Below are 72,089 nucleotides of genomic sequence, written 5' to 3'. Positions count from 1 at the left end.
ACTCATAGATGTTGAGGATGGAAGAAATACCCCACTAGTTTTAGCCTTCTCACTTTAAACTTACATGAAATGAGTAAACTTTGGTATTATTTAAATCATGTATGTATTAAATCATTCTACAGATAGAAGTTTAACATATATCCTCTTAAACACACAAATTAGCACTAAAAGTCAATGTTTAGGAGATTACTCTCTATATACCATCTTTAAATTTAACCGAAGAAGTTAATAATACATTTCAGAGTGCAGAAAAGTAAATCTCCCAAAATTTAGCAGACACATGGCTATACATATAGCCACATATATGTGGTCTATTGGCTATATTTTTAATCCCTCACAGCAAATCATAGTGTTCTGCTTAACTTTACATTAAAATTACACAACTGAATATTTTAGACAAAAATTAATTTTTTGAGGCTGGAAAAATAGCATAGTGTTAGGGTGTTTGCCTTACAAGTGGCTGACCAGGTCAGACCCAGGATCGATACCCAGCATCCCATATGGTTCCTCGAACCTACCAGAAGAGATTTCTGAGCATAAAACCAGGAGTAATCCTTTAGTGCCACCGGGTGTGAAAACCCCCAAAATTCATTTTTTATTAGACAAAATTTAATTCTTCATTCTAGCCAAATTATGTAATTGAATGTTTTAGACAAAAATTAATTCTTTATTAGACAAAACTTAATTCTTCATTGTATCCAAAGTTTCTTTTCCCCATTTCCTGGAAACATGTGACTAAAAATGACACACATTCCAGGAACCACAACAAAAATCTTACTTTGTAAAGTCATACCATCATTCAAAGCCTTAGACCACTTACCTCTGGACTATTGTGTGAAATACATTTAAATAACTTCTTGTTAGCATATTTGTTGTGAGTTTAGTCTAACTTTGTAAATAAATTTTATCTAGTTTTTCTTTTCTTTGGGGGGGGGGTCATACCTGTTGATGCTCAGGGGTTACTCCTGGCTATGCACTCATAGCCACAGTCCATGCTAGGCATGCAAGCCAATGCTCTACTGATTGCACCACCACTTTGGCCCCTAATTCATCTAGTTTTTAAGGGTTCTAGTTAAGTACAATAACTGTCACCCAATACAAGTAAAAAGGACATATATTGGAAGAAGAGTATTCTAAATTCCTGTACCTACTTTAAGAAATTAACATTATAATCTTTCCCCCAAAGCAAACCTGGTTATTCATTCTTGCAGAAAATCTTTTATAATTTATTTGCCTTGTTAAATTGACACTTCTCTTAAGCCAAAAAATACAAGAATCATGCTTATTGCCTACTTGAAAAATTTATAGTTTTTAAATAAACTACACTAACAAGATAAGAGTATAAGGATTTCACTGTGTAAAGTAGTCCTAAATGAAACAGCTATACTTCACTTTGCTAAATACAGTATGCTATATGCAATAGTTTTCCTGTATGTGGTAAATTATCAGAAGTTTTATCCTAACTGATTAACAAAGTTCATAAAAATAATGACAAATATGGTAAAGAGCTATATATTTTCAAAATAAGAGTTACTTTTCTCTAGTTTATACCGAGCAGTTATTATCAGCCTCTTGATATCAACATATCTCAAGTTTTAAGATATAAAAGATGACACAACATTGCATTTGCTTCTCAATAGTATACTTTTTATAATGAAGTAAAATTTTGTAAGGCAATTTTTCATATTATTTCTTAATATCACACCAATAGTCAACCTTAAAATCGAGTAAATATGTCATGTTTTTCTTTGACCATGCTGCATAAAACAAATTCATCAGTATAAAATATATTTAAAATGATAAAATAACCACACATGTGTGCATGTACTACCACAAAACAAAGATGAATGATGAGGTTTGAGGATTTAAACTTAAACAAACCAAGGATTTATGAGAACATTCTTGAGGCAAGATGACAAGGTTATTTTTTATAGAAATGTCAATAGATTAAATTTGGAGTCACTGTGCCCTTAATATAATAGTTGTCATAAACAAGGAGGCATGAGTTATCAGCTGTTCACATAAGCAGCTTTAAAGACTTGGGAAAAAATATTAAATGTATATGATTTATAATCCAGCTCCTCATAATCCTGAGGATTTTCAGTACCAAACTTCCACAGTCTCTGGCAGGGCCTCATTCTTGACCTTCACCACACTAAATGACATTGTGCTGACTTTGATGTTGACCTATATTATTTATATATTCTGCTTCAAAGAATAATAATGCAAATAGAATTTACTGAATTTTAACTTATCTTAAAATTTTCTATTAAAAAAAGGAAATTACCATATTCTTAGTAAGCATGCAGAAATCAAATCTATCATAGTAGGATATTAAATTTGCCTTTTAAATATTCATTTTCTGATTTCTCTGCTTTGGGCATATTATTTACAAAATTTATACAAAATATAAACACATTCCTATCAAGTTCTCTTTTCCAACTATTATATAATAAATAAAATTTATAAATAAGTTGATGTAAAATATTAACATTCTGCTACTATATTTAAAGAGAATTTTTCTTCTCCAGTTAATTGATTTTATTTTTTACTTGGGGGCCACACCTGGTTGTATTCAGGGCTCCTTCTGACTCTGTACTCAGGGATCATTAATGAAGGGACTTCGGGAAACCATATTGGATGCCGGGAACTGAAACCAGGTGGGCCTCATACAAGTCAAGTTCTCTCCTCACTGTACTATTGCTTTAGCCTCTCTAGTTAATTTCTTAAGTCAAATGATAAGTTATGAAATTCCTAAATTATATGTATATATTTTTAGATTATATGAAATGAAAATGATTTTCCTTCTCTAAGTATGATTTTTTTACTTTATGAAATAAATATACTAATGTATGTGAATGATATGTGAATAGGAGAAAATACTTTAAATATATATTGAGTAGTCCTTTAAATAAAGGACTATGACTACCAGTTTCACAGTCAATTTACTGAATTTGAATCCTAACTTTCCTATCTACTATCTTTGTAATGCTGGGCAAGTTTTATATCTAAACTGTTACTTTTTTTCACCTGAACAATGTTAAGGGAAAATTTATAAAAGTAGATATTTAATAACTCAGATAAGTGATAGATGCCTGTTAAGCCCTTCACCACCCCCACCTTGACCAGATACAGATGCCTGTTAAGCCTTTCTCTGCCCCACCTTCTTGATTCCCCTTGCCAACACCACTCCTAAAAGGAACTTGACATATTTGGGCCTTATTTGAAAAAGGACAAGCTTATCATCTGATTGGACATTGTGCTTAAACCTGGAATAGGAATAGGCCTAAGGTTCCTTAAACCATAAAAGACACCTTCCTAGATTACTTGGGGTTCTGGTTTCCTCTGCTTCGCTGTCCCCGGAGCCCCAGAGCTCTGGAATAAAAATTCGTTTTGCTTTTGCATTCTCTGGAGGTATGTTTTGTGGTCTTTATCGAGGCAATGGGCTTTTCCCCGGACACTGTGCTTCCACATTGGGCCCTGGCTGTCCCAGACCTGATTAAAGTCCGTTTCTGCAAAGAACAGTTTACCCTTTATCTGTGGTTGCTTATTTCTATACCTTTGTTCTTCCCAAGACTCTTTATATTTGCATTATTTTTTTTTATTTTTTTCTAATAATATTTTTATTTTAGCACCATGGTTAAAGCATGTTCGTAGTTGGGCTATTTCTTGTCCCTACTGATGCAGGAGTGGTAACAGCAACTCTCTGTAATCATTCAGTTTCCAGATCTTCAATTATTTCAAGAATAAAAATATTGAGTAATAATGATGCCCAGTCTTAAAATTAGAATGTAGAAATATTTATTAGAAAGTAAAGATAAGAAAAAGAAACTTTCCACATGGGGAGTCCACATAGGACGAAGGCAATAAGATGGGTTTTTTTAGGGGGGTGTCACAGCATACATAAATTTTTAGCGGAGCTCAGCCCACCAGATGTATCCTCAAATTTTCCTGGTGGGGCAAACCGAAATAACCCCCAGGAGGTTCCTCAAAACGCCTGCGTGGATGGTTGAGGAATTTCCGAAGAGATGCTTGGCATTACAATTTCGGCCATTATTTAGCTATCTCTCTTTTGTAAATCTCAGGCAAAATTGTGGCCTCTATCAAATAATTTGGCTCAGAAATTCTAGCACCAAAGATTACTAAGAGAGCCCCTTTTCTGGATATATATAATCCTAAAAGCAAAGACAATGTTTTTCTCTTTTTCAAATATTCCATGCAGCTGAAGTTTCTGGTAATCAAGGGCAAAGCCAGAAAGCAGACCCTTGACTATTTACTGCTCAGAAAATAGGAAAACACATTTTAGGAGATTTGACTTCTTCCTGTGCTTGACCTCAAAAACAATAGAGCCCAGCCCAGTGAAGATCAAGTTTCTAGAAAATTCCTACTTCCTCCTAACCTTTGTTTTGCATTTGAGGTTGTTTGTTAAAAACTGCCCTGAGTGTTACCTTTCCTTTTGCCTTGTTAAGGTAAAAATCCTTCTCTGCTCCTGGGACTGGTTTACCCCTATAAAAACCCTTGTTTGGAAAATAAATTTGTCGCATTCATGCCAGAAGACGTGTAGACCTCACATACTCTGTGGTTTCATTTATTTCATATTTCATATTATTCCATTTGGCCGCTCGTGTTACCCGCTTTCCTTTCTTGAAGGTATTCGACCCCACTAGAGATGCTGAGATGACTGCAGCAGGAGGATTATAGGAAAACTGGGTCTTTGTATAGGCTTTAAAAGGCACTTTGCATTCCTTTACAGAGAATTCAAGGTTCCTGCTGTATGCTCTGGCTGGTCCTTGGATTTGGCAATTTGCCTTAGACATTGTCCATTATTTTATCCTCCTTGGTGGGGCTGAATTCTGTGGTCCAATTAAAATGCTTAAAGTATTAGCCAGGTCCTTGAGAATGTGGATATGTGTTAGGAAAATGGGGACAGGTGGAAATGCTTGGAAGGAGGAATTGAGACTTCATCTTTCTATCAGATCCTTTGGTTCCTAAATATTAGAGTGTAATTAAAATTACACTGTAAACAACTTTCCAGAATAGTGTCATGCAAACTTTGTTATTTCATACCTAGGAACTTATTTATAGTTTCCATTCTAAAGTTTAATCCACAGTACATCTATCTAGTCCTTCAAATTAGAAAATTGGAAACGTTTTTATTTTACTTTTTCCTTCACAGCAGCATGCTTACTCATCAAGTTCCATCAGGTCCACAAAATATTACTTAGTAGAGCCCCATTTATTCCTATCCTCCCATCTAAAATACTATTACAAAAATAAAGTATTTTAGCATTGGACTCTCATTATTGAAATATATTTAACATTTTATTTCAGTATATATCCCATTTTGTGTGTATTTCAACTGTTTCAGTTTTTAGCGTTAAAATATATACCCTATAGTCTCAATGATCAGGATTAAATTTAGGTCATTATAATTTGCAATTTCACCATCAATAATATGCTTTGAGAAGCTGATTAAAATGATCTATTTAATAATATACTATCCTCTAATAATTATGCATTCTTATATACAGGAGCTGTTAAGAGTCAATTCTCAAATGTATATTAGTAAGAAATCACCATGCCCTCAAAGCACATAACAATAAAACCTTGCTTCATAACCTAAAAATGATGTCAAATAAAATAATACTTAATAGACAACTTTTTATTTGGATTCTTATTTTTAAAAGATAGAGTTCTCAGTATATATTTTGGAATTGTTGAGTATTTTTTATAAAAATATATAAATATTTTATATATAAAAATTTATATATAATTTTTATAAAAACACAGTATTTTTATAAAAATATAAGATATAACTTAATGAATATGAAATAATAAAGGACTACTTAAAGGTCAACCTCATATTATAAAACAGAGCTATTTGTTTAAAAATCAGGTATTCGAAACCACAGGAAGATGGTAAAAGTTTTGCTTTGAAGAAGTTTTTAACTCTCATATAGATGTGTAAACTCAGAAAATTAATATTTTGCAAATTACAGAGTTAGTGGTGATGTTTTACTACAATTTGCTAAGATTTTTAAAGCTTTACTCCTGAACATAGTCCATCTCTTCTCACATTATTATCATTCATAGCATCCACGCTGCATTTGAATTCAGCAGGTTTCCAGGAATCCCAGAAGGGATTCATTACATATCTTTTCCAAAGTTAATGTCTTTATATTTGCATAAAAATACAATTCCATCACAGTTTCCAATCAGAGGTGATAGCAGAACATTGGGACTGCTAGTCTAAAGATTTTTATATCTGAATAGATCATGAGGATGGAGCTCCATATTCATTGTTGACCTTTTGCCTTTTATCACTGAATTTTACACATACAAAAGAAAATACAAGCCTATAAAAAAAAAAAAACTTCTCTCACAAAGACACAGGAGCTTATCTGGGAGACAGATTCTAAACTGTGTTTTTGAAACCATCAGTCTTTTCGTCAAAGTCAAGGAGAAATCTCTACACAGATTTCAATGATGAAAACTATTTCAAAACATGACCTTTTAAATTTCTGCTCTACATAATTACTAGAATTCCCCTTTTAGTTAATTAAATAAAGTTGGCAGCCATAATACTTTGAGCTTACCATTGCTCCCTTGCTGTATAAGATGGAGGGTTTAAATTGATACTTCCTGAATCTGCTTCTCAACCCAGAACAGGGCTTATGTAGATTTCCTAAATTTCATCCACACATAGAGCATTAACTGAGAGTAAAGGGCATTATTGTCATTTGTTCATTCAACTGACCCCAATAAAAAACAGTGACAATATATCCTTGGTAGCCCCTGTTTAATACTATTGTACTGACATAATTATTAACATGGTCCTCTCAAAGAAGTTCCTATGAACAACAAATTATGAGGTTTCCCTTTTGACTAAAGGTCTAAATGTATATATATATATATAGACATATATATGCCAGGTCTATTTTAGGTTTAGGTAATAGATAAGTCCTTTTTCTTGCTAATATTACATCTGCAATAGTCACATCAGCGTACAGTCCCAACAACAACATAGGTTATCACCTGAAATTCCAAGTTCTGTCCGTAAGAAGAGCCTATGAAAACCCACAGAGAAAAATAGATGGGCAAATGTGGGTTAAGAAAATGAAACAATTAGCTGCATACTGGGATGTCTTGGAATTTATAGACTACTTAGAAAATTGTATTTGTTATTTATAAGAGATAAAAATTTTGTGTTTGGGGGGGAAGGAGATAGTAAGGCAGGGCCATGCCCAACAATGCTTAGGATTTGCTCCTGGAAGGGCTCAAGAGACCACATGGTGTCCTACAACAGAACTAGAATCTGTTTCAGCCATGTGTAAGGCATAGCCTGCTCAATCAGTTCTATCCCTATATTTTGAATTTTTTTAATACTACTAGATATGATGGGTTAGTATTTATGTAAAGGAAAGACACTGTAATTATATCTACATGTTATCAGTAATTTATATATTTATGTATGTGTGACTAAATGTCACCTAAACTCATTCATCTATTGTATTTAATTATTTCATGCCAAAGATAATTTCTTCTGCTCTTTCCTAAATTTATGTTCCTAAATTCATAAATGCACATTTAGGTTTGAACTCAAATTAGTAGACTAACTTTTAATAATTCATAGTAAGTAGGCAAGAATGCAATTGCACATAGGCAAAAATGATCAGAAAATCTGAGAATATGAAAAGCCTAGAATCATTAGAAGTGAACAATGCTGAGGCCGGAGAGATAGCATGGAGGTAGGGTGTTTGCCTTGCATAAAGGACAGTGGTTCAAATCCCAGCATCCCATATCCCCCAACCTGCAGGGGTGATTTCTAAGCACAGAGCCAGGAGGAACCCCTCAGCCCTACCCAATGTAACCCAAAACAAAATAAAACAATCAAACAAAAAAGGAAGTGAACAATGCTGTTTAAAGCGGGTTAGAAAAATAGTTTTATCTCAGTGTTTAAAATTAATTAATATTATATAATATCATGGAAAATATACAGAATTTGCAAGAACATTTGAACTTGTTTCAGCCTATATATTAACTAAATGAATTTATTCCAATTTCTTCTCTAAATATTTTTATACAGAAAACTCAAATGATAATCATAATGATTTTATAGGTTTATTTTTAAAATCAAACCAAAATATAAAAATAAAGTCAAAGATGCTCACATTAACCTTGGACTGCTAATACAGTCTCAATTTTTTCATCCCATTTCTAAAATTGATCTAACTTCAACCAAATCTTTCCTAACCTATTAAGTTCCTTTATCATTACTGACATATAGAAAAGAAAAAGAAAAGTGGGCAAGTCAGTACATATTATTTAATTTTTACAATACCCAATTTTTGTTGTTGGATATATTTCTTTCTGCTCTTAGGTTTATTAATAATATAATTAATGACACTTGTCAAAACACTTTTTATCAACTGTTTTAAGACTAAAAACAGAGAATTATTGTCTCCTTGCTAAGAGCAAAAATTCTTCAAATAATCAAACCAAACTAGTATAGATCTGCAATCAAAGGAAATCACATCTTTCTGGAGGGGTGTGTAGTTAATGACTGTTCTCAAAGTAACTGGGAGTGAATGCATTGATTCACTATTCAACATAATCTACCTTGCCCATATATCATTTAAAATGGCTATCTACCTGCCAATAATAAATAGTACTATGGTTCTTTGTACTCTTCCAGAAACCCATTTTCTATTTTTTTTAATATTGGAAAGGTTTCAATTGAGAATATGAATTTCCTGTTTCTGTTGTTGGGAAACACCAGGCAGTGCTCAGAGTTTACTCCTGACTCTGCTTTCAGGGTTCACTCCTCTTGGGGCTCACAGTACAATTGTGTTGGAAATCAAACATGGGCTGACCATGTGCAAGGCAAGCAAGCATCCTAGCTGCTAGGCTGTCTTTCTGGACCAAAAATATAGACTTTTAAATAGACATTAGCAATAAGCATTAGAATTTTAAAATAAGTTTAACATTTTATAAAGAAAAAAAAGTTCAGGTCACTAAAGCTAAAACATAACTCTCTAGCAAAGTTCCTTTATTTACTAAATAAAGATTATTTAACCTGCCTGAATTTTTATGGTGAATGACTGCTCTGAAGTCAGTATTTCAGATGTAGTTCTTAAAATACTGAAGTTCTCTAGCTTTTTGATATGTATGTTTGCTTCATCCTTGGCATTTCTGTAAATTGGAGACAGATGCCAAAGCTAGAATGTTGTCAAAACAGATCTCAACTATTCTAAAATTATAAGAATTATAACACAATTATATAATCTTACCAACATTACTGATAAAATCCCAGACTAACCATGGATAAAATTCTTCCCAAGTTGCTTTATAAAAGTTTATATTTATTGATTACAGTTACTCAAAAGTTCCCAGAAAGTGATGTTAAACTATTAGTAAATACTTAGACATAGGAGAATCTGGAACATGTTTAAAAACAGAGTTAAAAATATATACTACCTAACCCTAAAGTGTCCATAGAAAAAAATACAAACTATCTATTTTGGTTTTACTTATTATTGTATTTTAGTCAATATTCGTTCAAAAAACTTTGACCAAAAACATACTTTGCACCAACGCTTATCTTACATCAGGATATACAGTTAACAATATGTAGTCTTCAAGGAGTTCTCAATCTATTAATGCTGGCAAAAACTAATGAATGATTCATGTATATTTTGGAGTCCTCTGGACCCTAACAATATAATATTTTATAAGTATAATGATCAGGATGTGGAATTGTCAGGGGAGGCATATAAAATTTTCTTAATATATTTTACACCATAAAATGCTTTCAGAACATTAGTTCAGGGGCTGGAGTGATAGCGCAGCAATAGGGCATTTTTGCCTTGCACACAGCTGATCCAGGACGAACTTCAGTTCAATCCCCGGTATTCCATATGGTCTACCAAGCCAGGAGCAATTTCTGAACACAGCCAGGAATAGCTCCGTAGCATCACTGGGTGTAACCAAAAAAAAAACAAAACAAAACAAAAAACCAATACTAGTTCAAATAGTATTTGCTTTTCTTAAATCTCCATGAGTTCTTACATACAAAAGTATTCCATATTTCTTGACTTTATATATTTATAATTGATGTTAATAAAGTATACAGTTAAAATAGAAGTGTCATCAACTTCATGTTATTTAGTTTCCAAAGTGGTATCACATCATCATATGAATAAAATTGTACTCTGATAGTGTATAATATAAACATGATCTGTAAATTACTCCAGATAAAGTAGCTGCTGTCCCACAGTGGCTGTCAATGTAGTGTAGATTTTTTTCGTTAATAACTGTAATAGGTTCAATGTTTAAAGTAGCTATATAATCATGTTTTCTTTGTAGGTTACTGCTATTTCAATGTAAAATTTCATTTTGTAAAGTGCCAATGACACCATTGTTATCTCAAAGCTGGATGTAATATCAGAATATATCAGCCTATAATATCAGCAATTAGAAAACATGTATAGTCTCACTTTCTGAAAAAATGTTATATATTTCACTTTATATATCAACACAAGAAATATTTATTGAATTATATCAAATTCCAGGATGCTTACAAGGCCCTGTAATGAATATATACCCAATCCTTCAAGAATTCCCTCTTAGAAGGATTGCAAATGAGTAAATAGCTATGAATTTAAATTGCAGTGGTTAAATATTTTAAACTGTATTCTGATTCAGTAATTACTATTCCCAGTATTGTAGATCCCAGAAATAATATTCAGTTCCAGGTTTTTTAGCCTTGTATTTGTATTTATTTTCCCCCTTTGCAATTAATCTTTTAAGCTGGACATTTGTAAATGTGAATCAAGATTAAAAAGAAGTGTGCCCCACCCCAGAGAATGGCACACATCACAAAGAATGAGAATAAACAGTGTTGGCGGGGATGTGGAGAGAAAGGAACTCTTATCCACTGCTGTGGTAATGCCGTCTAGTTCAACCTTTATGGAAAGCGATATGGAGATTCCTCCAAAAACTGGAAATCGAGCTCCCATACGACCCAGCTATACCACTCCTAGGAATATACCCTAGGAACACAAAAATACAATACAAAAACCCCTTCCTTACACCTATATTTATTGCAGCACTATTTACCATAGCAAGACTCTGGAAACAACCCAGATGCCCTTCAACAGACGAATGGCTAAAGAAACTGTGGTACATATACACAATGGAATATTATGCAGCTGTCAGGAGAGATGAAGTCATAAAATTTTCCTATACATGGATGTACACGGAATCTATTATGCTGAGTAAAATAAGTCAGAGAGAGAGAGAGAGAGAGAGAGAGAGAGAGAGAGAGAGAGAGAAATGCAAAATGGTCTCACTCATCTATGGGTTTTAAGAAAAATGAAAGACACCCTTGTAATAATAATTTTCAGACACAAAAGAGAAAAGAGCTGGAAGTTCCAGCTCACCTCAGGAAGCTCACCACAAAGAGTGATGAGTTTAGTTAGGGAAATAACTACATTTTGAACTGTCCTAATAACGAGAATGTATGAGGAAAATGGAGAGCCTGTCTAGAGTACAGGTGGGGGTCGGGTGGGGAGAAGGGAGACTTGGGACATTGGTGATGGGAATGTTGTACTGGTGATGGGTGGTGTTCTTTACATGACTGAAACCCAAACACAATCATGTATGTAATTAAGGTGTTTAAATAAATTAAAAAAAAAAGAAGTGTGCCCATTGGCAGGATAGGTATGCAAGGTTAATTTTTGAAGAAAAACATCTTTGACAGCATGAAGAATAAGGAAAGTAATAGATGGGTTAGAAAAAGTTATCTTTTTGTGCTTTGGAAAAGACCAATATATCCTTCAAAACAGAGACTCTTAATATTTTGTGTCAGGGAGTTTTTTTAAATGCATAAATAGTATTACATAAAACAAAATACAAATGTCAAAACTTTCACTGAAATGCAATAGCTCTTTATTAGCATAGCATAACATGAAATAACTGTTATCTATTGAGCATATATTTTAAATTTATTTCAAAATAATTTTATTCAAAAATTCTTGATCTACTAAATTATTATAGTTGAGTTTTAGGCATATAATATTTCAACACCAGATCTACAACTAGTGTCAAATTTCTCCACCCATATTCCCATACTTTTATTATCTCTTACTCCCACTCCCTTCTTCACCCCCAAGTGCCACTTGAAAATTCAGGATTTTAGTTATACTAGTGATGGGGAGAATGGCATAGCTAAATATTCAAAGCAGAGACTAAATAGCACTAAAAGCATGAGATATAAGCTAGATATTGGGTAGAATTCAAAGCAGTATCTGATATTTTTAAATATCAGTAACTATGGTGAGATATTAAAACATCTGTGATATCTACTGATGACAGTCACAGGTGCCACTAATAGAGTGGTTTATTGCCTTCAACAACTACAATTATAGATATTTATCTATAATTAAAGAACATATGAAATTCCATAGGTTATATTGCTCACTATAAAAGACACTATTCTCCCTCCTACCCTTTATCACTGACTGTACAGGTATAATTCCTACCAATGTTTAGTGTCACTCAGCAATTTAATTTCCCAGTGGCTCACAAAAGCAAAATCTTATCAGACTCACACACTGTGCACAGAAGCATAAACTTCATTATGCCCTTCAAACTTCCCTGTAACCAGTACTACTGGGTTCATGATAATGTGCATTTGGATAAATAGTTCTTTTTGTCCAGTCTTGGAGGTGATAAATGCACCACTATTAACTGTCATTTTTAAAGCCATAAAATATCATAATATTGGGCATTACTGCAGCATGCCAGAAACACAAAATAGAGAATATAGTACTAAGAAAACTCTATTAAAATATGAAGTCTGGGGCCGGTGAGGTGGCGCTAGAGGTAAGGTGTCTGCCTTGCAAGTGCTAGCCAAGGAAGGACCGCGTTTCCCATATTGTCCCCCCCAAGCTAGGGGCAATTTCTGGGCGCTTAGTTAGGAGTAACCCCTGAGCATCAAACGGGTGTAGCCCGAAAAAACAAAAACAAAAAAAACAAAAACAAAAAACCATGAAGTCAAGGGTTCAGAGAGATAGTGCAGCAGTTAAAGTGTTTGTCTTGTATGTGTCTAGCCTGAGTTTGATCCTAAGAACCCCATATGACACCCCCGGGCAACCAGGAGTAACTCCAGAGTGCAGATCCAGGAATAATTCCTGAGCACCACTGGTATGGCCCAAGTATAAATAAACAATAAAATAAAATGAAGTTTAGATATTTACAAAACCAAGATCAAATCTATTGGCAACAACAAAAATAACCATAAATGGAGCCCCCTGAGATCTGTTACTTCAAAAACAGGCTGTCAAAAATTGTGCTGAAAGAATCAAAATTATAAAACTGTGTCAGCAAAGGTAAACCATCTGTTGAGATGTAGACAGCATCCTAATTTCATCAAAGCTCAAATAAAAACAAAACATGCTGTTCGATTCATGTACTGGTATAATACCATTAATATTCTGGAGTAGCTTCATCTGTGACACCTATAAAAATATTTATTGAATGACAATCCCTCATTTAAAAAGAATGAGATATATAATGACATCTAAGATATCCTTATACACTCAGAAATGTCAGCTATCACATTAAATGATGAAAAGAACACAGATCATATAACACGGTAGCTTCAGTGCCAACAGCTCTGTTCCAATGCAGAGGGCAAAACAAGCAAGAAATAGCAAGAGATGATGACAGTTTCTATAAGACTAAGACAAGAGGAGGGAGAAAATAATAAGAGAGGCAGAGAGCAAGACTCATAATGTTCAGGAAGTATCCTCCAAAGGAGTAAGTGACAAAGCCAAGGACATAAGCTACTTTGCTTTGGGGGGGAAGGGGGTAGGTATCTCAAAGCTCCTGAACCAAATTATGTGTTATTCATAAGCAAAAAGTTTAAAATTCTGAACCTCATCATTAATTAGGAAAATGTATCTTATTTTTTTTACTATAAGATTCCCAACTCTGGTGGAAGGAAACAAACTCATTTTCATATTACACACACACACACACACACACACACACACACACACACACACACATCAATGGGTAGGATGTTGCCTTGCATGCAGCTAACCTGAGTTTGATCCTTACTAACCCATATGGTCCTCTGAGCATTGCCAGGAGGCATTCCTGAGTGCAGAGCCAGGAATTACCCCTGAGCATTGCCAGGTGTGTCCCCAACAAATAACAACAAAAAACATATTTGTTGTTCATCCAAATCTTAAAATTTTGCTGAAAAAGTATAAGTATAGGACACTATGTGTGCTTTTTAAGACTGCTTGTAGAATTTAGAAATTGATGTCAATGTGGGGAGGCAGAAATAACACAGTATTGTGAAAAAACTTGAATATTAGAAAACATTATTGTTACTAACTTTTCAAATGCTTAGGACAAGTAGATAGATCACTAGGTTCAAATTCCTGCCACCTTCCCCCACTATAACATCTTTTAGGAAACCTCAAATAGCATCTTCAAATTACTACATAAAATTTTTAATATGATATAATTTATTTAATTTTGATTCTAATACTATACTGGTAGGTTATGTATTTATAGATGTTTATATACATAAGATTTGTATGCATATCTACATTCTCTATTCTCTTAGAGCTGAAATAACTTTCTTCTAATAGATATATAAAGTTAGCATGTATCTCAAGATTTCTAAGTTGAAATTTTTAATGTATGTCTGATTATGTTGTCATAATATTGTAAAGATTATTAAATGTACCAACTAAAACAAAAATTCTGAAGCCCTGGGCTGGACTTATGAATTTTCTAAGACAATTTCAAAGAGCCCATGTTCATGCTAATAACAAAGCTGTCAATGAAGATAGACAAATACCAGAGTTTCAATTACTACATCTTGAATCTGCACCTGCAATCTGGTCCAGCCAACATTGGGGCATGCACTATCTTTTAAAAAAAATATGCAGGGTACAGGAAAGTGATAGAAAAATTGGCATATTTCAGAGTTACCATATCAGATATATTTTTAAATCCATTCAAATAGTAAAAGTAGTGCTATAGCTATATATCAAAACCAGAGTTAGCAACCTGGAAACCAGGAGATTCTTACTTCAACTGTTAGTTTTGTGCTAATGATAAGACAGCCCAATGAGAAGACAAAGAGACCACCCAGCAATGCAAATCACCAAGCGGGGTTTGATATGCTTAGCTAGCTAGCTAAGGGTCCAAGACTTCTACCTGGAAACAGGCTTTCAATCAAAGACCCCGAGTCTATGTCAAAGAGTCTATGTCAAAAATTAATATAATATAATTATTATATATAATATATATGGCTTATATATATAAGCCATGTCCAGGCATGCACATGCCTAAATCAGACCTAAATGTACAGCCCCAGGAAGCAGATAAAAGGGATACACCATTCAAATGCCACAAGATACATAATTCAGATGTTACAAGGATGATTTATTAAGTACCATCTCGAATGCAGGGACATGGATGCCATCTTCCAGATGTGGGCGCCATGTTCCTTTGTCTTCAACTCTTATTCGAAATGAAGACCACATTTCCACAAGCTAACAAGCTAACAAAGAGGTGATACAGAGAAGTTTTGCAAAAGCAGAAACTTTCATAAGGAAAAAAGGAACCTCAGAATCCTACATTCCCTCATTTTTTTTTTTCAGAACACAGTCTCTGAAGGAGTTCATGTGTATAGGGATTCACATCTCAGGACAAGAAGGTATTTATTCTTGCTGGTCGTCCTTTGTTGCATAGTTACAGTCATATATCTGCATTCTTCTATCTTGTGAGCTGGGGCAGTTAGGTCTGCAAGGTGTCTTTCCCATTCAAGTGACTCCATCACAAAGATAAATGAGGTTCTTGCATTTTCTTTAATCTCAAAACGTTTAACAGCTGTTGGGGTAGAGAGAAAACAACACAACCCATACCTGGTACAATTGATGTCAATAATGACCTTAGCTCATTGAATTCTTGTGGCCCTTTCTTGCCCTAATTCCCCAAGGAAGTTTTCCTGAAGACCTTACTGTTCCATAATCTTTCTAGAGACTTCACCACCTTAGAAGTCACTAAAAGGGAGTGTGGTTGAAGGTCTGTCCTCTGTAGTTTCTTCAGGCTGGCAAGGTACTGCAATCTCTCCCCAACAAGGAGTGGAATCTCATGCTAACCTAAAGGAGCAATAAAGTGGTTCAGTTCTGCAGTTTCAACACCTGAGAAGGATCAGATCAATTGGACAAGGGAATATTACTTAAACTAGTCAGGTCCTGGAGGAGTGAATGGTATAGCTCTGTCCTTGTTATCTGCAATGATTACACAGAAATTAAACAACAGAAACCAAAGAATCATAGCTTTATCAACAAACATAGCCCAGAATATCTTGATGATACTGTACAGACAAAACAAACAATGCTTGCCATTAGCAAATTAAAACCAAAAATGATAGAAATTAGAATACATTCTAATACATTAGAATACATTCCCATTTTAAACATAGAGAATAAAAATACAGTACTACAGTTACCGTTGCTGTTATTTACATAGTATTGAATTTGAACATTGACTGACTGTTCATTGGCAGCAGAGGATTTGAACCTGTGCCTTTAAATAATAAATAGCTAAAATGTGAATTTATTTAAATAAATTTTTATATAATTTAAAGTCAAAAGTCCAGAACAATCTGTGTTCTTTTTTTTTTTGATGTTTACACATGAAGTCCATAAATCTGGAACTAAATAAACTACATACAGTTAGACAAATTATGAATTATCCATGTATCTATCACAACCAAACTTAAAAATGTTCTTGACAAGTATAAAGGCCAGTGAGATGGTAAAGAAACTGAGAATATTGAAGGAAGAAAGTTGACACAGGTGGTGGGAATATTTCTAAACACTGTATGTCTAAAACTCACATATGAATCACTTTGTTAATTATGATGCTTAAAAAAAAGTGTTCAGAACAAATATGTATAGACTCAGTTGCTATATCTGCACACAACCAGCTCAATAGACTCACTCTGTTCTCAAAAGAAATGTAAACCAATTCATGAAAAATAATGGATACATTGACCATATAGCTGAAAGCTGGTAATCTAGGAAAGAGAGGGTGGGGAAAGTCCCAGCCCTGCTGAAGCCATGCTTGCTGCACTCATCATCCACAATGCAATTTTGCTTCTGGCCCTGCTTCACCACTCCTCAATGACTCTGCAGAGACACCAATCTAACCAAACTCCAACTATGCCAGTATTGGGGCTGGGATCACCAAAATTTTACTTAAGTGAGTACAGGCACTGTCCAACCCAACTTCTCAGATTTTTGGAAGATATGGCAGCCAAAAAATGCTCCCAAAGCTATAATATAAGCAATATTTATTGAGATCGTGGGCAACACAGGTGCATTCACAGCAGTGCAACTATTTTAGTTTTTAAAATTATGTCATCCCCATAACACACCAATTTAGATATTAATATGTAGTTGAAGTCACTTAATGTTTTGAAACAAATGAAGTACCTCTGAATGGTTAGCTAGCAACAAAATCTTACTAAACTTTCTGACAATAACTTATTGACCTAGTTGTAGATACTCTAATTTTCACATATTTGCTTGATGCAGTACTACTACATTTTTATTCTCTTCTCTTTCTTTTTTCTTTTTTCTTATTTAATAATTTCACTCATTTATTTTTGAGCAAGTGTATTATAGTCAATTATATTAACTATGTGATACTTGCTCCTTAAATAAAGTAAATTTTACAAAACAAAATATGTAATACCACAAATTAGAAAAATGTTATGACTATTAGAAATTATTATTTTAATTCAGAATATCCAAATCACTACAAAGAATAAAGTAATATTTTAAAAATCAATTATATTTTAGATTGGGGTAGATTGTCATCTGAAGCTAGGATTCTGTATTTCTACCTCTTTGAGCTCAGATTTATTTATGTGTCTAATTTGGTCAATGGAATTAAAGTAATGAAATGGACCCATTCTATCACAAAGCTTTAGTTGTCATCCTTTCTTGTGCCCCATCATGAAATCAGTATACTCAGAAACTGTTTCTATAGAAGGATCCCACTAGCTAACACCAAGCAGAATCACAGATAACTCAAGATAAATTTATAAGATTAATTCTTGTTTTTAATTAAGTCACAAAGATTTAAGGATAACACGCTACTGTAGCAGAATTTAACCTAAGATGACTGTTATAGAACTGATAATATGGTTATACTAAACAGACAAAAACCACTAGTCATACAGTATATTCTAGAAAACCTAAAATGTGCTACATTGTCTTAATCTCACAATTCCAAAATAAGTAACAATTTCATTTTTGAGTCAAGAGATAATTTCAAGCATCAACAGAATGATTATTACAGAACATATTCCCAAAGTCAGTAGTTTCTGCATTGGTTAACCTTTCTGAAGCACACTAACTTTTATTCCATTAACTGTTATGACTCTAGTGATTAAGCATCTAGTCTGTTGATTCTCCAGAGGTAGGGGAGAATATTGGTGATTTGGAAATATCTGTGTTCTCACATACTTACATTTTTTTCTATTGGTAATTTCTAGTTCAGGAACAAAATATTTTTAATGAGTAGACAATTTATACATTTTCTTGGTTTAAGTTTTTCAAAACATATATAAAAATCATTTCGTGGTTTCCAGTTAATCATTTCTCTACCAAGACACAATAAGAAAAAAGCAGACAGCATGACTAAGAAAAGCAAAGAAGGGCCAGAGTGGTAGCACAGTGGTAGGGTGTTTGCCTTGCATGTGCCTGACTCAGGACAGATGAGAATTTGATCCTTGGTATCCCATATGGTCCCCCGAGCCAGAATCGATTTCTGAGAGCAGAGCCAGGAGTAACCCCTTTGTGCCATCAGGTGTGGCCCAAAAATCAAAAACAAAACAAAGCAAAAAAAAAAAAAAGAAGAAAAGAAGAAAAAATAGGAAGGAACAATTTCAATTAATCCTTTACTCAAAATTACACCACCATTATGGTAGACATAATTTCTAGCAATGGGTCCTAATAACCCACATTCTAATCACTAAAGTCTGTGAATGTGAAGAGATGCCATTTTTATAGTTGTATGAGCATGTACAATTTAGCTTTAAAAGAGATCATTCAAAGGGCTAGAACAAGTGATAGACTTTTGATTTGCATGTGGCTGACTTGAGTTCAATCCCCAGCATCCTAGATGGTTTCCCAAGCACTGCTAGGAGTAATTTCTGAGTGCAGAGCAGGGAGTAACTCCTGAGCATCTCTAAGTGTGGAACAAAAACCAAAGAAGGGTGGGGGAATTGTTCAAGTCTTGATACAATTACATCAGCCTTTAAAGACAGAGATTTCTCTGACTGGTGGCAGATAAGATAGAAGAGAAGTCAGTTTTAAGTATGAAAAGAACTGAACACACTGTTACTGCTTTGAAGAAACTAGGAATGTCCTCCCAACTGATAGCCAGCAAAAACCTCAAACCTACAACCTCAAGTATCTGGATGCTGCCAACAAATTAAAATTACATGAAAACAACTTCTTCCCTAGAACCTCTAAGAGGCCAATACACTTAAACCAACACCTGATCTCCACCTTAAAAGTAGAACCATGAACTCACATAAACTCCTAAACTTAAGAACTCCAAAAAAAAAAATAAACTTGTGTTGCTTAACTCACTACTACCTTTGTGGTAATTTAAATATAGCAACAGAAAACTAAAACAACCATATTCCCTAAATTCAACTTTACTCCCACAAATAAGGATCACAAATACTCAGCACTTCTTTTTGTTTTATTATTGGACCACACCTGGTGGCTCTCCGGGTTATTTCTTGCTCTGTGCTTAGAAATCATTTTTGGCAGGCTCAGGGGACCATATGGGATGCTGGGACTCATACTCAGGACCATTCCAGGTCTGCCATGTGCAAGCAAAGTGCCCTACCACTGTGCTATCGCTCCAGCCCAGTTATACTCAGCACTTCTAATAATTCTCCAGGGCAAATTTTCTCTTAAATTATTGCTCATAGTGTCTGCCTTACTTTCCTTCTTAAAACATTAAAATGTATTATTTTAACTTATACATTGATTGTATTTTTTCACTAAATTCTCTATTCATATCCAAATCTGATTCATGTCTTTTGCTTAGATTCAAACATAATGGTTTCATAAAGTCAACATAAAATCTGCCTGATCAAGAACAAATAACACTTTCTATGTTTGAAAAATACTACAGTTATATGCTTAAAAATAAGGCTAGAGATCCCCTTATTTAAAAATAAGACTAGAGTTTCCCTTACTGAGTTGAAATTACAAAATTTAAAAATCAAGTTGAACCAATCAATTTTATCCTGTGAAAGATGTATTGTGTTCTGATTTGCCTTTGCCTTTGATCATTCAAGTTAGAAAATTATTTGCTTTCATTAACAGATTAATGTTATAAATAAACATTTCAATAATTGCATACCTATATTTATTAAAGCAATATTTACAATATCCAGAATCTGGAAGCAACCCAGATGCTCGACAACAGATGAGTGGCTAAATAAACTATAGTACATCTACACATTGGAATAATATGCAGCCATCAAAAGAAATGAAGTCATAACATTTTACTATCCAAGGATGGACATGGAAACTATTATGTTGAGTGAAATAAGTTATAGGGAGAGAAATAGACAAAAAATAGTCTCACTCATCTGTGGGATTTAAGAAAAATAAAGACAGTATTGCAATAATGCCCTAATACAATAGAAATGAGGGCTGGAAGGACCAGATCATGATATGAAGCTTACCACAAAGAGTGGTGAGTTCAGTAAGAGAAATAACTACACTAACTACTATCATGATAATGGTAGTAAGATAAATAGAATGCCTGTCTCAAATACAGGCAGGGGTGGGAAGAAAGAAGATGGGGGGCATTGGTGGTAGGAAGGTTGCACTGATGAAGGGGGGTTGTTCTTTTTTGAAACCCAACTACAAACATGTTTGTAATCATGGTGATTAAATATATTATTTAAAAAGACATTTCAATGATTATAATATATTCCAAATTTAAACAGGGTTATTTTATTTCATTTTTGTTCATTTTGCTTTTAATAAATTGACCTAAAAGGTAAACATATTTCAAAACCCATCATAAACTAAAAGCTTGTTTTTTTCTGATTTTTAGTGAACAAAAGTGTAGAAAGGTCAAAACAGTTGTTTCCATCTTAAGTTACCATTATACACTTAGAGTCTTTAAGTACCTTCACTTAGGAGTTAGTTACAGCTTTCATCAAAGGACCAACATTTAGAAGGAAGTACTTCATTCAAGTTTGAAAAGCTCCAAAACTTGTATTCTGTAATTTAGGAACACAACAAAACCCGAATGTTCTATAAAAAATGTTTTCTGATTTCTGAAATGTTCTTTTTCAGTAATTCTTAGTACCTTATGCCAGTTTGCCAGCAATAAAAGCATCTCTAGGTTGTGTTCACTGAAGTCTTTCTTGATCTTTCTAAAAATGTCTTGTAGACACAAAGCTAGACAGTATTCCATTTTATGTCATAATAATTTCACACCTGGCTACTAGTTAATGTCCTCTACAGGTTGTTGTAGCTGTCTTTGTTGGACAGCTGATGTTGGACTAGTTAATATACAATAAGACATACTGAAGTATATATCTGTGTGATTTATGATAAAGACAAACCCTTTTCTATTACTACATGGCCAGAGTCTAAGACATTACTACACTGGCCCCCTTTTCTATAAATATGTTTGATCAAGCATTACAGGTCAGTATTGGGGGGACAGGGATTACAATTTTGAGAAACGAAAAAAGAGAAGTTCTTATGGGAAAGGAAAAAAAATAAAAAAATTTCCAAATTGGTTAAAATGCTCTGAACAGAGTGGAGTAATCTCAGATGTCTTCATGAAATATTAATGAACTACTGTCTTGTACAAGGATCTATAATGACACATAAAAGAGGACAACTTTCAGACTTATTCACCTCATAAGATATCAAGTTTGCTTCTCTTCCAACCCAATTTTTCACATTTTCAGGTTGTACCACACTGGTCAATCTGGCCATTCTTAAAATGTCAAATCCCTAGAAAATAGTGCCAGTAGCTTCAATGCTCATGGCAACCTACACATCAGTGACAAGTTGGGAGGCAGGTACAAACTCGTACATTCTGCACATTCTCTTTAGCAGCAGCAACTTCAGTACTTGAATCATACCAATGGGTGTACAGGAGCTCCTAGTAGCCTCAGTAGCAACAGCAGCCATCTAAGGTAAAGAAACTCTTAAAATGATTCTCAAGGAAGGATAATGTTGAGTCATGAAACAAGCAATATAAAAACCTGAGTTCTGTTGTCCCTAATAGAAATTGATAATTCAAAGTAATTTTCCTGCAAGAATTAAAACTGCTTCCTTAAGATATCTAAGAAAATAATCATCTATAACATCAGAAAATCTTAGCCAAGGATTTTTCTTGAAATGATTTGATATCTTTCTCCATCCTAACTCTAGTAACACTCTCATTTTCTATCTCCTATTTTGAGAATAAAATATATTTATTACTTCAAATGGTAGGAACCACTTCTTTCAAGGACTAACTAATTTCAGCCATCAAAAAGAGTTAGAGATGCTTAATAAATGTATAGCTACCACTACAAAAGCTAGTCAGTGGTATCTTTGAAACACATTACTTCCATTCTTCACTCACCATCCTCACCTTCAGCCAATATTTTATGCATAAAGCATATATGTATAGGTATATATGGTATATATAGATGGAGCTCATACTCATGTGTATATATGCTCATATATACATGTATACATTTACATATATATACATCTGCATATATACATATACATATATATCATGGGAAAGAGAAAAGAGATGAAATATACGTTTCTTAGATATATTTAATTGATTTTTTGAAATGAGACTTTTCTTACAAGTTTAATAATAAAGAAGGACAACATTAAGAGAACTTATGCTATCTAACCTAGAAGCCCCAATGGAGTCAAAAATCAGACAAATATATATGCACTTATCTTTTTTTTTTTTTTTTTTTTTTTTTGGTTTTTGGGCCACACCCATTTGACGCTCAGGGGTTACTCCTGGCTATGTGCTCAGAAATCGCCCCTGGCTTGGGGGGACCATATGGGACGCCGGGGAATCGAACCGCGGTCCGTTCCTTGGTAGCGCTTACAAGGCAGACACCTTATCTCTAGCGCCACCTTCCCGGCCCCAATATGCACTTATCTTAAGTGTAGATAATTTTGTTGTTTATATTATATAAAATATTATTAAAGAATTTTAAAAATATTTGACTTGTTCAGAGAGAAAACTCAGTGGGCTGGGGCATGTGTCCAAAATGAACAGGGCTTCAATTCTATTCCACGTATCAGTGAACTCCCTAGCACCAACAGTTTCTCTCAGTACCACTGGAAAGACCCTTAAATGAAAACAATACAAAAACTAAAAAGGAAATAAGCATATCTTATTGCAACTTTTACATTTAAAAATATTATGCATATCATCATTGTGACACTGTATAGAGTTTTATTTTTATAATTATGTTTCAAATTTTAAAAAAAGGCTATGCTATTACCCTCATGTCACTTCCCCTGCAAAATACTTTTAGATCAAATCCAAGATATAGCTGCCATTACAAGTTCTCTAGTAAGGTTTGTATTCAAATTAGTTCACCAGAACTTAAGAAATAATGGCTGTAGTTTTAGAAAACCAATTACCATACAAGTCATGAAAGAGTTGTTTGGAGACTTAATTTTGTTTTGTTTCTTAATTTTATGAAGTAAAATAAATTTGTGACCTTAACAATTAGTTTAAATTTCTGCAATGGATATTCCCTCTGTAAAATTGTTGAAATGGCCTTTGATGTCTTGATTGATGAAAATTGTATAGAAGAAAAAGATGCACAGAAGGTAGAAGAGAAATCAAAGCATGTTTCAGCAAGCTTAATTGTTGAAAAATACTTAAGAATCATTATACTGGTAACTAGAGTCCTTATTTAGAATTCTAATTCTAAACCAAATGTGTTTGAGAATAAAATGCTTCAATTTCGTTCCAACAAATTTCTAACCAACAATTCAATGTTTGATATGAAACAATTTCCCAATACACTGTGTTGTTCTATTTGTTTTATCCTTTATTTGTCAACTTCAAACTTATACTAAACATCTAGAAAATCTAAAATTATTTAAGAAAAAAATCCAAAGGTAACTGTTAAAAAACAAAAGCAAAACATGCTACAACATCTCCCAGATGTCCAAATTTTATTTGTGATGAGTGTACTTGATAGGCTTTTAGAAAAGAAGAAAATAATAACTGGAACAACTAAAACAATTATACAGTGTAATGATTTCATCATTGTCATTTTACTAGTTCACATCTGCGGATATATTGAATCTGCTACTAATTAAATAGGGACATAATAGAAAATAAAACATCTGGACCAAAATCATGATTGAGATACTCATCACAAACATTATCTATCTCTTACATTTTATTTTCACTGGGTAAATCTTCCAGAAAGTACCTTTATATTCTTTACAAAAGGATCTGAAACAAGGGACTTATTCTCAATAATATCTGTTATTCACAACTTCTTTTAACATGATGTCAGAATACAATTGAGGTAAATATTTCAAATTAGTTCTCACAAAATATTTTCTACTGATTATTTAAAAAATAAATTTGTCTAATGACAACACTAAATTTTTTCATAATTCCTTTAGTTCTAATCTTTGTCATTTTTAAGCTTTCCAAGTCACTTATTTGGTATGATAAAAAAATCTTAGATTAATTTCCTTTAGAGTTTTGAAGATAACTTTATCAAGTACCAACAATAGAGAGTGTTGCTGATCTCAAATTAATGAAGGAACCCATACAATACTACAGTGGATATGGCATTTTCCTTGCAAACTACCAAGCCTAATTTGATCCCAGGCATCCAATTTGGTCCACTAATGTGCGAGGAGCTAGTAGTAACTCCTGAGCATCACCGGTATAACAAAAAAAGAAAAATTAATGTTAAAGAATAGCAAATTTACACACAATTATACCAAACTGGTTGGTATTTTATTTTTTTCTAAGTAAAATGTCTGAACAAAGCAAATGGTAACAAACAAAGCAAAAAATGAACAAAAGAACTCGAAATGGTAGCTAAACATAAGATGGTTCATACCACTACTCATTGTCAAGAAAATGCAATTGCAAACCACAACAAAATGCCATCTTTACATGTTGCAATGGCATAAAATGCTCAGAAGGTTATATGCATCTATTAGAAATCCAAGACATCACTAATATAATAAAAATATTGTAAAACCAATATGAAAATGTCATAAGACCCGGAAATATTAACTCAGTATATTTAACCATGAGGTTTTATTTTAATGCCAACAACAAAAGAATGCTAGCAAAGGAAGCTAATTCATAATTATCTCCAAATTAGAAACAATTCAAGGTTTCTCAACAGCTGCATCATAGATTAATTATGACATGGGCATACAATGGGATATTACTCCATATTGAAAAGGAATGATTCATTAATACATGCAGAACATGAATCTTAAAATATTATGTTAGATAAAAGCAGCTGGAGCCAAATGAGCACAGATTATTTCATTTATACACAGTTCATGAACAGATGAAAGTAATCTGTGGTGATAGAAATCAAACACTATTGTACAGCAGCAGAGAGGGTGTTGCAGAATTAATTGAAAGTATCATAAGAAACTTTATATAACAGCTATTTTATATCTTGACTTGAGGAGTTATATGTGAAATATAATGAAATATTTGTGAAATATATGAAATAATATGCTTAAGACATGTCTAACTCTACATTATCATAAATTCATATTCACAAGAAAAACAATGATATAAGAGGAATAGCTAGTTTGATGATGTGCCAAATACACATGGAGAATCATTACGCAGAATTAGCCATTGGTGATTATATGTAATACTGGAGAGATTTTAAAAGTATGATTGCTAAGACTAAGAATTTAACCTATAAAGATTTATAGCTACTAATACACACCATGTTGTTATAACTATCAACAATGTGGAAGGGGCATTTGTTTAATGGTGCCCAGGACAGCACAGCAAGGTAAGAGACCCCCATTACCAAGGACTGAGGCAGAAGTGGGATCCCAGAAAAGCTTCATGAGACTTAAAGTGGGAAAATTCTAAGCTTGAAATCAGAATGAGAGGAGCAAGAATATAGCCATGGCACTTTGTTCCATGGCTGTGCATTTCTTCCAGTAAACAAACTATATCACAACACTTAAAGAGAGTACCGTACATCAAAATTCACAATGGGAATACTATGTAGAACTCACCACACTTTGTGACTCAAGAAGCTATTTCTGGAGACATTACCAAGACCTGCCACCTACATAACATTTCTGATCAAGACTTCAGAGAGGAAATGTTACAAATGCTCAACATACTTAAAGAAATAATTAAAAAGTATATCTCAGAAGACTCAAGAAAATATGAGAGTAGAAATGAGAAAACTTCAAACAGAAATATCAGAGATGAAAATCATGGTAGGTGAAATGAAAACCTCACTGGAAAGCCTCACCAAAAGTAATAGCACTGAGGACAGAATCAGTGATATAGAAGATGAGGCTACATAACAAATGCAAAAAGAAGAGACTAGGAAAAGAAATCCTCAAAGAAAGCAAACAGACTAACATAGAACTCTGGGATAAGTTCACTAAAACAACATAAGAATTATATGGGCCCAGAGGTCCAGAAAGAAAACTCCGATGAAGAATCAATAGTCAAAGACATCATTATTAAAAAATTCCAGAAGTAAAGAGTGCTTTCAACATTATTCTGGATGTCTGAAGAGTAACAGCTAGAAGAAATCTAAAGAAAAGCACCACGAGGCACTTAACAGTCACAATGATCTAAATCACAGATAACGATAGAATATTGAAAGCAGCATGATCAAAAAGGGAAATTATATACAAAGAGGCATCCTAAAGATTTACAGCAAATTTATCATAATCAACTCTCAAGTTCCGAAGGCAGTGGTGGAATATAGTGACAAAACTCAAAATGAATGCTTTGCTGAGGATACTTTACCCAGCCAGACTTTCATTCAAATTTAAAGGAAGGATACACAGCTTCACCAATAAACAACTGCTCAGAAATTTTTTTTAAATTTTTATTGTGATCATAATGGCTTACATATCTTACACAGTAGTATTTTAGGTACATATTAACATTGAATCAGGGGAATACCCATTACCAAATTTGTCCTCCCCCCCCATCCCAGTTCCCTTTCTGCAACCCATATGCCCCACCATCACCTCCCAGGCTGCTAGAGTAGGTGGACCCCTCTTTGTCTAGCTTACTATTAGTGGTCATATATCTGTTTGGTCCTGGTGCCCTCCCTTGTTTCCCCCTCTATTTAAGAGGCGGAGCTAGATAAATCGAGTTATGTGGTTTTGTTTGAAAGAAAGAAAAGCAATATAATGGGGTACAAAATAAAAAATAAATAAGAAAAAAAGAAGTCAAATACTTTGAAAATGGGTGAAGACCTTCTAGACTAATCTAGAGGCTTCAACCTCAGTTTGAGAGAGGACATGAGAAAGGTAATTGAAACACCACAACAATACAGAAAGAAATATCAAATTAAATATCCAGTGAGCATACAGCAATAAAGACAAGGACCACACAATAGTCTTGGTTCTAAAATCAAATCATGCAAAAAAAAAAAAGAGTGCAAAAAGAAAGAAAAAGCTAAGATAAAATAAAATAAAATAAAATGAAATAAAATTGGAGATATCAACTTCAATATCTATACCCAAATAAAAACGTCAAAAAGTCGATCAATCAATAAATAAAAGTGTGGAAAGATGATTATTTTGTGTTTTTTTTCTTTTCCCCCCTGCATAGGCACATTAAGTATTGGGGATATAGAGAGAATTCCCTTGGCCTAGGAGTTACAGGGTTTCCCCACCCCTGAAGTATACTGTTATGGGATTAACTGTAGACTTCTTGCATGATCATTTACTCTCCCCTCAGTGCTTTTGTGGTGTATGGAAGACTTCTGCTTTGTCTTGGATGGTAAAAATCATACCTCTGTATCTAGAGATCTTGGTGACTGTGCAGCCTAAGGAATGGAGCTTATGATGGAGTCTTTCTTTGTGGTTCTAGGAGTTCTGTTTATTCAGTGTCGTTTTAATCTATCTTCTGTAATTGGTGGTCTTGGTCATTATGTTGCTCCTAGGCTGGAGCCTGGGATAAAGTCTTTCATTATGTTTCCGGGAGACCTGTTCAGTTGTGGTTGTCTCAGTCAGACCTCTGGAGCTGGAGATCTTGTTGTTTAAACAGATCGTAGATCAAAAGCTAGGCTAGAGCTTTTCGTTGAACAGCTCAGAAATTTTACAGACTCAAAACCAACCTTAAGGGGCCGAAGAGCTAGCACAGCATTAGGGCATTTGCCTTGCACGTAGTCGATCCAGGATGGACAGTGGTTCAAATCCCAGCATCCATCCCAGAGCCAGGGTAACACCTGAGCATAGCCATTTGTGCCCCCAAAACAATAAAAATAAATCACAAATTGAGCATGATCAACAAGCATGCGACTTCTATCTGGAATGTTGAGTTCCATGAATCTGTATAGACTTTCCTTTTATTTCTTTTCTGTATTGAGTAGAATAAAATAAAAACGTCACCAGGATTAAGCACTAAAAAAGAGGGATTTGTCTAATATAATGTTTGAGCAAACAGTGAGAAGGGTTGATTATTTCACCAGATTATTTCTGGTGCTTCTTACTTACTAAAAAATACAAAAGAAATATATATAGTAGTATATGTGCCATACATGATAGACTTTTGTACTGTACAAAAGTTAGTACAAAGTTTACTTCAGCAACATTTTCCCTACAAGAACTGACTGAAGCTTTACTTGGCAGCCATTGGCCACACTGTGTGAACCTCAAACCATATTTGCTACTGGGTCTGCACATAACGGATCCAGATATATTTGATAAAAGACTACTAAAGACTTGGAGGGTCCTGCTCTCCACAGGCTAAATAATTACTTCTTTTATTCCCTCGGTCATTTCAGAGTTTGATCCAATTACTGCATAATTTCTGCTTTTATTAAAGATATGTACAATGACCATATAATCTCAGACTGGCAGGATATAGAGTGCCTCTGCTCTGCAAAAGCCTAACTGATCTTTCATTCTTTGTAAAAAAAAAAAAAACACATTTTTTGATTAAAAACTTTTGAATTTCTAGTTAAATACTCAGGAAATACTGTCAGAAAAAGACTGTAATGTATCCGTTGCCATTACTGTGGCTGCTGATCAGTTCTTTGTCAGCAAAGCTCCTTGGGGCTCAGTTAGAAGCCCTTTTTTATTTTCTATACAAATGCTCAAGGCCTACATTTACACAGAGTTAATTTGCATTTTTATGGGGATGAACCCATTTTGTATGCCAGGGAGTCATTTGTGGATTTTGCACAGGATATTCTTTTTTTTTTCCAAATGCATTTAATGTAATGAAGGATAGATTGCTAGATATTAAAGTATAGAGGTTAGTACAAAATATTTGAAAATGTGTTTCATCCAGTCATATTAAACTGAAACATTATATTTTCACCATGAAAAATAAAATCTATGCAGTTGAGAGAGAGTATATAAAAGTATTAAAATGTGTGTATGTGTTGGATACATATATTTTATTAGTTCCTTTATAAAATTGGGCTGTTTATAAAATTCAATAAAAATAATGAAAGTGTACAGAGTATGAAAAAAAGAAATACTAAAGTTGTCAGAATTCTCCAAGTGCTATTAAAAACCCTTAATTGAAGATATTTTAAGTTAACCAGAAAGCATTATAAACAAAAATCACAGAGGAAATTAGTGTAGATTCTTTTCAAAAGGAATAAAGGGAAAAATTGAGATATATGAGTGAGTGGCTGTCATGAAGGAGTTAAGACTCTTTATTTGTTGTTTTTTTTGGGTCACACCTGACAACACTCAGGGGTTACTTCTAGCTCTGTGCTCAGAAATCGCCTCTGGCAGGCTCAGGGGACCATATGGGATGCTGGGCTTTGAACCACCTTTGGTCCTGGATTGGCCGCTTGCAAGGCAAATGCCCTACTGCTGGTCTATCATTTTTTTAAGAAGCATTATGGAACTGATGATAACAAATGTATCATTCTACTTATTATGCAACTACATATTATGTCTCATCCATATAAAGTCCTATCTACCAACTCTAAGAATTTACCAATAATACATTCATTTTCTGTTCTAAGGTAATTAAAAAAAAAAACCACCATGAGGAGTTGCCAATTTTCCTCATAATTTGTTTCTTATTTTTTAGCTACGTTTTTAAGTACTCAAAAGAAATTTTGAATATTGATACCTTGTTTGTTACTCAAAACATGCTCAAAATGTTACTCAAAACAAGAAGCAGTAGCATCATCTGTAAGTTTGTTAAAGCCTAGAGTTAGGCACCACCCTGTCCTTGCCCAATCAACACCTCTGTTTTAACAAGATCTCAGATGATTTGTCCTTACAGCAAAGTGTGAAAAACTTTGGGCTAGTGTGGTTTATCAACATTTCTAATTCTGCCAAGGGTCTATTTCAAGGTCATTTCCTTCCAATTACACACATAAAACAACACTAATTATATTCATTAGAATTCACTAGTTGTTTAACAAAATTCTAACCTTGGCACTGGAGATATAATACTATCTAATCCCTACTTATCTTCTCTTTTGATGACATACATTTCTGTCTGTCTGTGTCTCTGCTTGTCTGTCTCCTTTGATAACACCATGACCGAACAGATCTTGCATTCATTTCACCCCACATTTTGACTTAGTCTATCTTCTCTTTTAATTTTGACTATATATTAGAAATTTTGATGAAGGACTCAAAAACCCTGATCTTTGAGTTTCATGTCAGACCAAATTAGAATTTCGAGAAGTAGAATCTACAGGGTGCCTCCAAAATGCAACCAAAGTTGTGAAATTATGTTCTAGAAAATCTTTTCTGGGGCAGAGTGGTGGCGCTTGAGGTAAGGTGCCTGCCTTGCCTATGCTAGCCTTGGGTGGACCGCAGTTCGATCCCCCAGCGTCCCATATGGTCCCCCAAGCCAGGAGCAACTTCTGAGCGCATAGCCAGCAGTAACCCCTGAGTGTCACTGGGTGTGGCCCAAAAACCAAAAAAAAAAAAAAAAAAGAAAGAAAAAGAAAAGAAAATCTTTTCTTCATTCAGATTTTGAAATTCCACTCATTCTTTAAGATGGAGATTAGATGATGCCGGTGCAATTATTGGACCATTCCATTCTGTTGTGACCTCTCCATTAGAATGAACAATCTTCCCTTTATTTTTGTTTGTGAACTTGGCATTGTATTTTAAGTATCACACAAGTACCTGCACATAGTAGAGGTTCTTTGCTTTTTAGTTAAAAGTTAGTTCAATCTAAATTTGCTACTAAATATCTGAAGACTTGACTAGAATGAAATGTTTATATCTCATTAATAATAAACTTCATGATTCAGCAAAGCAGAGCAGAAAATGTGGCATGAAATAACTCTTGGGGATATGGCAGCTGAGGATTAACCAAGAAAAAAGAAAAAGTAGAAAACAAAATGACTTTTTCCACTTATTTTTACTGTTGGCAGTATTATCATTCAAACTAGTTGTTAGTGGTTTGTCAACACTCCAGCTCTGGTTCATGACAGATTTCTGAGATTGCTTTTTGTTGTTGTTGTTGTTGTTGTTTTGATTTTGGGGGGTCATACCTAATGATGCACAATGGTTACTCTGGCTCTGTTCTCAGAGATAATTCTAGGTGGGGGCTTCGCTGAGGAACCATGTGTGACGCTGGAGATAGAGAACAGATTGATAACATATAAGCCAAGCACTGTACCCACTGTACTATCACTCTGGCCTCAATCCTGATTGCTTTTGTGCCCACAGATATATCTTTGGTCCATTAAATTGCTGATACTTTACTAATGGACACAGTAAGCAAGAAGTACAATTACTATAAATAGACTTATTTTCAAGACAGGTATGCTAAAATATAGGAGACAAATTCAACCAAAATTGAGAAACTTGGCTGTTCTAGGCAACCATCTCTAAGATACTGCTCTATGCAACAATGTTTCTGAACAAAAAACTCATCTCATACCGTACCAATCCTACCATTTTGAAGTAATTGTTTATTATAATGGTAGAACAGGCTTTTGAAATTTTAATTATTACTATATCTAGAGAGTATACCCTTAGGCAATGAGAAAAAAGACTCATAAAAAAGTTTTATGTGCTATTAATTAGTATCCAACATATTTTGCTATTTTTTATATACTCAGAATTTACAAGTGCAGACATTAAAAGGCAGAAGCAGGAGTGGCACTGCTCACTACTATCTTTAGTATTCACCAGAAATTATTCATGCTACTTGTTCACATGATATTTTCTACTGAAATAAAGTGAGTAAAATTTCAAAGTGAGGAACATTCTTAGAGGAGTTATAACAATGATAGTTAAACTGGATGCTAAGATTACCACCTGGACATTTTGGACTCCTCCCCAAAGAAGGGAGTTACTGTGCTGATGGAGATGACTGATGCTAACTCCCAAGATGAAATTAAACTGCTATCTCATAATAGAGGCAAGTAAGGGTATGTTTGAAATAAAGAAAAATGCTGTATTATTATACAGAATAGCTCTTGCTACAACCATTTTCTAATATAAAATAATCAACAGAACAGGAGCCAGAGTGATTGCACAGCATTAAGGAAGAAATTTGCTTTGCATGTTGCCGACCTGAGACAGACCCCGGTTCGGTCCCCAGCATCCCATATAGTCCCCTGAGCCTGCCAGGAACAATTTCTGAGCACAAAACAGTTGAGCACCACCGGTGTGCTGCGCTCCCCCCACCCCCAAATAATCAACAGAACATTTTAACAATGTAATTCAGGAAGGATTTATAAGGACTCAGAAACAAGGAATAAATTCTGTGTTTATTATATTATGTAAACAACAACAATCACTTAAATGCTTGCAAAAAGAAAAAAATAAAGTAGTAATGGCAGGAGGTAAAATAATGATTATTATATAGATATAAATAGAGATCCCATACAGTATTTGTTCTTCTCCTTTTCTGATAAAGCATTAGTGTGTTTTGTCAGTTGCATAATAATGGTATATTAGACTAAATTATAATATTTTCTCATATTTATTTAGAGGTTGTATATAGCTTAAAATTGTCGAATTGTGAAGGTTATGTTGACTTAAAATGTACCACAGAGGACAAGACTTTTTGTAGAACATTATTCTGGGTATGTTTGTGAATGTTTCTGGATAAAATATTTGAATCAGAGAACTCAATAAGACAGGCAGCTCTTCTAAAGTGACCCTTGGCTAATCTATGTACAGAATAGAACAAATAGGTGGAGTAGAGATAGACAGATGATGCTATGTGCCTGAACATCTTCATACTGAGCACTAGTATTTCACCTTCAGAGTCTAATTAGACTCTAACTCATCATTAGATATTCTGCTTTTTTCTTTTTTTGGATTTTTGGGCCACACCCGGTGACGCTCAGTGGTTTCTTCTTGCTATGCAGTCGAAAATCGCTCCTGGCTTGGGGGACCATATGGGATGTTTAGGGATCAAACCGAGGTCCATTCTAGGTTAGTGCATGCAAGGCAAATGCCCTACTGCTTGTGTCACTGCTCCCACTCTTTACTCTGTTTTTCTGACCCTTAGACTCAATATGGAACTATACTTTTTATGCTCGTAAGTTTTTAATTTTCCTATGAATGAATTAGCCTTCTCAGCCTCCATAATAATAAATCTATTTACATATACTTACATATACTATTAGTACTATTAATTCAGTTTCTCTAGGAACCCTTAAATATACTAAAATGTTTTAATAAATAGTTGTTTGATGAATAAATTATTTAAAACTCAGTGTTATTTGTTCCTACATATTAGTTCATTGACTTGCAAAATCTTTCATAATTCTTTAGCTTAAATAAACACATTTACAAAATAAGCATTCATCATTTATGTCTTAAAAACTGACCTTTCTGAATAATAAATGTAATCATAATTATGTAATCATAATTTCAACTGGTACATATCACAAAAGAACAAGAACATTCCGTGCTGGCACAATTGTGGGGAGAAAATGGGGAGAAGGGACTCTTCAGCACTGGTGGCATGCCAACTGTTTCAGCCTTTTCTGAAAACAATATGGATATTCCTCAAGAAACCAGCAACTGAACTCTCATATGGTCTAGTAATACCAGTCATAGGGATATACTATAGGAACACAAAAACACAACGCAGAAAAGCCCTCTGCATTCCTATGTTCATCACAGTACTATTTACAATAGCCAGAATCTGGGAACAACCCAAGTGTCAGACAACAGATGAGTGGCTAAAGAAACTGTGATACATCTATACAATGAAATACTATGCAGACGTTAAGTTATGAAATTTGCTTATACATGGATGGATATATAGGATAATATTATCATATAAATGAAATTATCAGAAGCAGAGGGCAAAGCATAGAATAATCTCAGTCATTTGTGGAATATAAAAATAGCATTGTAATAATATCTAAAGGCAATAGAGATGAGGGCCAAGAGGACCAGTCATTGATAGGAAGTTTACCACAAATATTTGAGCAGTGCAGTTACAACAGAGAAGGGACCACCACTATAACAATAATAGTTGGAACTGATCACTCTGTTTAAGAAATGGGTGCTGAAAGGAGATAAAGTGATATGCATGGTAACCCTTCATTAATAATAGTGCAAACCACAGTGTCTAAAAGGAAAAGAAATGGAAAAGACATAAAGAACTAAAATGCTTGCTCAGAGGCAGGTAGGTAGGAGGGTAGGAGGGAAACTGGGGACATTGGTGAGAGGTAGTGACTGAAACTCAATCTTAAACAACTTTATAATTATAATGTTTAAATAAAGTAATTATAATAAGAAAAATAAATTAAATTAAATTTCTTCATCAAGTGCCACACAAATTGAAATTTTTTTTATTGTTTTTGGGTCACACCTGGCCATATTCAGGGATTACACCTGGCTCTGCACTAACGGAACACTCATGCCTGGGTTCAAGAGACAATATAGGTTGCTAAAGATCAAACCTGGTTCAGCTAAATGCAAGATAAACACCTTACCCACTATAATATAGCTTCAGACTCTGAATTCATTTTCTTAAGCATACTTTTCAAAGCCTTAAGGATCTAACCTCCATCATATATTCAGCTTCGTCTTTAACATTTCTCACCTGCACTTTACATTTTAACATCAGAAAATTGCTCTATTGGCATTTTCTTTAACCCCTGAGCCCCATTCCTCTCTGCCCTTGTATATAAAAACGACTACTTAGAGTGACTTCTTGCCCATTTCTAACCTATAAAATCCTTTTTATCCTTCAAAACAAAGTTCAGTGAAATTTCTCCAGAAATTTCCTCCAGAAACATTTGTTTGTCCTCCAAAATAGGGTTAATCACTATCTTCTTGATATTGACCCTGTAGATTTAACATTTAACCACAGTCTTTTTAACTGGCTTTTTTTTTTACATCTTGGTGTTTTATAAGATATTATATGATAGGATAAAACAAAGTAGAATCCCACACTGAATTTTTAGTATATATTTAATCATACACAATCTTTAGAAGTTCAATTATTCTAGGCTTTGTTTGGCAGATCAACAATGTCATAACACTCTCTTCTATTCTCAATTTACAATATATTCTCCAATATGATGAAATTAGAAGTCTTGGAATAGTTAATTAAAATATCGATGGGATGATTGTTTTACATGATTTTTTAAAATTTGGGTTCTAGTTGTAAGGATTTATCTGGTAGTGCTGGGGTAATGAGGAGGAAGAGGGAGGTCATGCTTGGACCCAGATAATTCTGGCTTTGTGCTCAAAGAGTTGAGTCTTCCACATGCAAAGCATGAGAACCATTCTTTTGTGTATCTCCTGAAACTCTTTTCCAGAGTTTTAGGAGAGATTTTTTCCCCCTTTCTTCTTTCTGCTATGTAAATATATTCCGAAAAATAGCTCAAAAAAATCTATAGGATTCCCTCATCAGGGGATATTAGGTTGGCACCTTAATCTAGGTTTTCCAGCCTCTAGGACTAAAGGGACTAGCCTAAAATGTAGTATATGAAAATGTATTATATAAGGTTGGATATTTTAATATATCAGAGAAGAAACGGCTTTAGGATATCATCATAAACTTTCATTTATGTATTACTGACCAAAACTAGATTACACACTAATATCATGATCAATCCCTAGAGAAAAGAAAACAAAGCTACTGTCTATCTTAGACAGATAACAATAACTTGAAGTTGGGCAAATTGCCATATTTTTAAAACTTTGAATTTGATAAACTGAAAATGGAAATTACTGACTGTAGTATAAGTAACAATAGTACCATATCAACCTCAATATCTTTCCCTTTATTGTAATGTGAGATATATAAAGACAAAATCAACATATTTTCATCTTCTAGACAAAGTTCATAGAATAATACTTATCAATATATGTATGGATAGAACTCTCATTTAGAAAATATCTAGCAAAGAACTATATAATAATCCTAAAAAACTAACCTTTACCTTCCTGTTGTCTTAATTATCCCATCAACAAAGGTAACATCTTTTTACTCCTAACATTTTAAAGAAAAGCACTATATAAATTTATAAATTGTTATGATTTGTAAGAAAACAAAGTCCAAACTAAAACTATAAATAAAAATTTATAATATGATGGTTGTGTACCTAGAAATACAAAATCAAGGTATTGCTAAAATTGGGTTTTTTATCCTTTTTTGAGGGAAGAATTATTTCTAGACCTTTATCTTCAGATCATATTCTCTCCCCATATCGCTTTACAAAGTCTTATTTTATGAATCTTTCTATATTGCAATTTCACTAGTTTTATATCAAAACCAATTATTTCTGCACTCTCATCATGCCCTAATTTTAGCACGATGACCTTTATAAATACTCTTATCTCTACAAAAGGCTACATCAGAATGTAACCAGTTATTGAATATGAAAACCCTAATGCATGAATCTGGAAAAGAGAGACACAGCTCGACCCATAAGATGTGCTCTACTTCATTTTACCCTGACAATAATTTTCACAAAAATCATTATCATCTTCATTCCATAGAAAATCAAATAGGTTCCTCTATAATGCACAGAACTTATTTTAATAAAATCACTTTTATTTTTAGTAATATTTAAAAATAATATATTTTAATATATAGTCATTCAATATAATATAGGTAATATAATTTATTTTATTTAATAATGTAATTTTATTTTAATATAATATAATTTTAATATAATTATACAGTGGGTACGGAGCTTGACTTGCATGTGGCTGACCCAGGTTTGTTCCTGAGCACCACATATAGCCCCCTGAGCACCACCATGAGTAACTCTTTAATACAGAGCCCTACGCATCACTGAGTGTGATCCCCAAACCAAAAGAATACATAATTAAAGATAATAGGATTATTAATAGTTAATATACCAATTTTGATAACAGTACTTAAAATTTCCATTTTATTCACATCTTAAAAGCAAGTAGTAGTATAAACAGGAATTATAATTCTATGTTTGATAGTTTCCTTGGCAATATTCATTATTTATATCAATATTCATGAATAGTCCTATTTATTTCATGTTTGTTAATGTTAAGGCCTGGATATGTCAATTTATGTATATAATTCTGATAGCCTTACCCTGGCTATTGGAAAAATCATACAGAATGTAGTTCTCTATCAGAATATATTCTCAATATGGTTCCCTTGACTCATAAAACACAGAGCAGTCTAATCCTAAAGGAAGGTCACTAACTAAGATTAAGAGTCTTGGGGATTTCTGTCAATTTTATTAATGAACTTGATAACTGTTTATATTGTTTTTCCATATAAAAATATTTTTGAGATTACATTACACAAAGGAAATGATAGTTATGCTTTCAACATAAACCGCAAAGAGGTAGGGCATTTGCCTTGCATGTGGCCAACCTGATCGGACAACGATTAATTCCCGGCATCCCATATGGTCCCCCACTTTTGCCAGGAGCAATTTCCGAGTGCAAAGCCAGTAGTAACCCCTGAGTGCCACTGGGTGTGATCCCCAAAAAAAGACATACATACATATATACATACATACATACATAAATAAATAAATAAATAAATAAATAAATAAATAAATAAATAAATAAATATAAAGAAACCATGGGACCAAACCATTCAGACAGAGCCTGAGCCTACAGCTTACAAAGTGACCATGAGAAATGAACTAAACTTCCTATAATTCTATTTATCTGTACCATAAGGACCACAATTACTATTAATTCACATAGTAGTAAAGACAATTAAATCAGTTTATGCAGGTAAAATTTTACTAAAGTGGTCAGTATATATACTATACCAACATTCAGCAAATATTAGATTTTTACAATTATTCTACATAAAAGATGGTGCTAAGCATAAGAGATACAACTATTAAAGAAAAGTGCAAGGGATGGGCCGGAGCAATAGTGCAGCGGTAGGGCATTTGCCTTTCACATGGCAAATCCAGGCAAGACCTGGCTCGATCCTGGCGTCCCATATGGTCCCCCATGCCAGGAGAGAGCCTCACCGGGTATGGCCCAAAAACAAAATCAAAAAGAAAAACAAAAAAGAAAAGAAAAATATAAGAAAAGTGCAAGGGAGAAAAACCAGTGTGCATAGAAATTGCAAGACTGACTTGCACAATGAATTGCACGTGTCAGATGCTATGAGATAGCCACATGTAAAGGGCTGAATAAGTGCTAACATATCAAATCATATACTGGTAAATTTGGTGAGATATTAAAAAATTATCTATGGTTAATTTTTAAAAATTTTTCAACTACTTTTACTAGACTGGTCAGGGAAGACTGCCAAAGGAGTTATTATATAAACTGCTCTAAATTTGGTACATAAAGTAAAGAGGTGAGCATTTGAGCATAAGAGAGAGTTATCAAAAATATGAATTGAGCTGCCATTTGACCCAGCAATTGCTCTCCTGGGTTTCTACCCCCAAGCTGGAAGGATATTCATCGCAAAATATGTGTGCACCCACTATTTATCACAGCACTCAGTATAATAGCCAAGTCTTGGAACCAACCTCGATGCCCAACAACAGATGAGTGGATCATTAAGATGTGGTATCTATACACAATGGAATACTACATGGCAGTAAGAAATGATTCAATCTCAGACTTTGCAGCAACATGGATGGACATAGATCATATTATGTTAAACGAAGTAAGTCAGAAGATGAAAGATAAACGCAGAATGATAGCACTATTCTGAAGCACCTAGAAACTACACCATATATACAACTAATATTCAAAGATCAAATAACAGGACTTAACAGGCTAGAAACTCCAAACACAATAATACCACACATATACTGGGCAGAAGTGCCCAAAACACATGAAAGAGGAACATCATAAACTCTCGACCACACATTAAACCATAAAGAAAACAGCAACTGCAGAAACAGCAGCATAGAGTGAACAGGTATGTAATCAGCCTACTGCAAAGGCTCATAATAATCTCTTAGGGATCTTATACAAGGTTACAGGTAAAGAATACCATGGGAAATCACTGACTACAACTGAAGTATTTCATAATAATAGGTGTTAATGCCTTAAGCTTAATATATTTAAAGTAACCTTTCAGCTTTTCTGTCCACAGGTGTTCTTGGGTACAAAGGATGGACAACCTAAGATGGCATCTCAGAGCTAAGTCACACGAGATACCATACCCAGGTTGCGTTACAAAAATGTCTGGACAAAACTTTTTAACACACCCTTTATCTCTAGGGCATACCTTCTAGGACCTGAAGCATATGACCAGCCAGACCACCAAAGCAGCAATGGTGACCTGCAGACTTATACTATGGGGCCTACTCATCGAACATATTCAAGCAAAATTACATGCCCCCGCTCTTTTCACCTCTCTTCTCACTACTCCCTCTTCCTTTTTTTTTTCTCTATTTAATCTTATTTTCCCCTTTCTTCCTTTCTGCCCCTTCCAAATACTCTCCCCTATCCCTCTTCCAGGAATCTGACTACCCCTTCACTGCTCAATCCCATCCAGATTTTCCAATTTATTAAAACTCTTCACCCTCAGTTCTTAATCTATTAGGCATCAAGACTGACCTCCTACCCCAACGAACCAGTACCCAGCACCCGAGCGAAGGGACATCCACTCAAACCCACACCTCGTCCCTGGCAGGAAAAGACAACCAACACCCCTACTGACTCATGCTGTGTGGCTCTCCCTACCAACTTATCCTAACGTGGACTGTTGCTGGATACCGGACTTAGCCCTAAAAGGATTCCCAATGCAAGAACTTTATGCAAGACCCACGCTCAAATCTTTTACCAATCTCAGGAAGGGCAGGGTGTGCGATTAAAAGGTGCCGGGGAACCCACACCCCACAAGAAAATCTCAAAAGGCAATAGGGAAACCTATACTTCCATCACAAGTATAAGACCTCTATAACACTACCTCTTTATTTTTTATTTCATTTTACTTAAAATCATTTTTCACTATACATATGTGAGCAAATATATATTTTTATTTCTATTTTTATGTTTTTTGGGTGTGTGACTTGTTTCTCTGTTCTTTACACCCCCAAATGCACCAGCAATATAATGAAGCACCATTTCTTCCTGCAAAGGCACACTAAAAAGGGGGAAATCCCACGTATATAAACAAGCTCTTATCTACTAGGAATAAGAACTCATACTTATTTACAATACAGGGGAATCTCCCACCTTGAAAATATGTCATGTGGATCCATCTTAGACTCCAGAAGATTATACACTGACCGTCCAGACTTGAATCCTAAACCCCAGACATAGAACCGACACAGTTCTTCACAACAACTACAGGAACCAAAGCCTACCTGGGACATCCTGAATACTACTCGATCTCCAACATGTGCCAGTTCTAATATGATATCCTGACAATGAGGAAATTGGGAACAAATGGACATAAGAACAGGTTTTCCTACCTTACCAACTAAGGATAAAACAAAATCAGAAGACTTACCACACTATGGGCTGTGCAAAAGCCAAGAAAGTTATCTACAGATGAGCAGCTGATAGAACCATGACCGGGCAGTATGTATTCTGGGAACAACAAGAAAGCCCTAGTCTAGGGTTTGGTCTACGTCCTGCATAACAATCATGACCTCCAATTCCAGAGTCCTGACTGAGGCAATTGCAACTGAACGGGTCTTCTGGAACCATAACAAAAGATGATAGCCCAGACTCCATCCAAGTTTCAGCGCAAGGGCCAAGACCACTAATCACAGAAGACAGATTAAAATGACATCGAGGAAACAGAACTTATAAAATCACAAATAAAGTCTTCATCCTAAATTCCACTCCTTGACCTGTGCACAGACGGAGACCTCTAGATTTAGAGGTTTGTTTTTATCATCCAGATCGGAGCATAAGTCTTCCATAGGGCACAAAAACACCAAGGGGAGAGTAAATGAACGTCAAAGGAGATAATCCCATGACAAAATATTCCAAGGGTAGAGAAACCCTGTATCTCTTAGGCCAAGGGGATTCCAGTTTCGGATGTCCCCAATATTTACTGTGCCTATGCGGGGGGGGGGGGACAAAAATCACTAAATAATCCCTTTTTTTAAAAAAAATATTTTTTATTTATTATTATTTTTTATCTAGTTTTTGTCGATTTCTTTGTTTTGGGGTAGAAATTGAAGTAGTTGTCCATTTTTTTATTATATATTTACTTTTTCTTTCTTCTTTTCTCTTCTTCCTCTTAGCGCCTTGTCATATTTCCTATCTCAAGACCATGGCAACTACGTGGTGCATATTTTTATTGCTGCAGTGCTCACTGAATATCTTATTTGATTCCTCTTTCTGAACTGTTGTGGTGTTTCACCTTCTTTTCCCCTTCGTCCCTCAAATCAAGGATAAGAGCCTCTAGAATGACTCTGCGCATAGTCGGCCTGGTCAAATTTTACCCCATTATATTACCTTTCTCTTCCTCAAACAAAACCACATAACTTGAACTTTCTAGTCCCGCCTCCCAATTAGAGGGGGCAGTAATGGAGGCACCAAGACCAAACAGCTATAAGACCACTAAGTAATAAACTAGACACAGAAGGGACCACACATTCTAGCATCCCCCTAGGGGGGAGAGTGGAGGATATGGGAGGCAGGATGGAAGCGGTTGTGGGAGGACAATTCGGCGGTGGGAATTCCCCTGGTTCAATGTAAATATGTACCTGGAATATTACTGTGAACGATATGTAAGCCACTATAATTAAAATAAAAATTATATAAAAAATAAATTACTTTTCCACCACAAAAAAAAATGAAAGTATTTCACTAAAGCTTGACTCTTAAGGACGTTTGGGAGTGGGAAGGCATACAAAGAAGATGAGCATGGAGAAGCAAACCATATGAGACACAAACTGAACAGTATCACGATTTGGGGGATTAAGTCAGACAAAATAAAAGTAGATAGAGGATCTTAGGTAGGAAAGTGAAAAGATAACACTTCTGTTGAATGTCCATTGGGCTCATTTGCCACTTTTAGAAAATAACCAAGGCAAAAAATATATTGGATGGATTTCTAGTTTCAAATTCCCTTTACACTGTAACAACTCAGTAGATCTCATACAAAGAAACTTCAGGTTCATTTTGAGAGACTACAAGTGAAGCAGTACATTCTAGAATAATCTGTTACCATGACAGCTTAATGTGGTAAGGAAAAACCATTTTAATATCAGACACTCAAATTGAAAATCCCTACCCTCATTATGAAGTGTGGCCTGAGCAATCTACAAAGATGTTACAGATCAGCTGCAAGAGCTATAGCCTTGTGACTCCAAAAATGAAATGGTACTAACAAACGGACAGAATTGTAATGAGTAACAAGGATGCTACATAATTAATAAAATGCTTTGTTACAAGATTTGCAAAATCTAGAGCAGCTTTTTGGGGAATGAAAATTCAAGAACTAATGATTGGTATGCCAAAAACTTTAAACTAGTTTTGCCATTGCATGACTGCTACATATTTTTGAAAAGAAAACTTTATGAATAAGAAATGCGTCTTTTAGAAGGAAAAATTACAACAGTTGCAATGATCACTATAGTAATCTGACAGTTTATTATTTGAGTTGTTTTAAAGGATTTTTCTAATATATGTTTGAAACACTGATCTGGTAATAATTTCTAAAATTCATTTAAGCATAGCTTGAATAGTCAACTCACCTATTTTTCTTAGTGCAAGTTAATTTCAATTATATATGTAGGTGTAACTATTTACAGCTAAATATGTATAAAAATTGAAATCAGCTCTCCTTTCTAAACTGAGTTCTTAACATTTATTGATACTGACTAGTGTATCTAGTGCACAAAAATTATACTCTATAAATTTTATCTGGTAGAATATGGAAAAGGTAACACTACCCATATTTTTAAACCAAAAACCAGTAAGAAAAAATTTTTTAAGATGGAATGAGTAGTACTTATTAACACTTTAAAGAAACTTAATGAATTAAATTTATAAATAATTATAAGACACAGAGTCATATATTTCAAGCCCTACTAGAATTTTTCTTGGTAATTAATGTATACTAATTATATCAAAGTTACATTAAAATTTATAAAATGGCAAATTATCAAGGACAGACAAAAATAGTTTGTTTTTATATAAATATTCCTTTCCAAAGCTTTCTCAGAGCCAATTCTCAGAATATCTGTGCAAAATTGTTAACAATATAATTATACTAAGCCAACTAGTCATTTATATTTTAAACACCATATTGAATATTTCTAAATGATATGTCTTATCTCCTTTTCCATGGAGTTTATAATTTGAGGTAATGACCTCTAAATCTATAATATTCTATGTTTCTCACATTAATTTTTAATTACATGATATTTTCTTAAAGGACAAGGGGCATGCATTCTATACATATTTTGTTTTTGGGCCACACCTGGCAATGCGCAGGGGTTACTCTTGTCACTGCACTCAGAAAACACTCCTGACAAGTTCGGGGGACCATTTGAGATACCAGGGATTGAACCTGGGTCCATCCCGGGTCATCTGCATGTAAAGGCAAATGCTCTACAGCTGTGTTATCTCTTTGGTTCCTATACATTTTTTAAAGTATCTCTTTAGTGTCAAGCACAATCAGACATAATAGGAAAGGAAATGATGGACAAATAAATTAATTAAACAATCAAATGTTGGAGACGGTGTCCTGTCAGAGATCATTTTTTGCTGTCTTCTGTCCTAGCCCAGCTTTTTCACCTAAAAGATGCCTACGTGCAGTTTTGCTGTAAGCCCTTGAGCTAACAGGAAAAGTATTTGCAGCTGCAGGATATAATTCACTCTGAAGCCCGGAGAGAAAGCAAACAACCCGGTACCATTCCCAGATATAGGCTACTCCCTTAACTACATTCCTGAGTTAATGGCTAAATGCAACAAAGCTTGCCCCACCATAAACTGCTGAGAGTTCCGGAAAGTGGGCTACAAGCCCTACTTTAGGGTCATAGGGCAATTCCTTGAAAGCTGCTGACTTAGGGGTGATTGTAAAATTGTCACTGCTTCTCCCTCCCTTCTGGAAGATGATTTACTGCCTTTGTCTCATGGCTTTCGCGCCAAAATGTGTGATTGACACCATCTTTTACCTGCCCCCTTCTCCTTCTCTATATAAGAGATGTTGGACCCTAATAAAGTTGCCTTAGACCGGTCTGATCGCCTAAGGTCATTATTATTAACCTCTCTTAGATTTTTTACAGGTGTGGTTGTCCTTCTAGCCCAGATAAATAAAGGTGCGGTCGTCTGTGAGCCTCTCAACTGATTCCCGCTGGCCGGGCCCCTCCGGGGGGCTTGCAGGACCCCGCATTTTGGCGCCCAACACTGGGCCCGAAGACCACCGCCACACTCGAACGACTACAAGGGCGGCGTGTCCGGAGCCGTTTCATAAAACGCAGAAAATACCTCATCAGGGTAAGCGTAGAAACGAGTCAGCCTTAACAAATAAACTGCAGTTTTTCCAAGTCGTTCCCCCCGCTGCCCCTGATTGGCTTTTGGGGCTTCACCCATAGGATTCGCTACCATGGGTGCCACGCTAAGTACCAAACTTAAATTCATTAGAGATATACAGTCTGAATTGAAAAGCAGACACGTAGAGGTTACCAAAAAAGATATTTGCAATTTTTTGATGTTTATTCATTATGTATGTCCGTGGTTTGTGATTACCTGTCCAGAAATTGTTGCGTCCACTTGGGATAAAATAGGAAACGAATTAAGTGATTATTTTACGGTTAACAAGGAACCCGAAACAGAGAAAATAATATTGCAATATTGGAGCCTGCTGCGAGACATCATTGTAGCTAAAAATACTGAGGAAACTGCCAAAGAAATTGTCTGTGCTGCCAAATCTCATCTCGAACAAGCCTCCCGTGAGTGTTCCAGAGCTCCTTCCCGTTCCAATTCTTTATCTCACCTTCCATCTTCCTCCTCTTCAGCTTCCACCACTACCGCCCCTGCGTCTGTGCCTGATACTATTAACCCTCTCCTCGCCTCTAAGCTACAAACTGCTCTCAAAGACCTTTCAGGTGCCTCTCGTCTGTACCCCTCCCTGGCCTCAGCTCCGCCTGAGCAACCCGATCTGCCAGACGCTCAAGCCCCAGGGAAAAAAGCAGCTCTCTACCACGGCCCCTCTGTTCCTGCTCCTCCAACATGCCTTTCGCCTTTACCTCCTCCCCCTACCGCCCTAGACACTCATCTCACCACCATTACATCCATGATTTCCCAGCTTGCCCATGAAGTCCATAAAATAAATCCAACTTCACAATCCTTTTTCCCTGTTCTCCTTCCTAATGGAGAAAGTCTTCCTCTGCCTCCCTCTCAACAACCCCCACCGCCCAACACTTCCCGCCCTCCCCCACCGCCCGCTGGTCCCCGCACCCGGAGCCGGGTGCGGCGTGAACGCGAGGCTCAGGCCGCCGCCGAAACAGCGGCTGGTTCCGGCTCCCAGCACAACTCAGACTCGGAAGGAGAGGAAGCCCAACCCAGCGGCGCCAGACCTCCGGAGGGTGAGATGAACTTCCGTTACGAGACAATTAACAAAAGGGACCTTAATGAACTGCTCCAGGCAGTTAAGAATTACGGCACTCAGGCTTCTTACACTATATCCTGCCTTGAGTCACTGGGAAATGGCGGTGCCCTTTTACCTTGTGAATGGAAGCGTGTTGTCTCCAACGCGCTGCCGCATAAGCTTTACTTGCTCTGGGAGACTGACTTTTATAAGACCTGTCGAGACCTAGCTAGAGGAGATAAAACATGTCGCCTTATGCTTTCCGGTTCTGCCCCGTATGATACTATGCAGCAGCAACGCACGTTGCCCCTTGATTACCTCACCAACACAGGTTTTGCCGCTATGAAAGCCTGGCGAAATTTACCTAAGGAAGGTGATGCGTATGCCCCGCTTGGTCAAATTACACAGGGACCAGATGAAACCTATAATGCGTTCATCAGTCGCCTCCTAGAGGCCGTAGAGAGAATTGCAGGCACCTCTCCCTCTGAAATGACAAATACCTTGGTTAAGCACCTTGCCTATGAAAATGCCAATGCACCTTGCAAAGCCCTCTTAAAGGGACGCATGGCTAACAAAACCATTCATGATATGATTGATCTTTGCCATGATGTTGATCCCATTGCCCATCGAGTTGCCCATGCTATGGCCGTCGTTCAAAACCAATCCTCGGGCAAAGTCTGTTATTCGTGCGGACAAGCTGGACATTTTGTCTCTCAATGCCCTCAGCGCTTAGCCCCTGTCATGCAGACAGGTACAGCAAACCCCTGCCCTCCATTTTGTCCACGTTGCCGCCGTGGCCGCCATTGGGTGGCGGACTGCCATGCCGTTAAAGACGTAGATGGCAATCCCCTGCAGCCTAACCACCGCCTTTCGGCTCAGGGAAACTCCACCAGGGGCCGGCTCCGGGCCCCGCGCCGTCAATTTCAACGCTTTGTTCTGGCTTCGGAGCCCACCCAGCCGGCCCAACCCAACCCAGCTCCCCAGGCATATTACCAGCAGCAACAGCAGCCTTGCCAGCATCAGCCACTAGTACCCCCCTCAATGCTCCCACCTCAGCAGCCTCCCTTGTCAGGGCAACCCCGGGGAGCGCAGGACTGGACCTGTACCCCGCCTCCCCACACTTATTAACCCCTGAGCATGGTGTTTGCCAAATTCCCACAGGTGTTTTTGGTCCGCCATCGCTCGGACATTTCTTTATGATTATTGGGCGTGCATCCATGACTATCAAAGGTCTAATCATACAACCTTCCATAGTAGACAATGACTATACTGAAGAAATTATACTTCTCGCAGTCGCCCCCTACTACCCCGTCCAAGTACTGCCTGGGCAGCGTATCGCGCAAGCCCTTCCACTCCCCCTCAACGCCACTTTGCCTTCTCTCCCAGAAATCCGCGGCAACTCAGATCCCGGCTCATCCGACATATTCTGGGTTCGTGCCATGTGTAAAATTAGACCCCCACTTGTAATCACGATTGAAGGCACGCCCTTCACGGGCCTTCTTGACTCTGGTGCGGATACTACCTGCTTCTCTCCCACTAACTGGCCTCCCGATTGGCCTACGACTGCCTCCATTGACTCCGTCTCTGGAGTCGCAGGTACCGTAAAGCAAGTCCTCATCAGGGCCAATAAATTGGTCTGGCAAGACGAGGATGGAGACACTGGCCTTGTTCGCCCGTACATTATCCCAGACCTGCCCATTAATTTGTGGGGTCGAGACATCATGGAGCAAATGGGTGTTTATATTGTCAAATGCAGAAACCCTGCCGCTCTGTCCCAAATGATGCATCAAGGCTATACGCCTTCCAAAGGCCTAGGAAAAAATTTGCAAGGCATTCCTAAGCCTATTCAGCCAACACCCAATCCCGGCCGCCAAGGGCTTGGCTACAACTCTGTGTACTCCATGTCAGTTAGCTCCACACCGGCACCCCCGGCGGAAAAAATCACATGGCACGCCGACACACCTGTGTGGATAGGGCAATGGCCGCTCTCCGCTGAAAAGTTCCAGGCTGCTTCAGCGCTTGTACAGGAACAGCTTGAAGCTGGTCATAAAGAACCTTCCACCTCCCCTTGGAATACGCCCATTTTTGTAATTCGCAAAAAGTCCGGCAAGTGGCGCCTTCTCCATGATCTAAGAGCTATTAACAAGACAATGGTCCCCATGGGAGCCGCTCAGGCAGGCCTTCCAGTACCGTCCGCCATTCCTTCTAACACTTTTAAAATGGTTATTGATCTCAAAGATTGTTTCTTTTCCATTCCTCTTCATCCTGATGATTGCAAACGCTTTGCCTTCTCCCTCCCAGTTTCTAACTGTGCTGGTCCTTGTCCTCGTTTCCAGTGGAAGGTCTTGCCTCAAGGCATGGCCAACAGTCCAACCCTCTGTCAAAAATATGTTGCTTCCTTCATTGATCCCTTTTGCACCTTGCACCCTTCCCTTTATATCTTGCACTATATGGACGACATCCTTCTTGCCTGTGCCGATGAATCTCTCCTACACTCTGCCTCTTCCGATCTCATTTCTCTTTTATCCTCCAAAGGCTTTAACATTTCAGAGGATAAAGTCCAGGTGTCTCCACCCCAGCTGTTTTTAGGCTTCGAACTTCTACCCTCCCAAGTGAAAACACAAAAGGTGCAAATTCGTACGCAGCACCTCAAGACACTTAATGATTTCCAACAGCTCCTTGGTGACATTAACTGGCTTCGCCCCTATCTTAAGCTCACTACGGGAAATCTTAAACCCCTTTTTGACATCCTCCAAGGAGACTCCAACCCCTCTAGCCCCCGCTCGCTTACTGAGGAAGCTCGTGATGCACTCACTCTTGTTAATCATGCCATTTAAAACCAATTCATTACCTACTATGACCCCTCTATCCCCCTACAACTCATTGTCTGTTCCACCGCCTTTACACCCACTGCAGTTCTCTGGCAAACTGCCCCCCTTTATTGGGTTCATCTTCCTTCCTCTCCTTCTAAAGTTCTTTCTACATACCCTTCCTCTATTCTTCAACTTTTGCACCAAGGATGCGATATCTCTCTCAAACTCTTTGCTAAACATCCTGATCTCCTCATTCTCCCATACTCTACACAACAGTTAGCCTGGCTTGAGACCAGGACCAAGCCTGGCTCCTTTTCCTCACTTACTTTCAAGGCACCCTTTCCACACACATGCCAGCCGACAAACTTTTACACTTTCTTAACAAGCATCCTGTCGTTTTCCCTAAAATTACTAAACATCAACCCATCTCCACTGCCTCCCTTGTCTTTACCGATGGGAGCTCCACCGGTACGGCTTCCTTTTCAGTTGATGGCGCTCAAAAAACTATACCAACCGCCCACGACTCTGCCCAACTTGTGGAACTAGAGGCCGTGCATCAAGTCTTTCTCTCCGTCCCTCAGGCCTTTAACCTATATACAGATAGCCATTACATTGCATCCTCTCTCCCCCTTTTAGAAACAGTGTCTTTCATTAAACCCTCCACTCCCGCCTTTACCCTTTTTTCTAATATACAACAGCTTATTTTACAACGCTCCAATCCATTTTTTGTGTCCCACATTCGAGCACATTCAGGTCTGCCCGGTCCTCTGACCCTTGGCAACGCCCTTGTTGATGCTGCCTCCCGTACCCCCTCCTCCGCCTTCGTCCTCCTTTCCAACTCCGCTCCGCCCTCCTCACAATTCCCTTTGCAGCAAGCTTCCCTCGCTCATCGCCTCCACCACCTCAATGCTCAAACTCTACACCTTAAATATGCTATCACTCGCGAACAAGCCCGCGAAATTGTTCGCTCCTGTAAATCCTGTCTTTCTCTTCTCCCTGAACCTCACGTTGGCATTAACCCCCGTGGCATTGTACCCGGTGAACTTTGGCAAATGGATGTCACGCATTTCTCAGCCTTTGGCAAGCTCAAATATGTTCATGCCACTGTTGATACCTTTAGTGGTTTTATTTGTGCCTCCTTACATACCGGAGAATCTTCTGCTGATGTCATCGCCCACATGCTTCACTGCTTCACCACTCTAGCAGTGCCCAAAATTCTTAAAACAGACAATGGCCCCGGATATGTTGGCCACAAATTTCAGAATTTTTGTGCTAAATTTGGCATTAAGCACAAAACGGGAATAGCCTTTAACCCCCAGGGTCAAGGCATTGTGGAGCGAGCTAATCAAACCTTAAAAAACATGCTCTTTAAGCTCGCAGGCGAAAGTGAAACCTTATACGCCCGCTGAGGCAAGCACCGCCTCCTGCTTGCTCATGCGCTTTTTGTGCTCAATTTCTTGTCTCTAGATCCTCAAAGCCACTCGGTGGCTGATCGATATTGGCACCCACACACTGCCAATGGTTTCCAGTCTGTCCTCTGGAAAGATGTTCGATCAGGACTCTGGAAAGGGCCCCACCCAGTTCTCATCTGGGGCAAAGGCCATGCTTGTGTCCATGACACCGACACTGGTGATACCCGCTGGCTTCCAGACCGGCTGGTCAAGCATTATAACCCGCCCAGGGCCCCTAGCCCTGAGAACCCCATTCCCCCTTCTCTTCCAGAACCCAGCACCGTTGACGCTGTCGTCCCTGAAATCAACGCTGAACATGCCCGCCCTCTTGTTGCTGTTGTTGCTCCTGCTCCCCTCCGCCAGCCCAGCCCAGACCAATGACCGCTACCGAGTCTTCAATTATACCTGGCAGATCATCAATGAGGCTGGCGACGTCGCCAATCAAACCTCCATCCTCTCCACCTCCATTCCTTGGCCTGTCCTGCAAGTCGACCTTTGTGCCCTCGCCATGGGCGCAAGCTCGTTCTGGGGCACCTCCAGTTTTCGCCTACCTCAACCCCGTGCTGTCGACCACTACGATTACTACGCCCCTGCCGCTGGTGGCTGTAACTCCGTCGTCCGCAGAGACGTTTTGAGCCACCCTACCACCACCTTTTATGTCTGCCCCGGCCATCATCGTCCCCGCTACGACGACGTCAAATGCAGATCTCATGAACAATATTTCTGCGCCTCCTGGGGCTGCGAGACCACAGGCACTACCTACTGGCACCCGTCCTCCTCTTGGGACTTCATCACTGTTACTCGACCTCCTCCTTCTCTGCCCCTTCTGAACTGCGATGCTTCCTCTACCACCCGTGGCTGGTGCAATCCCATTCTCATCAACTTCACCGCTGCTGGCCGTAAACATCATTGGACTCAGGCTGTCCAATGGGGACTCAGACTGTACATTAAGGGTACCAATTATGGTCTTCTTTTTTCCCTCCGCCTGCTTAAACAGTTACCAGCCTCCTGCCCCCTTGTCGTAGGCCCCAATGCCTTTCTTCACCCCAATTTAGGTACCCCTTTTCGAATTCCTTCCCCTCCTCCTCCCCCTCTCCCCTCTACCTCTACTTCTCTTCGTCAACTCACTTTGCCCTCCGGTCCCGCTCCATCCTCTCAAGTTATTCTCAACCTTATGAATGCTTCTGCTCTTGCTCTTACGGATCCTGCCTATGAACGCTGTTGGCTTTGTTTCTCTCCTCAACCTCCTTTCTATGAAGGCGTTGCTGTTTTTGGCAACCTCTCCTCTACCTCAGACCCCTCCCGTCTACGCTGGAACACACATCCCCAACATGGCATAACGGTCGGTCAAGTCGTAGGCTCTGGACTTTGCCTCAAGCCTGCTGACTCCTTGCTCCCTAGCCAGCTGCTTGATGTATGCAAAGACACTGTGAATATCTCCAATTCTTCCTCTTCTGACACTTACCTGCTAGCACCCAATGACACTTACTTTGCCTGTGCCTCTGGCCTTACTCCTTTTGTCATTCGCTCTTCTTTTCTCCTTTCTCATGACTATTGCATTCTTGTTATTCTCATTCCAAAAATTACCATTCATTCTGAACATATCTTTCCCTCTTCTGGTACATCTCCTAATCCCTTCTCTTTTCCATCCCTCTCCCGCCGACGTCGCGAGCCCTTCACCACTGTTACACTTGCAGTTCTCCTCGCTGTTGGCGCTACTGGCGCTGGCACAGGAATCTACTCTCTTGTCTCCTCTCAATCCAACTTTCGTATCCTCACTCAGGCAGTAGAACAAGATGTTAATGAAATCAAAACCAGTTTACAATTTCTCACTGATACCGTTAGTTCCCTTGCTGATGTTGTCCTTTAAAATCGCCGTGCTTTAGATTTTGCCCTTATGAAGGAAGGGGGAGTCTGTGTAGCCCTTAAGGAACAATGTTGTATTTTCAAAGACAAAACTGGACTAGTTAGGGACAGTGTTCAACACATTGGTGATTTTATGAAAGAATTTCTGAACCGTTTTAATCAAGAACAAAGTTGGTACCAGGGCTGGTTTTTCTCTTCTCCTTGGCTCCACACAATACTGTCCACTGTTTTGGGCCCCCTCATTAGCCTCATGCTGCTCCTTTCCCTTGGCCCTTGGGCTCTCCGCAAACTCACTGACCTTGTTAAAAATCTGGCAGATGATAAGGAAAAAACCTCTGTTCAGGTTCACTGCCAATTAGCCCCACGTGACTCCTGTGAAAACTTGGCTATAGTCACCAAGTCGCCCTTCCAGCCACTAAGTTTCCAGGAGATTGAGCGCATCGCTAACAAACGGAGCTTGCTCCGGTCTTTGTGCTCTCGGCTGTGGAGATGCCTACGACGGGATTAGCAGGGTCCCAGTTAGGGCATGGCCCCAAAAGGCTACGGCGTATAATTTGGACCTCTGTGCACACCCACTGCGTCCGTAGTCATCATTTTAAATGCGGCTGATGGCCATGTCCGACCTGGTCAAACCCTGCAGCCTAAGACACGGGTCTTCCACCCACTCACGACTTTCCTTCTTTTATTAGAAGAGAAAGGGGGAGATGTTGGAGACGGTGTCCTGTCAGAGATCATTTTTTGCTGTCTTCTGTCCTAGCCCAGCTTTTTCACCTAAAAGATGCCTACGTGCAGTTTTGCTGTAAGCCCTTGAGCTAACAGGAAAAGTATTTGCAGCTGCAGGATATAATTCACTCTGAAGCCCGGAGAGAAAGCAAACAACCCGGTACCATTCCCAGATATAGGCTACTCCCTTAACTACATTCCTGAGTTAATGGCTAAATGCAACAAAACTTGCCCCACCATAAACTGCTGAGAGTTCCGGAAAGTGGGCTACAAGCCCTACTTTAGGGTCATAGGGCAATTCCTTGAAAGCTGCTGACTTAGGGGTGATTGTAAAATTGTCACTGCTTCTCCCTCCCTTCTGGAAGATGATTTACTGCCTTTGTCTCATGGCTTTCGTGCCAAAATGTGTGATTGACACCATCTTTTACCTGCCCCCTTCTCCTTCTCTATATAAGAGATGTTGGACCCTAATAAAGTTGCCTTAGACTGGTCTGATCGCCTAAGGTCATTATTATTAACCTCTCTTAGATTTTTTACAGGTGTGGTTGTCCTTCTAGCCCAGCTAAATAAAGGTGCGGTCGTCCGTGAGCCTCTCAACTGATTCCCGCTGGCCGGGCCCCTCCGGGGGGCTTGCAGGACCCCGCAATCAAACTAATTCTTTTTCTTTGCACCCTTCAAATTTATAGGTTTTGGGGGGGGCTGTTTTTTTTGTTGTTTTTTGTTTGTTTGTTTTTGGGTCACACCCGGCAGTGCTCAGGGGTTACTCCTGGCTCCACGGTCAGAAATTGCTCCTGCCAGGCTCGGGGGACCATATGGGACACCGGGATTTGAACCAATGACCTTCTGCATGAAAGGCAAATGCCTTACCTCCAGCTATCTCTCTGCCCCCAAATTTATAGTTTTATGCATAAGGAAATTGAGGCTTTGAGTAAGTAACTTAGTGTATCAGGAAGACAGCCAATAACTAGCAAAGTGACTGAACTGTGTTTCCTTCCTTGTGATGCTAATTTTAGAAGAAAAATTATGAAAATGTACATAAAGAGAGAAAAGCTTATTGATACTGAAATTTGTAGGTAACATACTGCCAAGTCATTGCAAGTATAGTGGCAGCATCTTAATTTGATCAAGGCATAGAAATACATTACTTGCAATAGGCTTTAATGTCATTTCCTAGTTTTAATTTCTTACAGTTAATACTCACTGCTCCTATTTACTACAGCTGTGAAATGAAATGAGTGCTTTACCTCAATTATTTTATTTTATTTTCAAATAGCACTCCAAAATGGATGCCACTATCCACATTTTATAATAGGTGGAAAGACAAATGTTAGATTAACTGAAGATCAAAAAATTAAGCTGTTATAGGTGAAGGATTTAGGCCCAGATTTATCGAGTCCAAAGAAAATTCTCTTTCTTTTATATATTTTTCCTTTTGTCAATTAAAATATTTTGAATATTTTCCAGTATCAATTGAAATTTGCTGGTGATTACAGAACTTGAAATTACTTTGCTCTCATTCCACATTTTCTCTGTATCTGCACAGAATAGAAAAAAAATAAACAAACACATCAACAGCATTTCCCAAATTTCTTTCCTCACCTAGTTTTGTATCAGAGCTCATACTAGGGACCACATAGATTAAAAGTTGGAAGGTAAGAATTAGAAGATAAGAGATAAGAAAAAAGTGTTCCTTGAAGGCAACTATAGGCTCACACATGTGTGTTTCATAAGAGCTTTCAGATGTTAGAAAGCTGCTGATAAAAAAGGTCAACAGTTCCTATAAATGATTTTCTTCCAAACTAAAGTCTGATGATAATGTTATAGGTTAGACAATATGGGAAAACTACTATAACAAGCAACAAAGACTAGTTCACATGTATAAAAATGACAAGGGAACTATGAGTTTCCAATCTAGACTATCTTGTGGTTTCTGATAGGAACCTTGGAAAAGCAGCTCAAACTGGTTGCCTAATATATCCTCAATGTATGAATGCTAACCATTTTCACTTTTATCTCCATTAATTCCAAAATATACATTAACTTACATGTCTCCCAGCTGTATAATTATAATAATGGATGTAAAGTATGAACAAAACTTCTGTACAAATTTAGCACTATCCATGTACATCCATGTATAGGAATATTTCATGACTTCATGACTTTATCTCTCCTGACAGCTGCATAATATATTCTTCAGGAATCTTTTACACAAAAATAAACACATATAATAAATCAGCTCTGTAATAAATTTTCCTACTATTATTTACACAATCTTGTCCTTGAATTTTTTCTCAGATAAATTTAAAGAATTGTGTTAGAGAGAAAGAGTTTGCTATAATCCTTAGGATATGCAGAAGATTCCAGGAAATCCAAGAAATCATTGATTTTAAATTGCATTGATGGCCTTCTAAAGCTTTGCCTCCAACTTTCTACAACTGCAATATCATAGAGTAAGACTTTCACATTTAAGAATATATGGATCAATTCTATTTTCCTTGTTTTATTCTGGCTAATACAAATATCATATTAATATGAAGTCAAAACAATACATAATAATTTATAAATTCACTATCAAAACACCCCCACAACTCAAGCATCTTTCTTATAAAATGACATCAAAAATGTAATTCTTTTCTCCCCATTTATAAATTTCACTTGTTTTGGGTGGTTGCTAATATGAACTGGCAAAAGAAGCTATACAATCTCCTTTGACATTTTTAGATTAGAATAACCATCTGTTTTAATATTCTTAAGGTAGTTTTTTCTATATTGAGGTCTGTACAAGAAGACTTTGTCAATATATCAACTAGCAGTGTCATTTTATAATTTTTTCTAGTTTATGATATAAAAATAATAATTATATAGAATATTGTTAGAAATATATGTGGAAAGATATGCACATATGTATAACTATACCACATTTTAGTATATCTATATTTTTAATTGCTGAGAATGTTCCCCAGGGAAGACATCTGTTGTGCCAATATAAAACATTTTAAATGAACACAATCTGGATGTTTCGATTCCAAAATTAAACTGCCAAATTTGTAGTCTGATGGTGAACTGGTTGAGAATTCTTAATTTTTTTCTATTTTGTTTCAGCAGATAAATAGTCACTCTGTTTTGGAAACATGCATAGTCATGAAACTCTCATTTCTATAATAACAATATTAAAGCATACATTGTGAAGGTAACATCTATTTCTGAAAAAAGAAAAAAGAAACAGAAAAAGAACTGAGAAAAATCTAGGAGGAATAGGCTATTGGGAATATCTATTACTCTTACTGACACATGTCTTTAGAATTCTGGATAATTTTGACATAACTTCCCCATTCTGGATGTGCCCAGCTAAAATGACATGTGAAGTGCTCACAAAATAACCTTTTCATAGGTGATACTGAATAGGTTATGATATGCTGGAGTTAAGGATATAAAACAAAAGTTTTCTCTGACTTTAGACTTTAATAATTAATGGTACCATTCTATAAGGTAGAAAAGAAAGGAAAGGATGATAGGGAGAGGAAAATGCCAAACTAAATATATATGGTACACCTTATAAACTAATAGGACTTTTTCAGAAATTGACAGAGAAGATGCTAAAAAGTAGCAGTAAGTATAAGTCAAAACATAAGGAAATTATACAACAGACTAAGTTGGTTTAAATTTCATTCTATGGTCACTAAAGAGCCACTAAAATTTTGTTCAGGGAGTAACCTGATGAGACTTGAATTTTAGAAAGTTCATCATAGATTCACACACACACACAAAAGAGAAAGATTAAACTTAACTAATATAGTTCAGTTTTTTCAAAACCTTGTTTATTGGTTAATTTCTTTTACCCATTCCTATTTCTTATACTGTGTAAAGCTCTTGTCTCATAGCTCTTCTTTTGCACATGGCTTTCAGGGTTCTTTAAAGTTTATATAAATGAAGAGTACAGGGGCCAGAGAGGTGACACAGAGGTAGGGCATTTGCCTTGCACGCGGCTAACTAGGAAATACTGCAGTTCTATCCCCTGGCATCCCATATAGTCCCCCAAATCAGGAGTAACCCCTCAGTGTCACTGGATGTGGTCCAAAAACCCAAAATAACAACAACAACAACAACAACAACAACAATAACTGAAGAGTACAATGGTTAACATAAAAAAAACTAAGATGCATTAGAAAGGGTTGGAAATTACTTAATGTTTGTGTACACACTGTATATTATGTGGGAATTTTCAAGAAACATAATACATAATACATAAACATAGTACATTTAGAGTGGTTTAACTGAAGAAATTTCAAGTGAAGAAACTACAGAAGAGTGAGTATGGTTGAGGAATCAACAAGGGAATGGGGAAGCAATTAAAGAAAGGACAAATCCTGTATGGTAGTCCAGTGGAAACTGGAGGCATTTAGAAGAGGCCACCTAGCCAAATTTATGCTTACAGAATACAAGAAGAGAGAACACAAAGGAGCGTATACCTTGCAAATGTGAGATCCCAAGTTCTCTCCCCAGTACCTCCCAAGCACTGCTAGGTCTTGAGTAGCATCATATTGTTAAGCCAATAATTGAGCCTTCTAACCTATTTGAATCTCTGCCAGGAGTGGTTCTTGTAACCTTGAGCATCACAAATTTTAAAAACAAAAATACAGGCATAAATTTATAGTTACAAAGGAAAATAACCACAAATTCCTGTGAACCAGGGAGGAATCAAGTGCAATAGATAGCATTAACATTCTGTTCCCTGGATCTCATCTTTAATCTTGGAATAATCCAATTGTAAGATAACTTTGGGCAATATAGGCCAGAGAAATTAAACTTTAGGGACACATTACAGGAAATAAAGTAAAGAATAGTTATAGAAGGGTGAATAGAGAATAACCGGCCCAAGCTCATTAAAGGTAAATGGAAATGGAAAAGGGTCAATTTAATGTAGAAATCACAGTTCTTCCCAGAGCTTTTACAATCTTCAAGATCCACTGTTTTGAGTTAAATCTTCAGAAAATATGGAGTACAAAACCTTTGGCACAAGATAATTTATTCACAGCATCACAGTTCAAAGGGCTGAAGAACATATTTTGCATGCTGGAGCCCCAGGCTTGATCCTTATATAGTCTCCAAAGACCTGCTGAAAGTCAAAGCTCCCTCCCCATGATACAATTCTGAACAATGAAAAATGTTATTAATGTAATACAAGCCTAATTACCAAGCAACAGAGGGTGAGATTGGGGAAGAAAACCAGATAAGAAGAGTTGCAGAAATAGTGTGGAACATCACTGGCATTTTAGTGGTCACTAAGGACTTGGGGAGAGAAAGGTTAAGGTAATTTTATAATAAACACCAATATAGGGTATATAAAATACTCATAAAGGTTAATTTCACAAAACTTAAAAACCCCATCAAAAACAGGGAGAGGAAATAAACAGACACTTCCTTGAGAAAGGCCAATAGATAGCCAACAGGCACATAAAAAATGCTCATTATCACTGATCATTAGAGAATCCCAAGTCAAGACAACAATGAGATATCAATGTGCACCAGTGAGGATAGCACACATTAAAAATACTCGGAATAATTTGTGTTGTGAAAAATGAACTCTCATCCACTGCTGGTGGAATGCTTCCTGGTCCAACTCCTATGGAAAAAAGTATGGAGGATCTTCAGACTCGAACTAAGAATCAATCTGCCATATGACCAAACAATCCCATTCTTGGATATATATCCCCCCAGACAGAAAGACAATTATCAAAAAACGATCTAAGTATACCATCATTGGAGCACTCAATACAATAGCCAAGACTTGGAGTCAACCTAGATGTCCAACAATAGAAAAATGGATCATGAAGATGTGGTACATATATGTGATGGAATACTACATAGCTGCAAGGAATGATATAATCATGCATTGTGACACACATGGATGGAAATGGGAAATAGTATATTAAATTAAGAAAGCCAGAAAAAAATAAGATAAATACAGAACAGAATCACTTGTATGTGGTATTTAGAATAACTTCCTGAAGAAATTAATGGTTTAAATGAGAATTGTCTCAAACACTCTTAGCTCCAGAAGTGCAGCAAGGAGAAGAAAAGAAATTGAGGAGGAGGAAAAACACAAATATATAATAATATATAATATATAATAAGGGTCAAGGGATTTCAGATTCATAGGTGGTGTTAAAAAAGGACAGAACTAAATATACAAGTCAAAGTCAACAATGAAATCATTAAACTCAAACTTTAAAAATCAAAACTTTAAAAGGGCCTGTTAGGCTGGAAGGCTGGGGGCAGTGGGTAGGATGCACTCTAGGAACATTGGTGGAGGAGGTAGACAATGGTGGTGGGATTGGCCCTGAAACATTGTAAGTCTGACACCCAACTTTGAAGAACTTTGTAAATTACCATGTTTTCAAAAAAAAATTTTAACACCATAGGCTTTAACAATATTTAACTACCCACACTATAATTTTTTTTTGTTTTTTTTTTTTTTTTTGGAGGGTCACACCCAGCAGCACTCAGGGGTCACTCCTGGCTCCATGCTCAGAAATCACTCCTGGCAGGCTCAGGGGACCATATGGGATGCTGGGATTCGAACCACAGACCTTCTGCATAAAAGGCAAATGCCTTACCTTCATGCTATCTCTCCGGCCCCAATATTTTTTAAAAATTAAAAAATACTAAAAATTAAGAAAAAATATTTCTAATTATTTTTCTACATAATAATAATAATTCTAAAGGGCTGGTCAGGAGGACATGAACTCCTCTCACAGACTTGACCAGAAGCCAAAGAAGGAATGAATTTAAAAATGTGTGAGGAGGCCTGGGGCACGTGCTGCTTTGACCTTCTTCACTCTGTTTTTTAATCATCTCAAAGTCTATGGAAAGTAACAATTTCATGTTCTGTGAAAAGCAAACCACTCTGAAATCAGTGAGGACACAAAGAGTATTCAGCTACATGGTAAAGCACATTGGTAAGCAGGAAGCATCCGTCTAACTGGTTCCACTTTTGTCCACCTATCAAGGACACGTTGATTCTCATTAAGAATCTCAATCAGTAAAATTCCTTAATTACAACTTAATACTTTGTGATAATATGCAGGTGATAATGATATACTGGAATGTGATGTGCTCGGAGCATCCTTTACCTAGTGTCAAGAGCCTACTATCCTATATAAGTAACAAGAAAAACAAACACTGAAAATCTGTCCATTGTTTGGCAACCATACAAAATGGGAGACACTGATAAAAAATTTTCTGAAATACTGCATGGAGGCTAATGACTTGCATTTGAGAGATGAGGAGAGAGATCAGACTACAGAGGAGTGTATAAAGTGAATAGGAAATTAGGAGATTGGGCAGAATACTGGATTCTTTCAAAAAGGATAAAAAAAAAGAGGAGTCACTTGGTTGTCACTTCTGGGGTAAAAAAAGACTCCATCAAAATATGATTAATGAAAAAAAATGTGTGGGACAGAAACACTTTGATAAAGGTTTCTCCCTCATATATCTGAGAGACATCCATAATGATAGACTAGGAAAAGCTCACATGAACCATGGAGTAATGAGGTGAGCAGCCATTAGTGCAGATGCAACTAACTATTGAACAGGAAACCTGCGCGATGGACAATAGGCACTTTTGTTCTTTTGTGAGACAGGAAGAAGGAAAGTATGAAATTCTGACATAAGTCGTTCCATGAATGAATGACAGAGAGGTAATTCCATGAAACAACTTAGACTTGAGGTGGGCTTGCATTAATATGGCAGTAACAGAAATGAAGCCCAGATGATTATAAGATGTTTGGTGTTCCTTATGACCCTTTTACCTTGAATGAAAGCAACAGGAAGAACTAGATGCTCCAGGCATATCCCTATATTATTAGCAGTAGGTAATAGGGAAACACTAAACTTGAAAGCAGGAAATAACTAGAGCAGCTTTAGTTATGATTACTGGTATCTAATTGCCAATTACCAGAGATAAAGTTGCCATGCTCATTTCATATGTTACCTCTGTGGTATGGTGGGTAAAATACGTCCAAGTTCATCACTAACTTGTGTAGCTTTCAACAATTCACTCACTACATATATATATTGATTTTTTTTATTGTTGTTGTCAATCAGGTACCAACTCATGGGGAGAGAAAGAACATGTAAATAATCATCATAATAGAGTATCCTAATAATGAAATGGTGACTGTAGTGTATGTACAATGAGATGTGCTTCCAAGTGAGATGCCACATTAGCCCTATGGTATCAGGTGTATGCTTCTTGAAGCAGTGAGAATTAATTGGATAAATTTAATACAATTTGAATCTAAGCAGTCCCTTCACCTCTCTGAATCTCTCTAATTATCTCTAAGATAAAAGAAGGGTCAAGGGGGAAGGGACAGTGGTTACTCAAGGATCCTTTTTATTCTTACTGCTGTAATGATATGTGCCCAATTTCTTTATGAGACAAAAGAGCTAAGAATAAAATGGGGAGACCCAAAAGTACTGTCCAGTAAAAATACTAAATGTTTAAACTACAGGGCTAGGTTGAAGAGGATTTTAGAAAAAGAAATAGTTGTGCTAAAAGAAAAAAAAAAAAAACCTGAGATAGATCCAGCAAGAGAAGAGCACATTTTCTATGGCATAACATATTTTTGTTTATTTTTTAACATAATGCACCAAAAAATAAATACAATTATCCCAATTTCTGTCCACAGTTTTCAGCATTGTGCAGCCTTTATTTAATGATACATCAAAACATATTTTCTGCCAATCCTTCTGTTGCTTAGAAACAGGCAGTCAAGAGGCTAAGCTCCAAGACTCTAAAGTCGTCATTAAAAGGCTTTGTGTATTGCTATCAGTAAAATGCTAATTTTGTAAGCCTGACTGATACTCTCCTTAGCAGGTTCCAGGAATGATAACTCAGATCCTGCTAATTTGGGCTGGTTTCCTTTTATTCAGTTCCATGTGGCTTTCAGAAAAAAAAGAAAGAAGACTGTCAGCCAGTGACTAGGAGCAATTTTTTTCTGCAGAGCCATTTCTACAACACATTCGATGTTTTTGTTGAACCAGAATAGGAAGATTATTTACCTGCTGCCTATTTTTTACCTAAAATTTTCTCTAGGTAAAAACTCTGAAAGCCAGTGTATTTCTAACTTTACATTTTCCCCATATCCTTTTACAGTACCTTTTGCTCTCATCACTATTGAGTAGAAATGGAAGAGAAATGGGAATAGAAGTAGTTCTTCAGTTGCATGTTCACATCTGACAGATGTTACTCCATCATGTTAGAAATACAGTTACCTGTAATATTTCCCAGCTGTGCTATGACTATAAGTTTTTGGCTCCCAATCCACCCTGTTCTCTGGCTTAAGGCCATAGAAACCAGTCCTGGTCAAGAGCAATTATGAGTCTTTGACTGGACCACTAGTTACATCTGATGCTGCTCCTCCCCATTTTTGCTCACTATAGAATTTTAATTTTATGCCACTCTCACAAGAGTCATTCTGCCAGTCATTCTCTTTCAGTGAAGCAGATAAACCATTATGGCAAGCTGGTACTAGAAGCATGGCATTTCTTGGCTGGCTCTAAGTTATGTATTGGGAGAAAAGTGTCTTATTTCTTTTTCATTTTTCTGGATGTCAATATGCAGTTTTGCTTCTTTCTCCCTTCTGCTCTCAAAGCAGAAACTTGCCTTCTCTTTCCCTAGATCCTAGATCTTTCTTTGTATTTAGAAACCCAGCTTTTTTTTCCTCAACTTTTTCAGGATGTTTCTGCTTAGCTCCCAAATTGACTCATGCCTGATCCACATTGACTTATTACATTACAGAGATTTCTATAGAATTCTACTTACCAAATATTACTGACCCAGAGCCCCAGCTGTTGTACTCCAAAAACATCACTGTCTTTGGCGGGGCCATGTTTCTTGGGTTGTCCCCAATGGATGACTAAGTGACAGATACTAGGGCAAACCCATTCATGGGAGACACAAATATTTCAAACAGGGAGCTTTGGTAACAATACTGCCCTGGAGGCTCTTGTCAAAAACGTTCCTTAAATAACAATATTATATGTCATGCTTTCATCCAATCACTTTCCTTAGACCATCATATTTCTTCAGCAACTGCCTCTCCTTGATTCCTCTCCATTTTCTTTTTTAGGTTCTTTCTCTAATCTATCCCAGTCTATTGTTTCTGTCTTTTAGCATGTTTCTTAGAGAACAGAAATTACATCCTCTGCACCAGCTTTTGCACGCACCCAATTTTTCTCAATTTTTTATAGTCTATTATTTAGGACACATTTTCACTCATGTATATATTATTTCATGCTTTCTACAGAAAACATTATGTAGTTGACCAATGACAAACTCTCCCCTACTCTCCTATTAATAGCAGGCGCAAGGCTCAAACACACTCAACATGATTTCTTTTTTGTCCAAGCAGAAATTCCTTTCTCCAAAAAAAATTACAGAGTATGTTTGGTCTTTGTGAATAAGAATACTACAGTTCAAGTTTGAAGAGTTTTGAGTACTGTGCATATGAGTAAACTATTCCAATCCAAAGCAAGTCCAGGATTTCTTCCCCATCCTTTCATCTCTCTGCTGCCATAAATACTAAAGCTTTTCCATGTTTAAGAGACCCTAGAGTGGTTGGAGAGTTCTCCATAAGATCCCATCAAACAAGTTCCTGAGCTCTGTCCTAGATATTACTGAAATTCCGAGTGCCCTAAAATCAATGCAACTTTAAATGCTACTCTTAAGCCAATTTGTTCAAGAGAAGCTAACTCATATTCAAATTCTGGTCAGATGCAGTATAAACTAGCTTATAGAGTTGAAAATAGTAAAGGTGAGAAATCCAGGATATATGATAGTAATACAGCCTATCCAGTTTGATTCCATGATTCCATATGTTACCCTCAATATAGTCGGTAGTTATCCCTGATTATAGAGCCAGGAATAAGCCCTAAGCACTGCCAGGTATGGTCCAAAACCAAAACAAACAGAATTATCTGATCCAAAAAAAGGTCGGTATCATGGAGACTACTACTATTTGGTAAAGAGCGTATACCTACTAAATTGTTTCTTGAAAACTCAGAAATATTATAGATCCTCAATTCCCCAGACCACACAGAGGGAACTAAAGGGGGTACAAAAAAATAGAGCAGCTGTATTTGTTTCTGCTTCTTTCATAGATGAGGTAAAGAGTGGTAGTGAGAAAGTTTATGTAAAACAAGTTAAAATAGCTGAAGTCAACAAGTGTCAAAATGTCTAGAAGAGAATACATAATATCTGAAAGAAAATTATCTGAGAGGACACCTATAATTGTTAAAAAAAAAAAAACCATCATTTACTATAACAGGCTCTTTATCCATTCCAGAATAAGAGCAGAATTGGAGTGGAGGAAAACGACCTTGTTTAAGCAGCCAAGGCCACGTACCTGCCTGGAGAAGAAAAGGTTTACCCTTTGGACAGAAGCTGAACAGATGTAGCCTTGATGTCTGCACTGCATTAGAACTTCAGTGTAAATCTGATGACCTCATCTTTCCGCAGTCTGTGATTAATTCTATTTATAAAATATAGCTCATCAGTTCAAAGTTAATCCTTTCCATACCAAGCAGGTGGTACACAGTGCTGGGTGACTCTGTCAAAGTCTCTAAACCTAAATCAGGCTGCTGTTCTTCACAGGGGATTATTTTCCTGAAATTACAGAGGAGATATTTAAGTACTCTTGAATTAAAGAACTTGGACTATCCCTTAGCTAACCTTAAATTTTATTGCACTTTTCCAACATTCTTCCAAAATATAAGACTTTTAAGAATCTAAGTGAGAAAAAAGTGAGTTTCCTTGCACATAGCTGACCCAGGCTCAATCTTCAGGACTCTATCTGGTCCTCCAAAACCTACCAAGATTTATACCTGAGCTCAGAACCAGAAGTAAGCCTTGAGCACCACTAGGTATAGTCTTCCCAAAAAAGCCAAAATAAAACATTGAAAATTTATCAAATATTATTCACTTGTATTAGTATTTACTGCCACTAAAAAATTGACCAAATTAACACAACATCTATTTGTAGAGTCTTCTCTATTTCTATCAAAGCATATCAAATATCAAATAAAATATCAAAAATATTTCTATCAAAGCATAGGTGTAATTATGAAGAAACTGTACAATTTCTTGATTAAGAAAATGTATTCTGGACCAAACAGAATTTTAGGTTTAAAAACCAGTTCTACTAACTAACCATATACTGTTGGGCAAGATAGTTAACCTCCCTATGTTTTCCCTCATATTTATTTATAATGGGATTAAAGTAATTGTTAGGCAGAGTGATAATACAGTGAGTAGAGTTACTTGGTTCTCATTTGATCCAAACTGAGTTCAATTCCTCAAAGCCAATATGGTCCTCCGTCAACACCAGGAGTAATACCTGAACACAAAGCATGGAGTAAACCCTGAGCATCACCAGGTGTGACTCCAAAACAAAAGCAACTAAAAGGCAGTAGCTAACTCAAAAGTTTAATATGAACAGTAAGTGAATATGTAAGATATTTATAGTAGTATCAGAAATAGTTTTTGTGCATATATGCTTAGTATATATATATATATATATATATATATATATATATAAATATATACTTGGTGTATGTTAGCCTTGTTTTATATATATATAGCCTTGTTCTATATATATATAAGTCTAGCTTTATATTCCCATGTCAGTTAGTTTAAGAAGCAAACTAGAGAAGAGGTATTCCAAAGTATTCTTTGTAAGGTACTTTGAGAAAGACCCCCATCATTACTTTATCACCACTACTATAAAGGTAAATTTCCACTGAATTTGGGACAAAATAGTCATATTTCCAAGGTATACACATTTAAAAGAAAGAAAAAAACAAGGGCTTTCAGATATTTTGTGCCCTTCGATTCTATTTCACTAGTTCCCTAATTTTCTTTCATAATTAGGTCTCAATATGGTTAATATTAGGGCTCAGTAGCAGTAGGCCTTTGCAACATTAATACTCTTTAACTAAATGATTCTTATGAATACCTTGTGAACTGAATGCTGATTTGAAGAGCCTAATTTCCTGTGATAAGAATTAGGTTATATTAATAGAAATAGCATGAATTTCATATACCCTTTTGTACTGCTTCTTTTCGATATCCCCTTCTCCTTATCCTCTTTCACTGCTAAATATTCAAGAGATTCCAGGATTCCAGGATGTATCTCAAGTGCTCAGGTATATATGTGTGTGTGTGTGTGTGTATACATATATGTGTGTATATATATATATACATATATATGTATGTATGTGTATATATATATATCCTTTTGGAGCCCAGAATATCTCTGTTATCAAAGTTCCTGGAGTTACCTCCATTGTTGCCCACCCCACCAAACCCCTGGTCTGCCCAGCCTTTAAGGTTATATTCCTTTTTTATTTTTTTTCCAGCATTAAATCTTTTAAGCTTCCCAATTTTATTTTCTGGTGTTTTGAAACTTTGTAAAACTTCAAAAATTAAGGGAGTTAAAAAACAATATTAATTAATAATGATTTGACTCAGGCCTCAGAAGAATGGGCATCACCCCCACACACTTGAACAATGGATACCATCTATGGAAACAACCACAATTGTCTATAACATTACCAGGATCCAAGCCTCTACCAGGGAAGACCTATCACTGCTTTGGCATTGACTTACTCCAAAGAGTGCTCCCAACACCCAGACGACTCAGCAACAGTCTGCATGCAGGGCAGATCGCTCCGCATTTAACAGTATGCTGAAACTAGAAGATGCTCCACATCAGCCTGACATCAATGAAAGAAATGCACAGAATCCAGTCTTTAAATATAAGAATCTGATACCAACAATAGCTAAAGTGTGAAAAAGTTTCACCAGGACCTTGAGAATGACTAGAGTTAGACAGACTGGTATGCTTGAAATCCAGAGTCTGTCTTATGCCAATAAACTTCTGGGGTGAGGCCTTTTTGTAATCAGGTCAAGGATTTTTTTTTCCATTTTCCCCATTTTTCTGAACTATGCAAACAACGGTGATTGCCACTATCACACCTTTACTATATATTTTTTACTCTTACCCTTTAAGAAAAAAAATACAACTTACTGAACTTAAAAACAAATAAGTGTAGTAGAATGCCGATCTCGAATACAGGCAGGGGATGGGAAGGGGGAAGGGGGTAATGTTACACTGGTGAAGGGGGGTGTTCTGGTTATGACTGTAACCCAAATGAGATCATGTTACTTAAATAAAAATATATTTTAAAAAAGAATTATAGCCCGCACAATGCACCCTGAATACAATATTTTATTCTTTAAATAAAATCATACGATCTGGAGTAATAGTAATAGTAGAGTGGGTAGGGCATTTGCCTTGTATAAGGCTGACCTGACTTCCATCCCTGACATCCTATATGGTCACCCAAGCCACACTAGGAGTGCAGGGACAGAAGTAAACTCTGAGCACTTCTGAATATGACCCAAACTTCCACAAAATAAATAAATATCTGGGGTTGGAGTGATAGCACAGTGGTAGGGTGTTTGCCTTGCACGTTGCCTACTCTGGACAGACCTGGGTTCAACTCCCAATATCCCATATATTTTCCCAAGCCTGTCAGAAGAGATTTCTGAGCTCAGATCCAAGAGTAATGCTTGAGCACCTCTGGGTATGATCCCAAAACCAAAACCAAACAAACAAATAAATAAATAAATTAGAGTAAATTATTTTATAGAATAGGATCCTTCAGGGAAGTGGGCAGGAAAAGGAAAGTTGTGAGGAATAGGTTAACATGAATATAGAATCCCACTATTCTGTGGTCTAGAGTCTGGAAATAGAAAAATCACTGGTGTCATTCAATCAAGTCCAAAGACCTGAAAATTAGGGATTGGTTTTAATCCCAGTCTAGAGAATGGGAAGATGAAATATGAAGTCCCTGTTCAATCATTGAACAGGAAAAAACAAACAAACAAAAAACAACAGAGGATCTGTTTTCCTCTTGGGCTGCTTGTTGCAGCAGTCAATGAATAATGGCATTGAGGAGAGCAATCTACTTTTCTGGGTCCATTGACTCTAATCTCATTCAAAAATATTCTCATAGGCACTCCCAGAAATGCCTGATCTATGCATCACATGGGAAGTCAAGTTGATACATTAAATTAACCATCATAACTATTAAATTCTTAAAAGTCAGTAAAACATTATACAGCTTTGAAAGAATCCTAATAAAAGTTTTTGGCTCAAAAAGTCAATTTTGTTTCTATAATTAAATGATCCTTGCCTCTTTACCAGAAAGAACCAAGGGATACTTAAAACAAGTATTGCCTGTCAGGCAAATATACAACAACATTCAAATATTTTCATATTTTTAATTCTAATAAATGAGATACAAAGCAAGTTCAAAATGCCATCGGGGATTTTGGTTTTCTACCAGTGAAAGCTATTCAGTTATAACAGCCTTTCTTATACCCTAACAGATGGGACACATTATCCACCAAAGAGTCATTAGAGGTTTTAGTTTTTATTTTTCCTATGGTTCAGCTGAAACAGATTCAGGAAAATAATACACATTTCTGAGGCAGGCTTGTATTATAATTTTGGAGAGTAGTCCAGACTTTTTTTCCTTGTCTATTTTTCTACAGCACTCAAAACAGAACCTCTCTCTGGTTATATTTGGACTTCACTGGGAGGATGCAACTTGGCAATGCATACAGGTTATGGGCTGCAAATGGCTTGTAAAAACGTCAACAGTCCCACAAGAGTCAGTGCATCCACCATTAGAACCAGATTATATTGGCTCTGTTGGCACTAATATGGCAGCATATATGCAGTTATTTCTGAAAGGCTTTTCATACTGTGACAGTCATATCCCCTGGTACTTGGACATGACATTCATTTTCAAGCTCATTCATCATTTGAATGAAATGAAGGAATACAAATTTTTTCGTCATGGTTACCCATCATTTAGCTAAGGACACCATGTTCAATTTTAGGAGGGGGATAAAAATCATGCATACGAGGCTTATCAGTGCTAATATCTGACCATTTCAGCAAAAGCCTTTACTCACACCACTCAGCATGTCACAGGAAACAGCCCTTGAGGAAATCAGAAGATGAATCTAGTAAATTTCACATGGCAATTTCAGGCAGCAAGTCAATTCCTCCACTTTTAAGATCTCCTAATTTATCACTTCCTAGAAAATATCTTAAATTTAAGTTTTCTTAACTGCATTAAATAATTTATACCCAATTACTCCACGAATCCACCTTCAAGAATTTATTACAAACAGAAACTCAAAGAAACATACTCAAAGATATACACAAGTATATTTATTGTTATTGTATTTAAATAGTGAAAAATCAAAAACATCTAAACTTTCAACAAATGTAGATAAGTCAAATAAATTATATGTTAAAGCACACATCATAGATAATATTCTGAAGGACATTTAAGTATATGGGGAAATATACTCAAATCAAGTGAAAAATAAATTATAACATAGCATGTATATGCAATATAGTGTTTGCTTAAAAAATTGGATTGTGTGGAGGTCAAAACAATAGCACAAAAGATAGGGTGTTTGCTTTGTACACGGCGACCTGGATTTAATCCTCAGAATCCCTTTGAGTTCCCTGAGCCTGCCAGGAGTGATTTCTGAATGCAGAACCAGGAGTAACTCCTGAGCTTTACCAGATGTGGGCCCCCCCCAAAAAAAAAGAAGAAAAAAGGGATTTGTGTAAAATAAAGAATACTATCTACAATTCTGGGTGGCAGAATTGCCAATATTGTTTTACTTTTCTATATTTTATGTATCAAAGATAAGCATACATATGAAAACTATAATAAATGACATTCTTAAATGCTTTCTTTTTTTGTTTGTTTGGGTTTTTTTGGGGGGGCACACCTGTTTGACGCTCAGGGGTTACTCCTGGCTATGCACTCAGAAATCGCTCCTGGCTTGGGGGGGACCATATGGGACACCGGGAGATCAAACCGCAGTCCTTTCTATGCTAGCACTTGCAAGGCAGACACCTTACCTCTAGTGCCACCTACCCAGTCCCTTAAATGCTTTCTTAAGTGAAACTCTTCGAATACTTTTCCTTAGTCTTTATGAAAATAACACTATAACTTTATAATGGAGAAAAGTAACAGTACTGTGGAAGTAGATAGGATCTAAAGGTACAAAATGAGGTAACATAGAAAGTCACTAAAATTATTACAAGATTGTTAGAAGACTATTATAAAATTATAACAGACCCTGATTAATTTTTACCTTCAATTAAAATATGTTGCCTATCATAATATGTCCTAACAACATGGTAACATAGATACTTATGCATATGATTTGCCATATGTGAAGCATCTGTTCATTTGTTCATTCATTTAATTTTTATCATCACTCTATTCTATTGCATCAATAAACAAAAAACTATTAATATTCTTGCTTTGGTGGAATTTAAACCTTTTACACTTGATCTTAGTCAAAAGGCTGAGAAGCGATGAATTTAAACCTTTTAATCTTTTCAGTCACTATGTGTGTGCTTATTCCTATTTACAGAGATACACTAAGACTCAGAGAGATTATGTGACTTTTTACATAAATTAGAAAAGAGAGGCAATGTTCAAATTCCATGCTTCCTCAAGACCAAGGTGTTTTTTTTTCAAATAAAGTTAGATTTCCTATATTTTACCAATTCTAATGAATACATTCTCATATTTTAAGATCTCTGAAAATGAAAATTGTCTTATAATTGCTACTGTGTAGGAAACAACAGATAAAAACCTCTGCTAACCTGATATATACATATATATGGTATATATACCTGATATATATATACATATATATATACCATCTTAAATATTAGTATGAGAGATTTGCAAGAAATTCCCAGAGGGTGATAATGAAGCATGATTACCAAAACTATTGACGATAGAATTAGACTCCAGAGGCCAAAGTAATAGTACAGTGGGTAAAAAGATTGCTTTGTAGGCTATTGACCTACATTCATCCTTTGCACCCCAAGTAGTCCCCAATATTTGTCATGACTGGGTACAGAGTTAGAAGTAATCACTGAACACAGTCAGGCCTCATCCCTCCAAAATAACAAAAAGAAAAAAACTAACTAAAAAAGAAAATCAAGATTTAAGCCCCACACACAAAGAAGTTTTATGAATACCTGAATAGATCAATTCTATTTATGGTAATAAATAAGAATCATAGAAATCTTTCATTAAGCTAATAAAAACAAAAATGTTCTCTCATTCATTAAGATAAAAAATGTTAAAATCCAAGTAATTATAAAACATTTGAACAAGATATATTTGTTGTTGGGTTTTGGGTTACACTCTGCAGTGCTCAGGGGTTATTCCTGGCTCTGTGCTCATTAATTGCTCCTGGCAGGCTCAGGGGTGGGGGTGGGGGGCAGGGACCATGGATACCAGGAATCAAACACGGGTCCATCCATGCTCAACTGCATGCAAGGCAAACGCCTTACTGCTGTGCTATCTCTCCAGCCCCTGAACAAGATTATTTTGACAATTGTTTTTTTCAATTTCTTAGTGATATATAAAGACAAAGCATCTTTCAGTCTTTGGCATCTTGGTTTATGCAACATGGAATAAATCTAATTCTTCAGGCTTGACCAAAGAGGTAGAATTTAAAATTTCATCACTCCATCATTGAATTTCAGCAGAAAAAGCTCCAGTTTGGCATTTTAACTCCTCATTAGGCAGAGTCTAGCCGTTATCAGTGCTTCAATATTGAAGAATTAATATATTGCAATCCTGAAACTTGTAGGTAACTAATATTTCTCAGAGCACAGATTATTGATGCAATTCTAAATTTTATTCCAAAGTAAACCTGATGAGATGGGGGTAAAATAGTGTATACAAACATTAAAGTTTAGGTTTTACAATCAAATTCATTTTGGTTTAAGTCTAAACTATCCAGTTGCTGGCAATATGGCCTTGTATAGGTTATTTAAATTTTCTGCATCTTTGTTTCTCAGTCTACAAGTAATAA

At 36.5% G+C, this 72,089-nt stretch overlaps 1 protein-coding gene across 1 annotated transcript; it reads left to right on the top strand.

Moving 5' to 3' along the window:
* The first annotated feature begins 45,249 nt into the window (after positions 1–45,249).
* Positions 45,250–47,361, top strand: LOC126001680 (endogenous retrovirus group K member 24 Gag polyprotein-like). Its single transcript, XM_049768945.1, has one exon. It carries the CDS (start codon positions 45,250–45,252, stop codon positions 47,359–47,361), a length of 2,112 nt encoding a protein of 703 aa, XP_049624902.1.
* The last annotated feature ends 24,728 nt before the right edge of the window (positions 47,362–72,089 follow it).

The sequence above is a fragment of the Suncus etruscus genome, chromosome 2 (assembly GCF_024139225.1).
Source record: "Suncus etruscus isolate mSunEtr1 chromosome 2, mSunEtr1.pri.cur, whole genome shotgun sequence".
In the NCBI taxonomy this organism is placed as follows: Eukaryota; Metazoa; Chordata; class Mammalia; order Eulipotyphla; family Soricidae; genus Suncus; species Suncus etruscus.
This window is presented reverse-complemented; position numbering and strand designations above follow the sequence as displayed.

Bases quoted from the DNA above. Each gene is read 5' to 3' on its own strand.
- LOC126001680 (XM_049768945.1), top strand. From the start codon at position 45,250: ATGGGTGCCACGCTAAGTACCAAACTTAAATTCATTAGAGATATACAG.